The sequence below is a fragment of the Triturus cristatus genome, chromosome 8, assembly GCF_964204655.1.
Source record: "Triturus cristatus chromosome 8, aTriCri1.1, whole genome shotgun sequence".
NCBI lineage: Eukaryota > Metazoa > Chordata > Amphibia > Caudata > Salamandridae > Triturus > Triturus cristatus.
In genome coordinates this window covers 752,788,002-752,860,090 of record NC_140591.1, presented here as the reverse complement: position 1 = coordinate 752,860,090, position 72,089 = coordinate 752,788,002, and the positions used below count along the sequence as shown (strand labels likewise).

Below are 72,089 nucleotides of genomic sequence, written 5' to 3'. Positions count from 1 at the left end.
TCTGTCTCCTCTAATGGTCCTATATCTGCGTAGGATCGTTAGGTTGGTTGGTAAATTATTCATGATGGAATGTTACTCCTTGGAGGTGCCGCCCATGTCTATTTTCTCCAGGGCCGGCCAGACTTCTCATGGGGTACATTCTGGTATAGGGGAGCCCTTAAGGCATCTGGCCTCCAAAGCATGTAGCAGATATAAATACTTATGAAATTGTGTTCTATGAAGCTCGTATTCGGGCTGCAGGGTATCAGAAGATTTTACGTGGTTGTCATCCCACACATCTTCCCGTAGAAAGATGCCACTGTTGTCCCAATGTTGAAAGCTCAATAACAGGTTTGGTGTGTCTCAACATGATTTTACAATTCCATTTAACCCAATGCCAAGCTTTCTGCTAGCATCTTAAGTATTGCAATGGTGTTTAGGGGGAGGTTCAAATGGACCTGTGAGTAGTAGAGAATATCTAACAGGCCCTGTTTTTTGTTTTTTAAGGAAGTGTTGTTCCACATCTATAATGTAGGCTAACATGACATGAAAACCATGCGGTCTGTCATAACCAGGGCTATGGCTAAAGGAAAGGATCTTTTCAACAAAATATCTGTTCCTGTAAAGCCCCATACAAATCTACAGTGTTAGAGTCGGTCATATCCCTAACTTCTCAGAACCACAGAGCTTAATAAATGAGTTTCCTAAATCATTCAGATATCGGGACAGTATTGCTTAACATACTGAAGGACTCTACTCATCTTGATCTTCTCTAACAAACTATTCACATTTCGGGTCATCAAGTGATATCCGTTTGCTAAGTTAGATCATGCATTGAGTTTTGGGAGTCTAAGACTTCTTTGACCAGGTGGAATCTCATAGCATTTATTAACACAACAAGGTAATGCAAACTCTTCCTCCCAATTACAATCTTCCCTACACGTTTACCCCACAAGTATCTGTCGCCCCAAACCACAACTCAAAACAATAAGAACTAGTTCCTAAAACCCTCTATCTACCCAATTAGCACATCCCATGTGGAACATTAGTAGAAACTGTATGATTGCCATTGAAAGAATTACAGTGTTGACTGTATTTTTAAAAATGTTTATGGAGTTTTATATTGCGCAAACTAGACTTGAAGGTAACGGGTATCAGAGCGCTTTACACAACCACCAGAAATCACACGAAAAACATGAGTTTTAGCCAAGGAGTCTCTTGTTCCCGGGACGCAGAGAATGCTTGGCTAAAACTCCTTCAGTTATAGGACCGCAACCAGAAGCCCTGCCTTGAGAAAGCCCTCGGCCAATTGGCCATCAGGCGATACAGGTGCCTGCTGTTTTTCGTGTGATTTCACTGTTGGAACGAACAATTAAAAAAGGCACATCCTGCTAACCAAGCACAAAAGAACATGAATTTTGGAAATTATTATTCATTTCATTGCATTTGACCAACGGGCACAGACCTCCATCTACAACTTCAACTACTATGATATCTGTAGACTGTAAAACTAAGGTCTATTTTAAAGCTGAATTCTCAAGGCATAATTGTTGTAACTTTTGTGCTAGGTTCTGGGATGGAGCCATAGCATAATCAAACCTAAAGAGTCAGTGGAATTCCAATCTGTCAAGGACTGGAAGTTGAGGTCTTTTGAGTTTCTGTTTTGATTAGTCACACTGCAATTAAAAGTACAAGTACATTTAGTCAAGTTTCTCCTTAAGAGAGTCCCAGTTAAGAGGAATAAACATAAATTCATTGGCAATATTGTAGTAATTGATTAAAAATGAGGATGAATACTGAACTTGACAGCAAGCATAATCCTCCCCAAACATAAGGGAAGAGTGAAATGCCACTCATTGATATCCAAATGTAGATTCAGTTCAAATTCCAACCACAAGAAGCAAAAATAAGAACAAAAATATAACAAGGGGCCAAAAAACATGACGATAAATAAGGGACAAATGTGTCTAAACACATCCAGCAATTGTACATGCCTCCTTATATAGGATTCAATCAGGAACTGACATCACTGGAAAGACTCAAATTCATCTTGGTTTGGGAAACTCAAACAGAATCCTCTGAAGAGACCACCACCTTGGAAAGTGTAATAAGGCTTGCCCACACCCCATTCCACAAACTGATGGCATTGGTTTCGCACATGAAGTAGCCCATGTTTGACATAGTTTGCCTACCTCTGAACTTTGCCATCGTTTGGCCGCCCTTCTCACTGACTCTTCATGCTCCTTGCAGAACACCACTAAGCGTGACTGTAAGGGAGGAAATGCCAGCATGTTCTAGGCAGCAGATAGACTTCCTTGATAGCATCTGCTGTGGGCTCGTTTCATATAGTGTTGTTGTATTTTGGTTCTAATTTGATGGAGGTCAGAGGATTTTGTGGGGAGGTTGGAAAGGACTACAGTGCTGGAAAGATTTCAACTGCTGTGGCTCTGTACCTCAATAATAAAGTAGAATCTACAAGTATGGAGTGATTACTGCAATTTGGCGACGAGGAGCCTATAGTACAGTTACGGACCCATAAGAGTTCAAGCCTTGTCACTCTGTGACAAAGATATTAACTAATAATCAAGGAACAAACTAGTCTATACTGATTTAATAATGTTTTACCCTTCGCTTTCCTGGGCATCATTAGGCTCCCGACTGGCGTGGGACTAAATTAGCACCACAGAGGATTTCTGGAAGCCGTCCGGACGGAAAGATAGAGGAGAACAGGCCATGATCTATTGGGAGAAAGCTGCAGGTGGCTGCTCGTGGCTTTGCCAACTTCCCGAGGTGAGTGAGCGTCAGCCACATGGAGTCGAGGGGGGTGGGGGGGTGGGTCCTTCCAAAGGAATTAAGGGGATCCAGGGGCATGTTAGCTACCTATAATATGCAGCAACTCCATGTTAAATCGGCACCAACAGCATATAATATGCCAGCAGTCCAGAAATCTAAACGACGGGTGACTCAGGGCCAGTTAGCCGCAACATTCCAGAGGAACACTGGGCACAAGGACACAACTGCAGTGAAAATGGCAGATGGAAGTCCATCCTCCAATCAAAAGGTACGGCAAGATCAAATAGATTTGGCTGAGGCAAATGTCTCCCTTGCCTCGCCCGTGGTTAGCCTGCTGCCAGGAATACAGATTAATCCTGAACGCGTAGTTGGCTGCAACGAAAAGTCCTCAGGACAATGTTTGCCAAACAAGGAAGGAGGGTGTCAAGTCTTATGCCCACCGTTAGTTTGAATACATTAGTAAAAATTAAAGAATACCCAGTATTTCATACGTCTGTTTCCAGTCAACTCAACTGAGAGAAAAAACTCAATCAGAACAAAACAAGGGGAAGCAAGTTAATAAAAACACCACTGGCCAGCAAGAGGAGAGTTTGATAATGGAGGAAGTGCTAGCCCATAGAGGAGATGTGCCAGCCCTGGTAGGCCGGACGGAAATTCTAGGCCTGGAAGGCAGTTCTCTAAGGACCAAGGAGATCCACCTCTAGTCCCAGGCCCTGCCATTGGTAGCAAAGAAAGCTATGATTGGGCATCTATACTACAGACAAGAGACGCTAAAAACATTGTTTGAAACCATTTTGTCAGAAATTCGAGAAGTGAAACAACAGCAGACTCATTAGATTGAAATATTTGATCAGAGACTTTCCAAAATCGAGCAGAATCTGTCACAAATGCTGCAGAGGTTAGTAGAGGCGGGGCGAAAAATCTCAGATTTGGAGGATAAATTGCTGCTGTCAGTAAAAAACACCTCAACCAAGAAAAGGAATATATGGCAATTCGAAAATGTACTTAATTAAATGGAAAATCATGGCAGGTGCTCAAACCTTAGGTTCACTAGTATTCCAGAGGAAAGTCAGGCCCAGGGAGACGCCCAGAATGTTTTTCAATTAATGGACTCACTGATCAGGAAACATATTCTACCAGATGCGCCAGATGATTTGACGATTATGAGGGCACATAAGGTTCTTGCGCATCATCTTACGGACATGAAATATCCGCGAAAATCATAGTTGATTTTTCAGATTATAGGATAAAAGTGTGGATTTTGATGGCAACAATCCAAAAAAAAAAATCTTTCCAGTTGGCGGACAATAAGCAGATGAGAAGAGTGTTCTCCGACTTATCAATAATGGCTGCTCGTAGACGTAAACTCTTTCAAGGGTTGGTTCGGGAATTTAAACTGTTATGGGCACAAGAATCCTTGGTTCAGCAATCTAAGCTAAAGGTCCTCGCCAATTTCATGTGTTTATGACAGTTGAGAAGGCTCAGGCTACATGTTCTAAAATGTCGCAATCACGAACATGTATTGAAATTATTTGATTATGTTGTAGGGATTAGGCTTTGTTAGTTTGATCACATCGGTCTATTCAAGGGGAGGCGCGGTCATACGATGGACACAGGGATGGGGGTAAATCCTGTCTCCAAGGACAGTGAGGGAGGGGTGGGTGGGTGGGTGTGGGGGGTTGGCATGCAGCAAAATTGAGAAGGATCCGGATGTGTTTTTTAATTCTTATCATGAATAGTAAATCACAGGTGTGTAGAAGTGTGGCATCAGAAATGTGCACGTCAAGGTCGTTAAGTCCTGGCTGCGAGAAGTAATAGTTGATTATTTAGACTGATAATGGGTCACCAATTAAAATTATTGCCTGGAAAGTGAATGGTCTATCCAACAAACAGAAGAGTGGGGTCTTGTTGAATTGGCTAACCTCGTTTAACACTGGTGACTTTACTCAGGAAACGCATCTCAAAAGCAATGTCCCCAGATTACACATTCCTGGGAAATTTTCTTTGGTGTTGTACACCTCGACAGGCGTGGCAATGTGTGGGGTGGCCATATTGCTTTACAGTTCTATAGTCTGGAAGATTAAGGCAGTCTCAATGTATGGTATAGGGGAGGTGGATCTGGGTTAAAGTGAGACTTGCAGGCGAGGTATTGAATTATTTCAATTATTACAGCCCCATATTGAAAGACACTGAGGCTCCAGAACAAATTTATAACTCTGCCCCGGCTTTTGGGCCTACACGGCGGAGCCTGCCCCCGGCCTACCTCCGATCGGCACCCAAAACACAAGGCACTACAGTACCCATCTGCCCCATGGGGACTAGCTGCGAGAGGTGACCAGAACCGGGAGCCCCCACAGACCCAAAGACACTCAATGCGGGGAGCAGTGGACCTGAGGTGAGGGGGCGATTTGTGCTGCACCAGCGGTCCCGGCCTGAGGTGTCTGCGGATGCCGAGAAGAGGAGGGGAAGACTCGACGGCGGCGTAGGAGACGACCGCGAAGGGAACACCAGCGGCTGGAAGGTGAGCGCCGGGCGGCCTGCCCTCTTCATCGGGACCCGGCTGTTGGGCCTATACGTGGGGGCCTGCCCCTGACCTGCCCCCAATTGATGCCAGACCACACGGCGCTGCCAGAAATATAGGCCTCCCTGGACAAGGGATGGAGAAGGGATTGAGCACTGGACGTACCCACGGAATTGAGGACACTCAAGGTGGCAACAGCGGGCCCGAGGCGAGGAGGAAGGTCTGTGATACACCGGAGGTCCTGACCGGCAGCATTGCGAGAACCGAGGCGGTCGGCCACCGGCGAGAGGTGCAGGCTGTAAGTGTGCCGGGAGGATACGTACGCCTGGAGCTGCTGTGTGCTTGATGGTTGGGGTTGGAGCCTTGTGACTAATTTGGGCCGTGCACACCCTACCCTGAACGCCGGTCAGAGAGCGGAACTGCAAAGATTCATCCGAGCATCTCAGAACCGGAGGCAAACAGATCTACTACGGCCTACCTAAATTACCTTTGGAGATTGGCTGGACGCGCGCCGACTTGGAATCAATAGAGCTGCCTCCTGCGGTGAGTGGGAGCTACGGTTGGCCCTGAATCACAGGATACACCACGTACAGTGGGCTAAACGGCTGACCTATCATCCAAACGTGGAGCTCTACCAGAGGGGAGACAGTATTAATAGACTGGGCCGCAGGGGCGGAGAGATCGACGTGAGCCCTGAAGGTTCGAGGGCCACGAGAACAGGAAGGGGTGCACCGGGCGAAGCTGGCAGGCGAGAGCAGCAGTCGCGGCTTGGACCCTACCTCGGGTGAGGAAAGCGAAGCAGGCAAGTCCATATTGCGATCGCCTCTGATCACACACGGGGACCTGGACGCCCCTGGATGGGCCGGGACTGCGAGTAATAAGCACTCGATAACAACGCGGGGGACAGCAGGGTCCCGCGGGGGTGCTCCAGGTTCGCGAGTTGGATACTACCCAACGTAGAATTGGTCTCTCGATCGGCCCTGGCAGGGGAGCCCCGCATCAATGGCGACGGGAGGCAGAGGGACCAAAGATAACGCACAGAAACAACTGGCAAAGTTCGCTTGGTCCAAAACAGACGACATGACTGAACCACTGCCAACGGAGAAAGACCTATCACAAACCAGTCCCAAACAGGGGACAGAGCCGACACTGCATGATGTTATGGCGGCGATAAATGGAATACGTGCCTCATTGGACTCTGCAACAGTGGAGGTGTCCCTGATAAGGGCGGATCTTCGGAAGATGGATGAGAAGGTTCAAGAACTCAAGATAGTGACTGGTGCTCTACAGACGGACACATCAGAGCTGCAAGCACAAATGGCCGACATGCAACAAAACCAGGACCGAATGGCTCAGCAGCTTGATGACTATGAAGGTCGCGCGCGCCGCAACAATGTGCGAATTTTGGGAGTTCCGGAGTGGGAAGAGGGGACGGCGGTGGACCTCTATGTGGAGGAACTAATCACCTAGCAACTTAAACCTAAGGCCTTGTCCAGTTACTTCTCAATTGAGAGAGCACACAGAGTACCCGGGGGCCGGCCTAAACCTGGGGCTCCTCCGCGACCGATTATCGCCAGAGTATTCAACTATCGAGATAGAGACATCATCCTACAGGCGGCCAGGGCTGGTCCCCCACTGAAAGTGGGCAACAGTGAAGTGGCCTTTTTCCCGCATTTCACGGCTAAGGTACAGGCCCAACGACGCAGCTTTCAGACAGTGAAACGGGAACTGCGGGACCGTCAAATCAAATATGCGATGCTGGAAGGAGGAGCCTAGCGCTTGACCAAGATGGCCGCGTGAGCCTTGAGCTCCCGCTACCCTCGCGCCCTCCGGCAATCATCCTGTCCTAAATCCTGATTTTCATGCACGGAATCCTGCAGATGAGTCACAGCTGGGGCGATTGACGTTGTCCGGGCTAAGATCGCCCACCGGGGACCGAAGTTGTGCATGGCGGAAGATTGCGGCCTACCTCCGAAGGATGCCAGGGGCTTGCGTTGGCAGGATGCCCGGCCACTAATTGAACAACAGTGGCCTAGGGAGGTGTGAACTGACGGACGGATGCCGCTGCACTTTCACTTTCGCTTTCTCGCCCTTTGTTTGCTCTGGGTTGGGAGTGCTTCATGCAGATCCTCTGTTGTCTGGAAGACCTCCACTTGGTCCTGACCGGCTGCTGAAGTCCTAGTTGACCCTGTTTCCTCTAGCTGAGTGAGGGACGTCCTTTTGCGACTGACCGTCCTGCAGTTCGAGATGTCGACCAAATCGGAGGCAGACAGGTCGAAGTCTAAGACTACCAGGCGGGGAGGCTATACCCAATCCAACAATATGGATCGTTATGCCCAGCAGAAGGGGTCGCCTGGTGGATCGGGACAGTCGCTGGAAGCACAGAAGGCCGATTCACCCCCAGCCTCGGAGTTATCATTGCAGGATATCAAGGGGGCGATAGATGGGATGCAATCTTCGATTGGGCGACAGTTCGAGACCCTGGCGCACAAGGTGGACATGATTTTGGTTGATGTCAACTTGATTCGCGCGGACCTGAGCAAAACCAATGAGCGGGTCAAGTCCCTGGACCTCAAGACTACTGGCCTCGCGGACGATGTCTCGGAACTCCAGGCTGAGGTTCGTAAGTTACGAACCGCGAATGACCTCTCCGCCCGCCGGCTCGAAGACTTTGAAGGTCGGGCCCGGCGCAACAATGGGCGCCTTATTGGGGTCCCGGAAACTTCAGAGGAGCTCTCCGTGGATTTACTCGTCGAGGATCTGGTGGTGAATCATCTTGCGCCTAAGGGCCTCGGCAGGTTTTTTGCGGTGGAGCGGGCTCACCGAGTGCCTGGCGGACGGCCTAAGGTGGGAGCCCCCCCGCGGCCGATTGTCGCCCGGATCTTTAATTTTCGGGATCGAGACGCTATCCTGCAAGCATCGATGGTGACAGGCCCGGTGCCTTTTCAGAATGCCTCTGTGAGCTTTTATCCTGACTTCACCCAGATGGTGCAGAAACAGAGGCAAAGTTTCCTGGGGGTGAAGCGGCGGCTTAGGGAGATGGACCTGAAGTATGCCATGCTTTTCCCCGCCAGGCTACGTGTGGTGTATGAGGATCGGACTTTCTTCTTCGAATCACCGGACATGGCAGGGGACTGGTTGGATGCCCTCCCTCGGCGACAGCCCGGCCGGGACAGCGTGGATGGAGCGGAAGGCGACCGGGATGGACAGAAGTGATACCTCCGGTGTCGGCCTGTTTTGACTCAGCCCCGGACAGTGACTCGCACCTTACTGCAGTAATGGGAGGGCGGCGGGGGGAAGATAGGAGCTCTTTCCTCCCTTGGGGTACTTTTTGTAGATTTGTTTTTTGATAGGGCGACAGGCACACTGCAAGTTGGGGGGGCTTAGTAAGCTGACGCAGGGGTGCAGGGAGGGGGGGGGATTCGGGATGTTGGGGTTGTTGTTGGGGGTTGTTTTTTTCTTGCAAGGAGTAGCAATGGCTGTAAGTATTGTCCGATCGTGGTTCTCCGGGGGGGGGGTGGAGGTCTCTTTGTGTTCGGGGATGGGGGATAGGGGCTTAAACATAATTAGCTGGAATGTTAATGGCTTAGGGGATCGTATTAAACGGGGGATAGTCCTGCAATTCTTGAAACGGACCTCGCCAGATGTGGTCCTCCTGCAGTAGACCCACCTTATAGGGAATATGTGTTATGCACTTAACAGAAAGGGTTATAAATTCATTGCTCACTCGGGGTTCTCCTCGGGCTCCAGGGGTGCGGGCATACTCGTTAGAGCTTCCCTACCATTCGAGGTTGACTCCACCATTGCTGATGACAGGGGGCGCTTTGTGGCTGTGGCGGGGAGGTGGGAGGGTAGAACGTTGGTATTGGTTTCTGTTTATGTCCCTCCTGCCCTGCAGGCCTCCACGTTTGCTGATCTGGGCAAGGCCTGGTTGGAACTCCCCGAAGGGATGCTAGTGGTGGGAGGAGACTTCAATGCGGATGGTTCTGGAATGTTCGATAGGTACCCGCCCAGAGACACCGGGGGTGCTCAGAAGTGGCTTCCCGACTTTATAGATACTTTTGGTCTGGTAGACTGTTGGAGGCTACGGCACCCCACTCAGAGACAATATACCTTTCATTCCGGGGCCCACGGGAGTCTCTCTCGGATTGATTACTTGCTCACTCTGGCTGCGCACGCCTCTTTGGTATCTGAGGCTAGGCACATGGCACGGGGCATATCTGATCATTCACCGGTGTGGGCCCGTCTGGATATTGGCCGGGTGGTGGGGGGCAGTGTGGTAAATAAAAATTCCTTTACCGGGACTGAATTTGATACAGAAACATTATAAAATAGCTCAGTAAAATGAGAGGCAGAATCCGTGATATTAGAGTTTCGGAATGGGCTTTATTCCAATAATCGATTATAATCGGATGCTTCAAGTTCCATCACCACGGGGGTTCAGGAAGTGAAGTACATACTTTATTGACAAGAAGTAACTTTTATAGTACATACATTATAATGAAGTGAATACAGTAGGCGTAACAATTGATAAGGACATTGACGTTTGGTCTGCGTAACCGAAAATGGGTGTAATAATGAGTAAAAAGGAACATGATTGGTTATGATGTAATACATAGGTGGATCTATAAGATAATACTTGGCATAGATGCGCGCGCAGCAGTATGACGTGTAATTGACGTGTAACTAGGGGGTGACGGGGACTTGACATTTAGCTCTATATGTGGAGACGAGAAGTCTGGGGGGTCAAGTCAACCTAATCCCAAATCATATCTAACATCCTATGTTTAAAGAACTATGTTATCCATAAAAGAGGGACTCTCGGACAGAATCTATTCTATACTGACTGTGCGTGCGTGTACAAGCGTCTAAGTGTCTACACTGAATGCGAGGGGGTAGGAATATTCCATGGTAACAGGGCTATGAATTACTTGCATGAGGACAGAGAAGATGGGCCTTTTTGCTTGGTAACTGGAAGAATGTTTACTTAAACTACTAGGCAGGAATGCATCGGCTGAGGGGGAGGCAGATAATTCGAAGGTGAAATACAGTTCTTGGCAGAGAGTAGGCTGATGTCAGGCTTCGTGAGCCGCGCAGAGAATGAGACAAAGTTCATGGTCACAGATGCAGGCTCGGACTGGAGCTTTCAGAGGCAGAAGGCAAGAGGAGTTTTGATGACAGAATCAGGGCCTACTTGCCTGGACTGTAAAGTGGCATAAGTGAACCATATAAAGCCGATGGCCTTTCATATTTAGGAATGGGATATCCGGCCTATTCATGGCGGATCTGTCAAAGGACATGTTGACGGTGGACGCACATGTATTTGCGTCTTCATAACTGGAACTGGAGGGAACATACATGTACTTGTGACATGCACATGGAACCGTTGGGGTCCAAGATAGGGGACATAACTGACCAGAAAAATCCATATTTCCACATTCCCTCCTTGTCCCCTACTTGCCCTTCAAGAGATATCAATCTTCATCAATCCATTGATCTGTTCATATAGCATCATTTGTTCTTCTTTCTTCTTCCGGGATCTTGAATGAAAATCTTGATGTGGAATGCACGATGTGGCACACAGACCACAAATTGCTGGTCCACATTGTAGACATAGACAGCAACTGAATAGTATGAGAAGGCCAATACCTAGGAAGGATAAAACTCTCCATCCCCAGGCTGATACCGCATTCCAAAACCAACTGGACCAAGTCCAAGTGCCTGGGTTCTGGTGTATCTGGCTTACAATCTTATGAAGGCGAGTGATGGCTTTATATACAGATGGCGAATTTTCTGGTATGAATACGCAGCAGCTTGATCCGATGACCCTACAAGCTCCGCCCCTATCAGCCAGGATGACGTCAAGGACAAGACGATTTTGAAGCACAACAATCCGCATAGCAGACTGCTCTTCCGTTAAATTGCCTAAGGCGGAAATAGTCTCATTCACTACTGCTTCAAGGGTTCTAGTTAATCTACGTATCAGCTTACTATTAGTAACAGTACCTATATAGGGAAAGATGCCTTTATTAAAATCTACATACTTGTCCCATGCCGTCTCAGTGTAATCGACAATGGGGAGATCTCTCCGTTCTCTGTTGTGTATTAAATGAATATTTCTGTAATAATCAGGAGGAGCTAGGAAAACAGGTGGCAAAAGGAATGCAATGTAGCAGGTACCATCCCAATCTAGAGGTAGACGCATATATGCAGTCTGACCACATATAAAGTAGGAGTGGCGAGAAGCTCTAAATGAAGATTTTCCTTGATCACTGAATTCTACTATAGTAGTGCATTTACTATGGCCCATATGTATGGAACCAACCTTTCTTACACATAATTCACCCCTCGCTGGGAATACTGACATGGTGGGTAAGACTAGTTCAATTTCAGATACGACATTTAGAATCATGAGATTAGGTGTAAAATTACCTAATCCATATACTTCATTTTCTAGATCAGTTCCTGTTCTTTTGGGGCGACCCTCCTTGTCAGGGTAACAGACCTTGAGTAAAGCTAGGTTCAGATTTCCCCATACCCAATGATCTTGGTAAACTGCTGTGTCTGAGTCTATGGAATTAATTAAGCTAAACCATGCTCCACAGGAGCCATTATGTGTAAATGGATGTGGAAAGAAAGGCAGGACTCCTTCATAATTCTGATAGGGAGGGAGTCGGCCACACACCCAACAATTGGTGGCATTACTAGTCTGATGGGAATGATGTAACATACTAATGAAAGTGTTATTGCGCAGCGCAAGTCTATAAGACAATTCATGCGGAGGTAAGTCACTAAAAGAATGTTCAGCAGCAACATTATAAACATGTCTAGAAATAGGGTAATATATGTGCAACAACATACTTGTAATAATTATTAAAAGACTCAATAAAAACAAAATTAATAATGTCACTATGCAGTGGCTACGCAGTGATTTACAATACGCCTGTCGTTTCAACATTTTTCGGGTATTTTCTCTACTCAGGTCCAAGGGATACATGTCAGAGACAATTCAACCGCTTCACCTTGGAGAGGACTTAAACAATCAAATTGCTCGACTGGTTGGGCCTAAGCTTTAGTTTGTAATTTTCAGATTTGTTAGGTTCAACAAAAGGGAGTTTTGTATCAGTCTGTGAGGGAGTGCAGGGCACAATGTCTATATCCGAAGATAGTCCATGAAATTTCTTGATGTGGCTTGAATGAATCCAGCCCTTGCGGCCCTCGATCTTCACGGCTGTTCTTGTGGTCAACAGGACCAACTTGGGTGCTTTCCACCTGGGCTCCAGCTGAGTCTTTCGGTCGAAATTCCTCACAAAGACAAGATTACCCGGAACAACGTCATGGGGTTTCACCTCAGTGTTGTCGGGAAAGGCTGCAGCTACCTGTGAACGAGAAGATTGTAGTGCAGACATCAAGGAAGCCAAGTAATCTGTCAGCATATTACAGTCAATATCAGTTATTTTGCGTGGTATAGGCGTCCCCCACATATTCGGTGGTCTACCGAAGATCACCTCATACGGGGATAGCCCTGTTCGAGAGTGTGCTACCATTCTCATGTAAAAGAGTGCAACTGGTAACGCTACTACCCAGTCGACACCTTTCTCTCTGCATATTTTGGACATTCTAATTTTCAGTATCTGGTTATGTCTTTCTACGAGACCTGCTGCCTCGGGATGTCGGACACAGTGGAATTTCCACTGATATCCTAACAGAAGTGAAACGTGTTTCATTAATTCGGATGAGAACGGCTGGCCGTTATCTGAGTAAACAGCACGTGGTAAACCGTATCGTGGGAAGAATTCTCGAACCAACTGTTTGGCAGTAGTCGGGGCAGTGTAATCTGAAACCGGGTATGCCTCCGTCCAACGGGACAGAGCGCAAACAACTTCGAGAACATATTTGAATCCTCTGCATCGTTCCATCTGGATATAATCCATCTGGAGTACTTCAAAAGGATGATTAGGGGTATGAAATCCACCCTGTTCTACGGGAACGCTTTTTCCTGGGTTGAACTGACAACAGATCATACAGGTACGGACCTTTTGTTTTGCTGCTGCTCGTAAATGTTTATTGAACCAAATGTGTTGAATGCTGTCTAGCATAGCTTTTTCTCCTAAATGTGCTGGACTATGTATAGTGTTAATTATGACTTGGACCATTGAATCAGGAAGGAACCATACAGACCTTTCCTTCATCATCCATCCTTGGTCCGTTTGGATCCCTCCTAATTCAGTCCATTTCTTTATTTCGTCTGGTGTAGCATGTGTCTGTATGTCAATTACGTCAAGAGTAGGATCTTTAACTGTCATACAATGTGTCGGTGTCGGGACTATTGTCTTTGTCATATCGGGGGTTTGAGTTTGAGCAATCAGTTTAGCTGTTCTGTCGGCTAGATCATTGCCTTGGGAAATGATATCAGTAACCTTTGTATGGGCCTTACATTTCATAATTGATATTTCAGTGGGTAGATGTATTGCATCTAATAATGCATGAATGAGGGGTCCGTGCTGAATGTGGGCACCGTGGGAAGTTAAATAACCTCTCTCTCGCCACAGCACGCCGAAGTCATGTACAACTCCGAATGCATAACGTGAGTCAGTGTATATGTTGACTTTTTTATTCATGGCTTGAATACAGGCTTGTGTCAGAGCGATAAGTTCTGCGGCTTGAGCTGACAAAGTAGTTATACGATTAGTTTCAATGACCTCAGTATCTGTTGTGACTGCGTAGGCGGCTACTAACTCTCCTGTACTTGTTCTCATGCATGAACCATCTACATACAAGGTCAGGTCTGGATCTGACAATGGGACATCGGTTAAGTCTTGTCTGGGTTTTGTTGTTATTGTAATAACTTCAATACAGTCATGGGCTAGTGGGTCTGTTCCGACTACTGGTAAAAGTGTGGCAGGATTCAATGTGTTACAGCGTCTGATTTCTATATGTGGCTGAAACAATGTAAGCTCGTATCCTGTAAGTCGCGCTACAGTCAAGTGTTGTGTTTGCGTTCTATTTACAAGAACCTCTACTGCATGTGGTACTTGAACTGTCAATGGATGTCCTAACACTATGGCATCGCTTTGTCTGATTGCTAAAGCTGTTGCTGCTACTGATTTTAGGCATGCAGGCAAAGCCTGAGCTACGGGATCTAATGTACTAGAAAAATAAGCACATGGTTTGTGTGCTCCTGCTTGTTCCTGTGTGAGTACTGACAAGGCCGTACCTTCGCGTTCTGTAACAAAGAGTGTAAACTGTTTTCTGTAACATGGCGTTGCTAAAACGGGTGCTTGACATAAAGCTTTCTTTAAGCTTTCAAAAGCTTGTGTGTGTTCCTGAGTCCAAGGGAGAACAGTCGGTGTGGCTGCCTCCTGTGTTGTCAATTGAATGAGTGGTTTTGCTAGAAATGCATACTGAGGGATCCACTGTCTACAATATGAAGTGAGGCCTATGAAAGCCCGCACCTCCTTTTGTGTCTTGGGTATTGACATGTTAGCAATTAACTGAATGCGGTCGGGTGTAAGCTGCCTTCCCTCCTTGGACAGCGAGTGACCAAGATAAACAACTCGCTGGACACAGAATTGCAGCTTAGAAGGGGACACCTTGTGCCCCTTTTCGGCTAGAAATTGTAAAACTGTCAGTGATGCTTTCTCACATTCGGGTTCGCTTCTAGCGGTGATCAGCAGATCATCGACATATTGAAGCAGGGCAGTGTTAACCGGCATGTGGATACTGTCAAGTTCTCGTTTCAGTGCTTGGCTATAGATGCTGGGGCTTTCTGTAAATCCTTGAGGTGCGCGGGTGAATTTAAAGCTACGCCCATTTAAACTAAATCCGAACAAATATTGGCTTTCCGGATCTATTGGGACGCTGAAAAAGGTATTTTTGAGATCAATTACAGTAAAGAATGTTGCTTCGGAATCAATAGCTGTCAATAATGACGAGATATCTGGGACCACAGGAAACTGTGGCACAATACATTTGTTTAACTCGCGCAGATCAATAACCAATCGATATACTGGCGGAGCTGTAGGATCTGTTCGTTTAGGAATCGGAATTATCGGTGAATTACATACATTGGAGTCTGTTTCTACAACTACTCCTTGGGCAATAAGCTCGTCAATGATTTGTAGTAAGGCCGTTACAGCATCTGGTGGTAACTTGTATTGTCGCATTCGTGGTAGCACCACTCCTGCCTTTAGTGTGACTCGATATGGTGTAATATTCATGCAACCAACATCAGTAGGGCCTTGTGCCCATAGATGTGTAGGTAAAGTCTGCAGTCGGGGATCCATGTCTCTAGATACATAGTGACCTTTAAAATCACGTAAAAACAACCTTACTCCTTCCGGAGAACAACATATTATGGCTCCTAGGGCTTTCAACGTTTTTATTCCTAACAAGTTTTCTGGACATGATTTAGTAAGCAATAAATCTGTAGTTCGGGTCAGAGGTCCTATCGTAAGTGGAAGAGGCTGTGACACTTCATTAACAATAGGATTTCCTGAAAAACCAAGGGAAATATTCTGTGAGCCTGAGAGGGGTGCCCCTGGGACTTCACTTCGTTTTATAGTTGTTCGACTTGCCCCTGTATCGAGTAAAAATTTTCTATCTTGACCTAATAATTCACTATGTACATAAGGTCCTTCTTGATCTACAGGAATCTCGATAAGGGGTAAGTCAACTTCCCTCTCTAGGCTAGTTCATGCGTAACGTTGATACTCCGGATATTCATACTGTGCAGTCTGATAAATTTGTCGTGTTGTTGTCTGTGTGGCAGCAACAGGCAACGGTGGTGCAGCTGGCACAAACTGTATTGGCTGTTGTGCGGCTGGCATGGCCTGGGCATGCTGCGTAGCTCCTTGTTCATTCTGATCTTGTCTTAGTGGCCGTGATCTTTCTTGTGTTTTACCTATGGCGATATTATGTTTTAGCACTGGACAATCGTGTACGTAATGACCTGGCTTTTTACAATAATTGCATGTCCCTTTTACAGGTCCTGCTGAATCGGAATGTGTCATACCCTTTTTATGTCCTTCAGCTGGAACTGTCTGGGAAACTAGCATTTTCATTTTCGTGTCTTTCATGCGTCTGTGTTCATGTTCTTGTTCCTCTTTAATTCTATTGTGGTGGTACTGTAACATTTGTAACATTTGTGTTGGAGTGTTACCTTGCCAGGTACTCTCGAATTTTAATACTCTATTCTTTACTGGGGGCAGGGCATTTTCCACTAATTTTGTTACAAACAGATGCGGGTATGATTCGCTACTTGCTTTTATGCCACTATTTATACCAAAACATTTCTCGAATCGGGCATAGTAATCGCTAGTGTCTTCATCTTGCTTCTGTTTACAGGCTGAAATTGTACCCCAATCTTCCTTTTTCGTAGTTAATAAACGTGGCAGTACCTGTACTAGTAGACCTGGTAGTGCTTTAGTTTTGTCCCCAAGCCCCGAACCTGGACCTCGGGCCCTTTCTTCTGCTTCTAATGCTGACCATTCTATCTTTTGATCACCTACCTCCCACTCTTTTTCCTTGAGCTTCTCATAAATGCCAGCAGGCATCAACACCTTTAATATTGTCATAATGTCGGGGTAGGTATACTCTCCCATGAGTAACATGTCTTTAATTTCTCGGTGAAAACCCGCTGGGTCCTTGTCATGACTGGGTACTACTTTCTTCATTTCTAACAATTCTATTTTCGATATAGGCGTATATACAAATACACGTTTAAACTGATTGTCCTCGCCTTTTATTGGGTGTACTTCTCGTAAGGGATTCTGTCTATCCAGGTGATACGTCGTTCTTTCCTTGACAGGCAATGAGACATGCTCTGAGCATACAAAAAGAATATACTGCTTTCTAGATACTAGAATTTCTTTAATTAATTTGGTACCTGGACCTCTCCATTTATTCATAAGCAATTCAGTCAATATGTCAGGTAAGGGACCAGGGTCCGAATGCTGACTCTGATATAGTATAATGAGTTGTTGAATCATATAAATCCCAGCTAACCTCTGCTCATCTGGGGTGAGATTCAAAAATGTGCGTACTACTGTCTCATCACTATATTTTCCGGGACTGTCCACCCAATGAACAGCTGCCCTCGCTAAATCTTGTTCATCCATAGAATCGAGAAAATGATAACCCCTTCGTTCTCGGAGTAGTTTGTCGGCGGTTTGGAACGAATGCTCGTTAGACCTTATGTTAATTATAGGTATTTGGAAATTCCTGTCATTATCTGGACATATTGGACGTATTGGGTCAGTATGACATCTAGTCTGATTCCTATTACAAGATCTTCCTCTACCTACATAGGCTATGGTGTCTGACTGTCCGGCGGGCAGTCCTGACCCTTCTTCCTCGCTTTGCTCGAACTCGTCTGTCTCTAATCTCTCTTCGTGTAGGCGTTCTATTTCTTTACGGATCTTTCGGCACATGGCTATTATACAATTTTGCTTATCGTGTCTCCCTTCTGATATATTCTGGCTCCATTTTGTAAGAATTTTCATTGCTTCCGGATCTACCCCCGGTCGGTCTTGATTTCTGATCACACAGTTTATGAGGAAACGCAACAGTTCCCCCTGTATCTCTACTTTCTGGTATTCCATAGCTCTGTTAATACATTCTGGATCTCGCCCTGTTTGAACAAAATGATATATTTTATCTAGATACGCAGTCATTCCTGGTAGCTTCGCTAAATACCCTGCGGCTCGTCTGATACGTAATGATGCCAGGATCATTTCGTCCTCTTTACCGAGCACCGGGTCATATCTACAATCTATAAGAAGTTCCTTAAGCGTACGATCACTTACGAATTTGGGTGTACGTGAATGCGCTGACTCTTGGAAAATAAGTTTATTTATTCTAGGTGGCGTAGAAAAAATATTGGTAGCACCTCCCGTGGCCCCGTCTGGGGCGTCGGGTGTGAAAGGATTCGTCGAACGTGACACAGCAACTATAGGTGTGGGCTCAGCTATAGAAGTACCTGTAGGAACAGATGCAGAAACAGATGTGCTTGCCGGAACTTGTGACTCGATTTGTTGCTGCAGGGATACGGGTGCTGGATCTTGGCGTTGGACCTCCCTGGTATGCGGTCTACGTGGGGCGGAATTAGCATACTCGGGAGCTGTGTCATCTAAATATGAGGAACGAAAAACATCTTCTGCGGTTCTAGGATGCCCCTTAGGATGTACCTTGATTGGGAATAATGGGGGTGGCAAGTCTTTCGGTATCTCTGGAGTAGCCTTAGGTAATCCTTCGGCCAGAAGGGGATACATACCATTCATAAGGGCATTTCTTTGTCTGTCTACTTGTTCTGATTTCACTCGGATACCTTCCTCAATTAATAGATTTTCTTGAATTTTGTTTGAACTCTCTTTACTCTTCTCTTCCTGTCTACGTGCTTTTTCCGTACGTCTATGAGATTCTTTACGCCATAACTCAACGGCGTCTTTCTGTGACTGTCTGACTTTCCTTTTCCATAACTCTTCCTCGACCTTCATGATGCACTCTGCATCCCAGGTTCCCGCTGCGGGCCATCTCTGACTTTCTGGTAATCCCTTGGTGTAGTCTACCCATAAATCAAGAAATAATATAGCGTCTAAGCCATGTTTGTGATACATGAAGTGCCCTGGAGTATCCCTAGGAGGAATAGGGACGGCTTCTTCAAGTACCCCTTTTCTAGTAGTGATCTGTCTTAATTTCGAGAAGAGCGGCATATTGACAATCTGATCTGATACTTAATCTTGAACACACTAAATACAAAAGCACAATAATGGACAACCATTCATACCACAATATGCAGGACGTTTAACACATTAAACATTAAAACATTAAACCTTTAACTGAAACAACAATGATGATCGTCTGCATAACTAATCACCATGCTTAATTCTTGACACTTACTAGATACTTCGGAATACTTGATATACTGCTAAACAGTACAGATACACTGCTAAAACAGTGCAGACCGGATTTGTGTACCCAAACCCGTCTTGACCGGCACAACCTATGTGCACGTCAGAAATGCCTCCCCAGTAATGGTACTCACCGGGTAGCTTCGGAAACGGAAGGCCTCGGTAACTTGAACTTGAACCGGACTGGACTCGACTCGCCTCGTCGGAAACTGGGCTTGACTTCGAACTGGTGGGTCTCTGTGTACCTCGGATCTTGCTCTCTCAGCTAGGCTCTGGTCGGGATACTTCGCACTTCTCACCGCCTCGTCTGGGTGTTGATCGCAGCCTCAGTCGCCCCCGCTTGACCGGAGGGAGATACAGGAAATCCTGCTGGTACGCGTTATTGTCCGTCCAGCTGTGGCAGGAGACCGGGCCTGCTACTCACCGCCGGCGCGTGAGATGAGAAAGTGTCCCTGTTCGGGCGCCATCATGTGGTAAATAAAAATTCCTTTACCGGGACTGAATTTGATACAGAAACATTATAAAATAGCTCAGTAAAATGAGAGGCAGAATCCGTGATATTAGAGTTTCGGAATGGGCTTTATTCCAATAATCGATTATAATCGGATGCTTCAAGTTCCATCACCACGGGGGTTCAGGAAGTGAAGTACATACTTTATTGACAAGAAGTAACTTTTATAGTACATACATTATAATGAAGTGAATACAGTAGGCGTAACAATTGATAAGGACATTGACGTTTGGTCTGCGTAACCGAAAATGGGTGTAATAATGAGTAAAAAGGAACATGATTGGTTATGATGTAATACATAGGTGGATCTATAAGATAATACTTGGCATAGATGCGCGCGCAGCAGTATGACGTGTAATTGACGTGTAACTAGGGGGTGACGGGGACTTGACATTTAGCTCTATATGTGGAGACGAGAAGTCTGGGGGGTCAAGTCAACCTAATCCCAAATCATATCTAACATCCTATGTTTAAAGAACTATGTTATCCATAAAAGAGGGACTCTCGGACAGAATCTATTCTATACTGACTGTGCGTGCGTGTACAAGCGTCTAAGTGTCTACACTGAATGCGAGGGGGTAGGAATATTCCATGGTAACAGGGCTATGAATTACTTGCATGAGGACAGAGAAGATGGGCCTTTTTGCTTGGTAACTGGAAGAATGTTTACTTAAACTACTAGGCAGGAATGCATCGGCTGAGGGGGAGGCAGATAATTCGAAGGTGAAATACAGTTCTTGGCAGAGAGTAGGCTGATGTCAGGCTTCGTGAGCCGCGCAGAGAATGAGACAAAGTTCATGGTCACAGATGCAGGCTCGGACTGGAGCTTTCAGAGGCAGAAGGCAAGAGGAGTTTTGATGACAGAATCAGGGCCTACTTGCCTGGACTGTAAAGTGGCATAAGTGAACCATATAAAGCCGATGGCCTTTCATATTTAGGAATGGGATATCCGGCCTATTCATGGCGGATCTGTCAAAGGACATGTTGACGGTGGACGCACATGTATTTGCGTCTTCATAACTGGAACTGGAGGGAACATACATGTACTTGTGACATGCACATGGAACCGTTGGGGTCCAAGATAGGGGACATAACTGACCAGAAAAATCCATATTTCCACAGCAGGGTGGCTCCCATTAACCCCTGGTACTTTCGTGACCCCAAGCTGCGCAGTGCGTTGCTGAAGACAGTTGACCACTATTTTCAAGATAATCAGGGTTCAGTTGAATCTGCGGTGTCCTTGTGGGAAGCTTTTAAGACTGTATTGAGAGGGGAGGCCCTTTCCTTGGTAGTGGCCGCCAAGCGGCGGAGAGACGCCGAGGTGACACAAGTAGAGGACGAGATAGCGGCTTTAGAAGTGGCCTTGGAAGAGGATGTTGCAACGGCCACACTGCATAATTTGAGCTTGAAGCAATTGGAATATAGGGATCTGGTGACGAACGCTGCCAAGACCCTCAATAGGGAGCAGCAGGGTCGATTGTACGATGTTGGTGATAAGGCCGGGAAATTGCTGGCATGGTTGGATAAAAAAGAGCGTGTTAATCGAGTGGTGCCGGAGTTGTCGACGGATGGGGGAGAGGTTGTCACTGACCCCGACGGTATAGTTCAGTGTTTCTCGGACTATTTTCGTACGGTATACACCTCGGTCTCGGATAGGCCGACTGAGGACTCGTGTGACCTTCTGCGTGATATCACTCTGCCCTGCCTTTCTGCCATTGATAGGGATGACCTCGATGGAGATATAACTGTAGAGGAAGTGGCGTGTGCTATCCGTGCGCTGCGCTCCGGTAAGGCTTCGGGCCCAAATGGTTTGCCGATTGAACTGTATAAGCTTCGCCCGGATAAGTTGGCTCCTCACCTGCGCGCCATGTACGTGGAGGCGCGGGTGAATGGGTTTCTTCCGCTCGATCAACGGCTGGCGACGATTGTGGTAATACAGAAAGACGGTAAGCCCCGGGACAAGTGTGGCTCCTATCGGCCGATATCACTTCTCAACGCCGAGCCGAAAATCCTTGCTAAGATCCTTGCTAACCGCCTGGTCCGGGTGCTTGGCGACTTGATCCACCCGGATCAGTCGGGCTTTATCCCGCACCGTAACACTGCACTGAATCTTAGACGCCTCCATGGAGTGATTGCTAGGACGGGCACGATGCGAGAGCCAGCTATTGTGGCGTCCCTCGATGCCACGATGGCCTTCGATACGGTGGAGTGGGCATACCTGTGGGCTGTGCTGGCCAAGTTCGGCTTTGGGCCTGGATTTGTAGGCTGGGTGAGGTTGCTCTATGAGGGGCCTCTTGCTAGCGTCGTGGTGAACGGGCGGGCGTCGGCACCGTTTGAGCTCGGGAGAGGCACCCGGCAGGGCTGTCCCCTGTCGCCGTTGTTGTTCGCCCTTGCTCTTGAGCCGCTGGCAGCGTGGATACGATGGCACCCGGATATACGTGGGATTCGTTGGTCGCCTGACCACGAAGACCGTATTTCACTTTACGCCGACGATATTCTGCTATACCTCACCTCGCCTAAGAAATCTCCGATAGTGGTTTGTGACGTCTTGACTTCTTTCGGTAGGAACTCTGGTCTTGTCATTAATTGGGGGAAGTCATACTTGTATGTCCTGTGTGGGGATGTCCCGCCTGTCCTGCGCAACTGCTCGATCCAGATAGCCCAGCAGGGCTTTTTGTATTTGGGGATCTATATTTCCACCGACCCCATTTTACGATACGAGAAGAACTTGCTCCCTCCCTTGGCGCATCTGCGGTGGGACGTGGCGGGCTGGCGGCGGTTGCCGCTTTCCCTCCTTGGCCGTGCCGCTCTGTTCAAAATTATGTCTCTTCCCCGTTTCCTCTATGCCCTGCAGAATACCCTTGACTTGGTCCCGGCCAGTTACTTCCGTGAGGTCGAAAGCCACCAGCGCGCGCTATTGTGGGACGGGCGTCCGCGTATAGCGATTGCTAAGTTGACGCTTCCGTGGTACGACGGTGGTATCGCGCTTCCAGACATTCGACGTTATTACTGGGCCACCCAGTTGAGCGCGATTAACCATGGTGTATATGGTCCGACGCTGAGCCCCGGCTTCGCCATGGACCGATGGTTGCTACGTGGGGGTAATTACCACAGAGCGTTGTACTCGAAGTCGTCGGACTTAACCCTTACGGGGCCCACCAGGGTGGCCGTGCATGTATGGAAGATGGCGACGGATTCACTGGGCTGGAAGGGTAAGCTTACCCTTGCCACCCCTCTGTTTGATTCCGATATTCTGGGAAAGCTTTGGCATACAAAAGGGTTCGTGAAGTGGGACCTGATCGGTATATCCAGGGTTGGAGACCTTTTGGTTAAGGGTAGGATAAAGTCATTCGAGGAGCTGCAGAAGGAATATGAGCTAGGGAGCACGGAGTTCTTCCGCTACGCTCAAGTGTGCCACGCCTTGCGGTCAGTCCTTGTAGAAGGGGAGAAGGTGCCTGAGTCCTCTCCGTTAGAGGACCGGATCCTGGATGGCCATATGCCAGAGAGTACGATCTCGCTCATTTATAAGAAACTTATTAATGTTCGGGCGGATCTTCTTCTAGGGTTGCGCGATCAATGGACTAGGGATGGCCTTGAACTGGATGATGAGGATTGGCAGTATGCAGTTTCTTCTCCCAAAGAGGTCGCGATCCCCGCGCGCCTGCGGCTGGTGCAGCTTAAAATACTCCATAGGGTCTACGTGACGGGGCCCAGGCTGGTCCATATGGGTTTCTCTGAGGAGGGCTTATGTAAGAGAGGCTGTGGTATGGTGGGCACCTTCCTACATATTATTTGGGAATGCAGTGCGATTATGGAGTTTTGGAGGCGAGTCCACGAGGTGATGGGGGAGGTGACGGGCATCGTCATGCAGCCTGAGGCGCGGTGTTGTCTCCTGAATGTTTGGGGTCCTACTGACCACGACGCGGCGCAGACTCAGTGGGTGACCCTAGGGAATATGGTAGCCAAGCGCGACATCGCTCGTCTGTGGGGCTCTAATAGGCCTCCTACATTGACAGCGTGGATGGAAAACATGGATTGGAGCATGTTTAGGGAGAAGACAGTGTATTGTGCTCGAGGGCGCCCTCGGAAATGGCACTCTGTATGGGGGCGATGGAACCAGTACAGAGGGGGCATATGCCTGCCCCCAGACCCGGACCCGCCTGAGGAGCAGCTCTCCCCTTAGCTTTCTTTCCGGCTTTGAACTCCTTGCTGGTATGTGTTTGTCTTCTTGAGTCTCTGACTTCCCCTCCTTTCCCTTACTATAGACCTGTGTCTGTTGGACGAAATGGGGCTCGCTCCCCCTGATGGGAACCCCTTTTTGGTGCTTACAGTACTTATCGCCTTGCTTGTGTTTAGGTTTGGGTTTGTGTTCATTTAAAACAGAACCTTTGACTCTCCTGTCAGCGAAATGTGGACGCTCGCATGTGTTGTGTTTCTAAAGCTGCCGTACCTCCGGGTTGTCGGATGAATAGCTGTGTCACTGATTTACAAGAATAAAGGTTTTGGGAAAAAAAAAAAAAAAATATGCGATGCTGTTCCTGGCAAAACTGAGAGTGGAATCGGGCGGGAAAACTTGGTTCTTTGAGTCCCCGGAAGAGACATGGGACTGGATGGAGGGTAAGGCCAGAGCTGGAAATCAGAGATGAGATCGCAATGGTAAATCAAACCGACCAACTGGAGGCCGCCCGCAACCAATCCTCCGGAGGTGAAGGGCCAACCGACGGACCCGTAGCGACTAATTCAGGAGAAACATGAAAAGAAAGGCTCCCCGCCGAACCAGCAAGTGAGATGGGGGGGAAGGTAACTGGTAGAACATTACCCGCCACGAGACACTGTATGTAGACACAGATACTGGGGGTTGAGTGCGGGGCCCTATCGAAGGGGACCAACTAGAGACTTGATAGTTATTATTAACGGATGGCAAAGCATAACTATTGTGATATGACCATGCGGGGTTGGAACTGCTAACCACGCGAATTTTTCGCAACCTAGGGGGGGTGAGAGGCACTCTGCCATGTTGGGGAGTGGGTAGTTCTAAATCCACGGGCAGGAGGGCAGGGAGGGGGGAGGGCAGGGGAAGGAGGGAGTTCGTATTGTTTTGGTTTTATTGATTTGCAAAGGAAAAAGTTCTTGAGCATAGGTAGTTCTGGACAGGGGAAATGGCCGTTATGCGGTACCTACCAGCTAGACCCCTTCAGCGTGGGGGGTAACATACCTACACATGGGCAGCCGCTGTGGTTGGGGGGCTGTTGCTGGATCGACCGAAGGGGGGTACGTGCTAACTTCCTTCCACCGCAATGAGCGGAGAAAGAGCGCAGAAGTATTGAAGTGTCAAGGCACCCGATGCCAATCATGTCACATACACGGCTGTTGATCCGTAATATATTGCTCTTCCACCTTTTCGATGATGGGGGGTGACAGGGACGTGTCGCTTTCCATCCTTACCTGGAATGTAAATGGGATGGGGGACAAAATAAAGCGAGGAATAGTACAGCAATACTTAAAACGCCAATCTCCAGACGAGGCGTTACTACAAGAGACACACTTAGTGGGGAATAAAAGCAAAGCTCTCACGCAATGGGGATATAAACTTTTAGTGCACAAAAAGTCCAAAAAGCCATTGCCCAAATCCGCTCGGGCAAGGCGATTGGACCTAACGGCACCCCTATTGAGTTTCTAAAAGTGACGAGCTCTCAGATAATCCCACACCTTCGGGCCATGTACAACGAGAGTTATGAAACCGGTCGACTCCCACCTGATCAACGTTTAGCTACCATAGTAGTAATCCGCAAACCCGGAAAGCCCGGGGACCAATGTGGGTCATATAGACCAATTTCCCTGATCAGTGTAGAAGCTAAGATATTGGCGAAAGCACTGGTCACAAGGTTGGTTACGGTCATCTCTTCCCTGGTCCACCCAGACCAATCCGGCTTTATGCCAGGTGGGAATACGACACTAAATATTCGTCGTCTCCATAACGTGCTGGCTCGAACAAACTACTTAGAGGAAGACGCGGCGATCCTATCATTGGACGCCTCCATGGCTTTTGACTCTATAGAATGCCCATATCTATTTGAGGTACTAGTGCGATTCGGATTTGGTCCTAAATTCTTGAAGTGTGTGCAGTTACTTTATGAAGATATACAGGGCCAAATACGGGTTAATAATCACACATCCCGGGCCTTCGGGTTACGAAGGGGTACCCGGTAGGGTTGCCCACTGTCGCCACTAATATTCTCCCTTATGCTTGAGCCACTGGCGGCATGGATACAGCGGGATGTAATGGTAAGGGGGTTGAAATGGACACTGGACCAGGAGGATAAAATATCACTGTACGCAGATGATATCCTACTCTATCTTGCCTCCCCCTATAGGTCCATCCGGGCTGTTTTGAATATTTTCACAAACTTTGGAAAATACTCTGGTTATGCCATTAACTGGAACAAGTCTATACTGTATATGCTCCGTGGGCAGGTCCCTCCCCTCACGGCTGACTGCAAGCTGGAGGTGGCCAGAGATGGTTTTCGTTATCTTGGGGTGTACGTCACGGCGAATCCGGTCCTGTTCTACAGCCATAATCTGGCCCCCCCACTGATCCGACTGAGATCCGATGTTGAGCACTGGAGGTCCCTGCCGCTCTCCCTGGTGGGCCGGGCCGCCCTCTTTAAGATGCTTGCTCTCCCACGGTTTTTATACATACTCCAGAACTGCCCAAACCGAGTTCCAGATGCCTATTTTGCAGCAGTGGAGGGCGAGGTTCGTACGTTACTGTGGGATGGCGGGCCCCTCGGGTATCGCTGAAAAAGCTTACCAAGGGATGGTACGATGGAGGCATAGCCTTGCCGGACCTGAAGCTATATTACTGGGCCTCGCAGTTGGTGGTGGTAAATCACTGGGTGTATCGACCCCCTGATGACCCGGCGTATGTGCTAGACAAATATCAAAACGGGTCAAGCAGGGTACTTGGGTGCGCTCTACTCTAAAGTTAAAAAGCCTAAATTTATTCGTCCCATGTCTCATACGATTGACATCTGGCACCGAGCGAATTCCCAATTAGGGTGGGCAAACACCCTCACAAAGGCGGCACCACTGTTGCAGACCCAGAGACTTGGAACCCTATGTTTTCAGCCGGGGTTTGACAAGTGGGACTTGATTGGAATCTCAAAGGTCGGAGACTTGATAAAAAAAGGTTCCATTCTTAGCTTTGAGGAACTGACAGGAACCTACCACATGGCGCAAGGAGAACTATTTCGCTACCTTCAGATTCGACACGCCCTTCTGACGGCATTTACTAACTTGCAAGACATTCCCGATTCGTCGCCTCTAGAGAACAGGCTATTAGATGGACCATTGCACTCGAAGGCCATCTCTCTGACGTATAAGAAGTTATGCAACAACCTCCCCGATACATTTGAGACGCTTCGAGAGAAGTGGCGGGAGGCACTGATGTCTCCTAGGAGGGCGGCGGTCACCCTCCGATACCGGCTGGTCCAACTCAGGATCCTACATAGGTCCTATATGACGGGGGTCATCCTCGCAAGGATAGGGGCTAGGGAAGATGCACTCTGTCTTAGAGGATGCCAACATGAGGCCACTTTCTATCATATGGTATGGGACTGCCCTGCGATCAAATCGATATGTGAGGGGGCCACGACTAAGCTTCAAACCGCGCTGGGGAAAACGCTGGCCCTCACGCCTCAGATGGGCCTACTTAACATATGGGAGGCTACGGACCTCACGGAGATTGAGCAGCAGATGACAACGCTGGGCTTCACCTTGGTCAAACGGGAAATAGCACGCCACTGGGGGACTGCAGATGCACCATCTATACGAGTATGGGTACAGGAGTTAGACAGATGCATGATAGCTGAAAAGGAAGTGTTCATAATTCGAGGATGCCCCAAGAAGTGGGATAAGAAATGGAAAGCATGGAATGGGTACAGGGGGAACCTATGTACATCCCCAGTGGTGGACTTAACACTGAGGCAAAACGAACTCAGAGAAGTGTTAAAATTGTGAATGCAATTCATTATACTTTACCTATGAAAAAAGTGTTCTATGGTGCTGCTGGCACAAATGTTACTCTGTATGTGAACTTGGCAAAATCAATAAAAAATTTATTTAAAAAAAAAAATACTATAAATTAAAAATCCCGCTATAGGAATATTGGAGATTGATAATATAGAAATAGCTGAGATGTTCTTTAACGATTATAGACTCATTTATGAAAACGCAGAGCAGGTTCTGGAGCATGATTTAGAACAGTATTTTAATGGTCTGCAGCTCTCGCAAGTGGCAGCAGACATTAAAAATGAACACTAAATATTAAATAAAATCTCAGGATGTTGCAATGGCCTTTAAGAATATGGCTAATGCCAAGTAGAGCAGAAGTGATGAGCATCCTACAGAAGTCTATAAAGCCTTTTTGGACAAACGTCTCCCATTCCTTTTATTTCTTTTTAATAGTATTAAAGAGGGAGCCGAAATACCCCAACATTTTAAAGAATCAGTTGTTGTTAGTTTTATTAAGAAAGACAAAGATCCCATAAACCCTAATTAATTTTGCCCTATAAGTCTACAGAATGTGGACTATAAACTATTCATGAAGATCTGGGCGCATGGGTTGGCCCTATGTGTGCAATCATTGGTCCATCTGGTTTTTTTTGCCCGGAAGGTCGATGGCAGCCAACATCAACTGATAAAAGCCACCGACTATTTTAGGTTAGTAAAGAGAAAGGGGCATTTCTCATGATGGAGGCAGAAAAGACGTTCAACTGGTCAGCCTTTTTCTTCATCCCGGATAGGTTTGGCTTCCCTTCGTCTAGTGTAGAAATGCTTAAGAGGTTCTACCAGGTGGCCGAGGATAAGATTATTATTAATTCCTGGAGGTTGGGGCGGAGAGGATTAATGGTGGCATCTGTCAGGGTTTTCCCCTTTCCCCCCTCCTTTTTATGCTTTTTATCTAACCTTTAGCCTCCAGGATCCAAAACAACCAAACCATTCTACTGCCTATTGAGGGAATGGGGAACATGAAGCTATTTGCCGACTGTATGATTTTATATTTAAGGGACAACAGTTTTAACATCGTGAATGCCATGATTGGAATTTATAATTTTATGCAAATTGGGGTGCACAAAGTCAGTCAGGCCAAGACCGAGCTTCTATTGTTTAATTCACCTCGTTCTGAGCTCCCAGCCATCTTGCAGACACTACCACAGCATCCTGTAATGTATTTAGGGATTTTTGCCATTAACAAATTCTCACAACTATTTTGTTTAAGTTATGGCGCAAAACTAGAGAGCTACTGGAAAGATGGGCTTTATTGCCACTCTCCCTGGTTGGCAGAGTTGCTTTGGTTAAAATGTCTACTCTCTCTTTGTTTTTATTTCTCTTTTTAAATCTTCCCCTAAAAATACCATGAATTAGAGGTTTCATGCAATTGGTCAATATTTAAACACTATAGTATCTCCATCTTCTATATTGGTGCTTTTTGGATCATGTTATTATGTATACCATCTATACAAACACGAACAATATTTCATTTCTATAGCAATTGCTGTGGCTCGTTCATTGGTCCTCCAGAACTGGAAAACAGATGTGAACCCATCATATTCTCACTGGCATAATAAAATGATCAGAACCCGATCATTTGAAGAGGTTTATGCTAAGCGGGTTGGGGCCCTTCAGAGGTTTAATGAAACATGGGGTGCCTTTACTATGACACAGTATATTCTAAAGGATGAACAGCTATCTAAGGACTAATGATTACGATTTTATTATGTATTAATACTGGCATCAAGCATTAATGGTTTTATATGTTAAAATTTGCTTTCCTTTGTTTCCCTCATTGTGGTGATCTAGGTTAGTCTGTGAGCGACATGATGACCTGTATACTGATTTGCCGATCCAGGTTGTATTCAGGGAAATTGTTTTAGCGCAATGCACTTTGATGCTACATATTTATACACTTTAATATCTGCTGCTATATACATGGAATAGGATTTGGATTCGTCGGATTTGCACAGTACTGGTTTGCACAAGGCACTTTATTACTCCATTATTATACACTGAAACACTTTAACATCTGCTGTTATGTACATTTAAATAGCATTTTTTCTTCTTCAATTGTAATGCACTACGGCACCAGTATGGCCGAAATTGTGGCTATGTTACTTTGAGTTGAAGATGGCAAACATATTATATATTCTGTATGAAATTTGCTTTTTCTGCATCCTGTTCAATAAAAAATTTATTTAAAAAATATATACACTGATTTGATAGTGTACCAATGGAAACGATCTGACACTAAGTAGGGAATACAGGATCTTAAAATACCTCAGCAGACGGAAGGCACCATCTTTCAGAAACATCAGACCCTATAATCTGCAGCCTAAGTTATAAAAACTATATCAGTCACAAACATATAATGAGCCTGTCAGCAGTAGACTAAACTGGCTAAATGATTTAACAGCATTCAACCACAAATGTATCTAAAATGCCAAATGAACAGGCAAATAGAACTTAAGTCAGTCCTTAATACGGACACCCATCTTATATAGAAACTTGACATCCACGACAACCAGAAAAGGCCATGCACATTGTAGATATGAAATACCATTTAACTTGTTGATTGAGCCCTCGCTTAACGGAATCCGCTTGCCAAATCCATCTGTTCTTTCAATGTGAGTCAAGGATCCACATCATGTTTTCTCCCAGAGTGAGCAATGGCTTCTAATACAAACCATTTCATTTCAAACACTGAGGATCCACAAACACTGCAAAAGAAAGACCATGACACAATATAACATATGTTTAGAAGGGCAAAAAACCCCATGTTCCCGATGTGACAATATGGAGTTACTGTAGGGGGAGGGTCTCAAGGCACAAAACCTCAATTTGAAGCACCATCAGCATCCACATATAGTCATGGTTAAGCACAAAGGTCGCAAAACCCACTCTTTTTACCAAGTAGCTCTGTAGGGATAGCCCACACCCACAAACCACACACAATAATGTAGCTCCCCCAGCGAATAATTTTTTGTAAGACAAATCCCGATCATATATCAATGCATGCACAAGGAGCCAAGAGATCGCGCAATCGGTGAACACTGTGCTATATTATAGCCCGCCGTAGCGGGCTATACCGGCTATTAAAGACCTGCTCCAGCGTTAAAGGCCCGAGCCGAAGGCGAGAGCCTTTAACAAGGGAGCGGGACTTTAATAGCCGGTATAGCCCAGCTACGAAGGGCTATAAGTCGATTAGAACATTCTGCCACTAGAGGGCAGAATGTTCTAACAAATAAAACAAAGGCTTCAGTGAGCCAGAGGGGATTGAAATTCCCTCAGGCTCCCTGAAGCATTTGTTCACAGCTGTGAACAAAGACAATCATTGGAATGTTGGTGCTCCGGGCTTATACCAGCCATTATAAGCCCGGAGCTACTCCATTGTTTTCAATGGAGCTCCCAACATTCCAATGTTCTAATAATACTTGTAACGTAACATACCCTTTCTGAGGGATCATTTAGAGATTCATTGTACAAATTGTGATTTGATACTTTTCACGAAATAAAGGGTATTTTGTTTGACAAATAATCCAGATACATATATTCCCTTATTTATTGAAGTAAAAGTACTGAAAGAGGCAGCCAAGCACAAAACTAGAAAGAAACCTTCAAGAAAACAAGGATTGGCCAAGGTAATAAAAGTCTCAGCAGTGAAATTTACTGGCTTCGTCATACATGGGTGGACATCTACAGGAACCACCTTGGAACAGGTTTTGACATTACTAAATGCACTAAAAGATGGTTGCCGCAGATGAGTGTGCATCAACAGCAGCCATTTTTTTCATTCATTTACAATGTTTTTAACAAGTGCCTTTCAGAGGCGGTGGGTGGCCTTGGATGCATGTGCATCTGCAGCAATATTCTTTGAATGCATTTTGCCTTATTTTAATAAACATTGTTCACATGTGGCCCGCATGGATCTTTTAATGGCATTTGGTAGAAAGGAGAAGAAGAAAAAAAAACACAACACGTTGTAGGTGCCTACCAACCATACATGCACAAGTTGCCACCTTATGAAATGGTAAACAAAAAAAAAGTAGCTGCCTGCTGACAGCGTTGCAGACCTAAAAAAGGTGGGGGAAAGTTTTTTTTTTTTTTTTAAAGAGGACAGTTGGGGGCAAGGGAGATAAACAAGTGGAAGGGGAGCAGTGAGAAAATACCCCTGCCCCCACCAAAGGCACTGCAAACACGTCCTGGCTGCAATGGAAGAATACATCATCTTATCAGAGGGCTGGAACTTAAATGCTACTGGGCATGGGTAAGGAGGAAAACCGTCAAATTAGGAGCAAGCAAGAGAAATAAGCAACAACGCTATCCAGTCATAAGCAAAGGGCTGACCCAAAGCCAATTGTAAATAAATAGAATGTATTGGAAACAACAAGTCTAGTCTGTAGCAGAAACCTAAAAAGCTGTAAAATGTATGCAATGTGGACTGGGGTGGAGAGGGTCTGACAGGGACCAGGTGAAAGCACAGTAACAAATTTGGTTGGAGGTTCAAGAACAAACATATTGCAAAAGTAAAAAGCAGATAGGATCAAAGGGTGGGTCTCTGAGTGGCGAGACAGAAGACTGGGCTCCCTTTCCTCCCCCCCCATCAATTTATCAGGATGGTCAGAACATACAGATTTTATTTTCTTTGTTATAAAGAGAAAACAGTTTAGATGCTGTTCCAAAACAAAAAACTGTAAATTAACAACAAGCACCCCTTCAGGTGACTACTGAAGTACCAGAACTGTGAAAATGACTGCAAAAAGGCCAAGTCCTGGAATTGCAAAAACTAGTTAAAATGTGACCACCACTTTTGTTCTCTAGTTTTGCAGTTATTTTTCTCCTATGTTACAGCCATCACGATCCTCCTGTACAGTCCAATACATGTTATATCGCAACGCCGGATGTCTGAAATCCATACATGTTAATGTTCGAGGCAGGTGAGGCTACCATTCTCGCCATGCCTGTACCCCTCCAGGCTTTCCGTTTGGAATAGGCTAAGTCAGGCTAAACATCTACTTACATCAAACTGTGCAACCCTGTTGCCCCTGTTGAGCCTTTGTAATCTTAATGCTGCTGTTTGCCACTCAGGGAGTGACTTGTAAGGCGCTAGTCATACACAGCAGTCCATGGACTGTGCACCTGATCAATAAAGACAGGTGGGTTACAGCCATCATGTTTAGAACCACTTTGAGACACATCTGGCTGAACTTTCATGGGGCCTGCAGTGGATCAGGTCCCATGATTGTGGAATAGTTCTCTTCTAACGATGAATCTCGAAGGCTAAGACAAGAATATATGCCTATGAATCTCAATCATGCTGGCCCTACAGTCAGTGTTCAGTCAGTGAGATGGACAACTGGCACAAATTCACTTAATCAAAATACTGTTGTGGCTGTAGTCATACATTTGAACTGGCCCTAGGTGAATCTTCTTATTGACAATTTATTGAAAGGATCCTAGAAGATAAAATTCCACCATATGAGTATAAGTAAATGGATCACAGGGACCGGCAAAACAATAGTTTTAAAAAGTAGCGAATGAATCCAAAAGAAAGCATTGTTAAACAATTACAGAATAGTTCAAAGATACAATTGGAATTTTCATTATGGCCAGATCCAAAACAATTAGTGAATGAAATGTAATTAAAGAAACAAGGAATGTAATAAAACGTTTCATTATATCAAATAATCAACAGCAGTGTCATAAGTTTTTCATTTATTTTAGAATGGCGCAGCTGTACAATTATCATACATACAGAAGGAAATGCCCACTAGTTTCACTATGGCATCTGGCTGCATTTTCAATTATATTACAGTAAGTGCAATACCACTATAATTTACATATTATACAATTTATACATGTTGAAGATTGCTATGGTATCTGTGACGGTATAAAGCTTGATTTGTGAAATTCTTCGCTCAACCACTTTCAGGTTAAATGTAAAAAATAAAAAAAACTCTCCATTGTTTTAAAATGGCCCTTCTGGAATTTGGCCAATGTATAAAATAGCTTCCTTTTAAAACTGGAACCATTTGCTTAAAAAAACAACAACAAAAACAGTGCATTTGCTTTTTACCAGTCACATAGACGTGTTTGAAATGTAGTTATGTTCCTAAGTTCCTCATACATTACATACGGCCATTTTTCAAAGGAAATCACATTTACAACTTGCCGCCATACGAACACAACCAGGCATCCATTTTTTCCGTTAATTTGCTGACATTTTTTTTATATGCAATATAAATAATGAAATTATGCAGTTGATGTCATTGCTATTTCTCAGTCCGATACATTTCTGATGGTGCAAAATAACCTTAGTTGAGCCTTCCAAAAGGACATCCTATCAACTACCTATTTATGGCAAGAACTCAAGTAATCAAATGGAGAAAAAAATGCATTGGCCTCCCTTTTAAAGGAATGGCTTTAATGAAGTCTTTAAAAAAAACTTACATTTTACAATCCCTGCACTTAAACAAGGATGAACTCAAAAATAAATACAATGGTTTGAATTGTCCATTTGTTCACAGCACAGGCAAGGGCTACCTGCTGTATGCTCGCTCTTTTTTAGATTTTTCCAAAGCCTTGTCCATTGTTTTCTCATTCTCCCCTCGACATTTTGGACAGTACCATTTGCCCTTTGGCTTGTGATTAAGTGACACACAGGAAAAGTGAAACCACTCAATAGGACACTCCTCGTTATCACAGCCAATCATTTCTCCGTAGGAAACCTGGTTACACAGGCAGTATGTTGGTTCATTTGGATCAATGGGAAGATCTGCTGGGGAAGCCTCTCTCTCTGCAGCTTTGGTCTTGGTCTTCTTCTTCCTCTTTGGTATTTTGGCTCTCTTCTCCTTCGGAATGCCCAGCGTAAGGTCATCCCGGTCATGATTGTTTGATGTATTTTCTCGGTTTTCGTTGTTCCTTGGCCGTCTGGATCGCTTATTACTTGGTTTCTCTGATGGAACAATTGTGTCATTTTTGGACTTCTCCTGGTGAGATTTGCCACTGTTGCTTGTGCTATCATTTGCTTCTTGGCAAGTCTCAAAAAAGTCAATATAACTATCCACTTGTCTTGTCCGGTTCTCAACCAGTTCCACCATTTGACTAACAATCTGAATTTTTTCATCACCAAGTTCCTGGCTTCGTATTAAGGCTCTCTGAATGCAATGCAAAAACCGCCTCTTCTGCACAGGGTCCGTCTCTCGCTTGAACTTATCATAATATTCATCAAGCTCCCGTAAGATTTCTGCAATAGCACAAGAAAAAGATAAGATTAGGAAAATAGTGACAAAGTGAACTAATCAATCTACCCACACTCTGTGGAATCCTGGATTAAAACAGATTTTATTAAAACAATGGATTTAAAAAATATGTTGCAATACTGGACTTGAATCCACAGGGGTACAGGTCATGACCTTTTTGTCAGCAGTGCCACAAGAGTCCTGTAATAAAGTTGCTGAACTTTGTACCCTACCCCCCACCCACAAAAAAAAAAAACAAGAAAACCACAAATTAAAACTTGGATAGCAAGCATCAATATATCATTCAAATAGAACGGATTAGATTATAAGTATTAGCTGTCAACACAGGCCATTCACTAAAAACAAGATTTCAAAGCATAAAAATTGTATTAAATACAAAACAATAATGTAAAAAGCACGATAGCGAGTAAATGTGCGTTTCTTATAACCTTTTGGACTTGTGTGGACACCCAGTGAATCACTATTGGGATTACTCAGATCCTAGTCAATTCCTACATTTTGAAGCTCGAAATAAAATATACAAAACCAGAGAAATAGGTATACAAAAAATAAATGAGGAAATATCTTCTTGAAGTAATTCACAAAAGATATACAAAATCTCAATTTTAATATAAACAGGAAGGTTGGAGCTTTTGAAATGTTTTATTACATTTATAAATGAGAACGCAATACGCTAGACTCTAGCATATCGCGTTGTCTGTTGTTCCTAATGCATTCTCTTTTTTTGTCAGATCATAGTAGTACTTCAATTGGGGCAACCAATCATACATACCTACTGTTCGGTGTACGTGCGCTGCTCAGACAGATTCAGCAAAGGATATCAACTTGACTTTCAGCCTCCAGCTTCAAATTCCTTTACATTTACAATAGATGTTAACATTTTCAATTCAATGTTTTGCTTTTTATGTGTATATACGGTATTAATCTGCTAACACTACTTAATTTTCTGAACAGTTGCAGTTTCATCCGGGGTCCGAGGAGCTCAGGTTTATATCTACTGGAGTAAAACCTCATTCTAAAAACATAATCTTCTCTATGAATGGAAAAGAATCAGGGAAAAGACACATTGTGCAACTGTATACCTTTTGAAAAACTATTTGAGCACACACCATGGTGCAACATAATGATGAAATCAATGCATTAGTGGAATGCTTCTCTGTGAGAAAATAGATTTGTGTTCTCCACTATTTCTCTTTTTAGGTCGAGCCTAGGCAGCAAATGCGCTGTCTCTTCGAGACATGCTGTATTCACTCTGTAGCTTACAGCCCACCCATTGCCATTTTATTCGTCCCTTTAATTTTTGTTAAAAAATGCTCGCTTGTTAGTAGTTAATCCTTCCTCTTTGTCCATCCTTTTTGTTGTTTGGTTTCCTTCTACAGAGCACTGCCCAATTACTGTTAACATTACGCCTCTGTGCTTATGTGTTCATTTGGGGAGGGCTGTTTTTTTTCTTTGATTCCTACTTGTGTCACTGTTTGCCCGTCCACAGTGGTTCAGCTTTGGCACACGTCACTTAATCTCTCTGTCCCATTCAAATACTGAGATTCAATGTCAGACGTTTCAGACGCGGCTTACGAAATCGCCTCTTTAATTTTCTGGGACTTCAAAGTGTAATTTCCCCCAATCCCCCCAGCCCCCCCACTACGCTACTTGTTGCTTGAGCGAGCCTCTGTCACTGAACCTTCAGCAGCTCAACCTTGCAGCACAGTAAAGGGCAGGATTTGGGCAACTCCTGACACATTTTCTCTGACGCCTTGTTAGACTTGGTATTTTTTGGCGTGTTTACCCTGTCTTTTTGCTTCCTAGCCTCCCGGTTTTTACTCTGTTTTTGCTGGTTTAATGTCTCTGCACACTTTCTCACTGCTGTTCAGTGTTAAAGTGTAAGTGCTCCTGTTGTAAATGGTTATTATGGATTGGTGTTTCCATGATTGGCATATTTGATTTACTGGTAAGCCCCTAGTAAAGTGCACAGTGTGTGTCAGGGCCTGTAAATCAAATGCTCCTAGTGGGCCTGCAGCACTAATTGTGCCACCCACATGAGTAGCCCTGAAAAGGTATCTCACACCTGCCACTGCAGGGTCTGTGTGCAGGTTGTAACTATCATGTCGACCTGGCAAGTGCCCCACTTGCCAGGCCCTAACCTTCCATTTTCTTACATACAAGTCACCCCTTAGGTAGGACCAAAGTACCCCTGTGGGGAGGGTGTGGTGTATGTTAAAGGTAGGACATGTACTGGTGTGTGTGACATGTCCTGGTGGTGAATTACAGTGTCTTTCGTTTTTCACCACTGTAAGGCTATCTGTCCCATAAGAAAGAATGTGAGTTTTACTTATAACATCTTATAAGCATAACTTCCCATTGGGACAAGATAGAGGGATGGAGTTTAGCAGGCTCTGTGTCCTGCAGCACCGTCCGCAAACCTGGTCTCTCTGACGACGACCGCCGCGGAGCCACTGCTTGCACCGTGACCTGTGGGCACCGCACTCCGCACCGCCTCGCTTCACTTCGCCATCCTGGTCTCAACGACACCATCCCTGCTGCTGACTTCGACAACCATGACCACATCGTGGCTGGGGGCGCAGCTTGTAAGTTTCACGATACACTGCCTCGTCCCATCCCGTCCCACACAGCAGTTTGGGCCAACCGATGCCCGCTCCCGTTAACCGGCTATGTCGCCTGCACCGCAACCTGCCAGCACCCCATCAAGCACCGCCTCGCCCTGCACTGTAAGCCTTGGTCTCACTGACGCCATCTGGACGATCGTCACCGAGCCACTACCTGCACCGTATCAAGAGGGCACTGCACTCTGCACCGCTTCCATCGCAATGTATCCGCAACGGTTGCCACAACCGGCTTGCGCCAACGTGCCAGCCGGAATGAGAATGGTCCTGTTACGAGTCTATCCACGCTTTCGCTGGCCCGTACCGGCGCAGTCGGCTGGAACTGTTAGACTCTGTTTTCAGCATCGAGGTAGCCCCGGACGGAGCTACCGACTCATATCACCTGTGTTTTTTTTTAGGTATTTCTACCATTTTGAGGATATCTTGCAAAGTATATATTTTTAAGTACTGTATGTTGGATTCTTATTGGTTTGGGTCTTGTTTTGGATATATCAAAATATTGGATATTTTTCTAAACTAGAGTGGTGCCCTTTTGTAATGCTTTCACTGTATTACTGTTGATTATGTGCAAATGCTTTACACACTGCTTCTGCGATAAGCCTGACTGCTCGTGCCAAGCTACCAAGGGGGTGATCAGGGGTTATTTGAGTGTAACTCCCTTACCCTGACTAGGAAGAAGGGTCCCTACTTGGACAAAGGTGAAAGCCCTTGCCAACTAGAGACCCCCATTTCTAACATGCCTGTCTATATAATGTGAATTTGAGCGAACCAAAGGTGTTGGGGTGCTTCACGTGAGCGCTAGCTACATTACACAATGTCATTAATTTTTGGGGGCATTTTTATAGAGCATGAACTCCACTGACCCAAAGGCGTTAAAGTGCTTTAGAAAAGCACCAGTTACATTACACAAGGTCAGGTTAGTATTTTTGTTTTTAGTTGCATGGGGATTAAGTGATGCCTACGCCGGCACCTGTTTATTCTTTATTAACCCTCTACCTGACAAATGGGAGCAGCATTCGTCCCTCCCACCTCCACCCATGTTGCGGCATGCCCGTCCCCTCTTCCTGTTGTCGTCGTCCTCTCAGAGTTCTAACTTCAAAACACATTCACAGCAGCACCCAAGGGACTGTGAGGCCTTTTTATTATATAATGTGAACTCAAGCAACCTGAAGGTGTTAGAGGCCTTTATATGAGCGATAGTAACATTACACAGGGTCAGATCAATTTTTGGGGCATTTTTATAGAGCACGAACTTGACTGACCCAAATGTATTGGAGCGCTTTACAAAAGAACCAGTTACATTACACATGGTCAGGTTATTTTTTTTGTTTTTAAGATGTGCGTAGATTAAGTGATGCTGACATCATCCCGGTTTACTCATTATTTCCCCTCTACCTGACATGGGAGAAATGTGTTGCTTTGTCCAGTGCTCCTATACCCAAGGGGCTGGGACAGAGGGCTTGCTGGTAAATGGGTGGTGCGAGCAATGTTTTGAAAGGAAAACTCTGGAGAAGGGTGAATAGAGGCCTGCGGGAGGAGGGATGTGACGTCTCTGCCACTGGAAAGTACTTCACTGTTATATTTCATAGGCTGTTCAATACTCTAGTGATGAAGTCAAATAGAGAATGTTATAGTGCTGTTGACTTGCGTTGAGGCACTTGTCTTTCTGTCTGTGCATTAAAAAGCCTTGGAATGTGTCCATATACATTTCCTGAGGCAAGCATGTATTCCTGAATAACACTGTGTGTAGTAATTGTACATCTCTTCAATCCCTGGCTGCACAGCACAGAGGATAATGTGCTGCATGGCTAAATACTTATAAGGTGCCAAGGGCGAGATCTATTGGCTATGTAAATGCTTGTTTGCATTAGTTATTATCATTAAAGGTGAAAGTACATGGATACAGATCACTAATATCAAGATAGTGCTACCACTGCTCAAGGCACTACAAACAGGGTCATTAACTGAAATGTCCTAAACTTCATTTGTTTTGGATATATGACTGAAATAATTTGTGTCGGAGGGCGGAGGATCAGGAGAATTTGATAATCTTTCCAGATTTGTGTGTGGTGATCGACATGACATTTGTGAGAGTTGTGCACTATTTAAACATTTAAATGCAGACCACCCAACTCACACTTTGCCAACACCGACACACCATATCAGCTTCCTTCAGAAGGTTATCCAGTGAGAAGCCAATATCACACGGTAGCAAAGAAAATGAGCTGAAAACCATTGTAAACAGTGGGTTTTCAAATGGTTTTGGAGGAGTTGCACTGTCGACGTCCATTAAGAGGTGTAAAAACACCCCACAACATCGGCACCAGCCTCAGCAAGCTTTTTTTTCTCCCCGGGAGGAGGTGGTTTGGGCCAGGTCAAAAGTGCCTCATGTATTTCCCACTCCTCACTTACTGAAATTGTTGTTTTAGTTGGCATAACTGGTAATGTGATGTCTGCACTGTGATTGAACCTCTTAGGTCAGTGGCATATGTGATTGACTGACCATGTACGAAGGTGAACCATATTACACAAATTATATTTTAAATATGTATCTTGTTATGATTCAAGAGACAAAAAGAAAACACATTAGCTTAAAAGATCAGAACGAAAGAAAGCCAGAACTGTATTGGGTGTAATGTAGTAGATTATGGTAGAGTACACTTAATATTCTAATCCATGTACAAACTGCAGTTTACCCTGGATTTGAAATAGTGAGTTTTCTATTTCACCTTGGCAAAAGCAATGTAATGTATCCTTGATTATGTGGGCTCAATACAGGGGAGGTAAACACTTCACATGCTCTACCATGTGATGCAGCAAACACTGGTCACCCATCAATGGGCTAACACAATACCAATGAGAAACCTAACCAAAAGATCAGAAGCGGACTTGCCCCTTTACTTCTGTTACACAGGAGTAAAGATAACGACTGCTTAACCTACCGGGTCTGCACCGCCTCACTCTCCTTATGATCCGTGAATCGGTGCCCTGCTCGTTTGGTCTGAGACCGGGTCTTTCGCTCCAGGCGCGCTGGGAGGAGGCTCGCCGGTTTGTCTGCCGGCTCCTTGCGGATTTTCTTGGGAGTGACTACTTTCACCAGAGGCTCGCTGCACCCGACCGCTGAAATACAGCTTGAAGAGGGTATGGCCGGACGGGGCGGAAAAACGAAGTTGCGGGCTGCCGGATCGAGCATCGCTGGAGTTACAGCGGGTGGAGCCGTGTCTGGCACGCTGGTGTCTGCCGGGGAGGTGTGCCGGCAGAAGGAAAAGGAGTGCTTCGGTAAACCAAAGCGAGAGCAGGAAGGGAGCAAAAAACAACCAGCAAGGTACCTCCCTAGCCTGGGACAAATGGAAGGGGGGGTCCTCCCAAACATTGATTGCATCCTTGTTTTCTTCTACTGCTAGAGGAGGAAAAAAGCGGCCCCTATACCCCTGCAGAAAAGACTTACAGCCCCTCATCTTTTGAAACAGTACAGATTGTGGAGGTAAGGATGTGGGGCAAACTACTTGGAGTGCCTTATCCCCTGAATTACCGGGGGGGGGGGGGGGGGGGGGGGATTGGGGAGCATTTTTTCTCACTTACTGACTCAGATTCCGCCAAACTAGAGGGCTCCTCATTGAGTAACGACGGCATCTCGGACTCAAATACCACTATGGAAGACCTTCAGCTTACCCAAAGGAAGACATCTTCAAGGAAAAGGACTAAGACCTCGGTCGGGAGTGGGTCCCGCAGAGCAGGGTCTGTTTTTTAATTGGTTTGGAAACCAGGGTTTGCTGGAAATTTGGAGAAGTTTATATATATATATTTTTTTTCTCTTCTTCGCAGTGGTATTGGGGTTGTAGAGGTTATGGTATTTTATGGCTAATTCAATGAGCGGGCCAGGGACACTTGGAATTGCCACCTTGAATATATGCGGGGTAAATGATATTAAGAAAAGAAAGGGTTTCGCTGAGGGGACTTCAGGCAGATATTATCTGTCTACAAGAAACCCATATTGAAGAATCAAGAACTGGCCTTCAAAAGAATTTGTGTTTTAGATTTATAGCAGGGACCACTCAAGGTACTCGTACACGAGGAGTTGCCATTCTAGACCAGAATAACAAACTACAGTTGGCCCAAACTGGCACTGACCCGATGGGGAGGTGGGCGATTACTAAGTGCAGCCTTATGGGGAATTTTTCTTTTACGCTCTGTTCTATATATGGATCAATATTGGATGACCCAGGGGGTTTCAATTTGGTGAATAATGAACTAGCACACTGGCCATTGCCCATTATTCTCTGCGGGTATTTTAATATCAACCTACTAAATAATTGGGAACTATATGCAAAGTATGCGGGGAGGAAACCCAAAGTATTTCAGTGAATTTCATATATATATATATATATATGTGGTACACATGGGCTGATTGATGCCTGGGCTAAAGCTAGGCCATCTGATCATGGTTTTACGTATTTCTCGTCTCTTTACTCTAAGCATTGTAGATTAGATTATTTTTTAGTTTCAGATTCATTACAACAAGAGTGCAGAATCAGCAGATTTCCTAGGTTATTAATCAGGCCATAATCCACTAGTAATGGTAGTAGCAATTACTGGAATAATACAAAAAAACACTGTCTGGAACATTGAAAGAGCTCTTTTGCGGGGCAAGGGTTAGGGGGGAGCATATGAGAGCGTGGCTAGCAGAATTCCTGAACCGGAATGGAGGGACTGCGCCCCTAGTTGTTGTATGGTATGGGATTCTTTCAAAGCAGCCGTTTGGGGAGGGGTGGGGGGAACAATCAGTTTTCTCTGAGAAAGGGGAAGAACAAGAAAAGTAAGACGCAGTTGTTCCAGAGACTAGCATGAGCAGAGGAAAAACTTGTTATGGCACTACAACCCACGAACGATGTCCAGCATTAGCGAAAGCTGCCATTGGGGAAGCTCATATGAAAAAATCAATTGGGAGGATAGCTATCAATCAAGAAAAGATATATGACTTTAGCAATAAAATAGGGCATCAATTGGCAATACAAACACGTCAGGAATGCGTTCGCAATGAGATTACGCATATTAGGGATCATGTCTAGGGTATGGCACAAATGAGATATGAGAATCTTTTCAGAAGTTCTACCAATCTCTGTATCTGGAAGCAAAAGGGAGCTCAGAATCCCAAAAACAAGATTCAGTTAAGCAATATTTAAGTGTGCTGCCTGAAATACAATTGATAAAGGAGACATAAGAACAATTAGAAGTTCCTTTATTATGGGAAGAGGTGTCAGCGGCACTTGTGAGTTTGTCTGATGGGAAAGCCGTAGGGCTAGATCTAATACCTTCCGAATTTTATAAAACATTTTTGACCAAGTGAAGGAAGTGATGATAAATCTCTTCAGACAAACCTTCAAGGGAGAGCTTCCACCAAAATCTTAGGCAGAAGCAAAAATTGTTGTTTTTCCTAAAAATAAAAAAAAAGCCAATAGAGGAGCCAGGCTCCCATCGCCCAATTACGTTAATGAATTGTGAAGCTAAAATCTAGTCAAAGACGCTGGCAGCACGACTATCTCTATTGGTTGATAAAATGGTAGTAGAGTGACAGCATGGATTCATCCATGGGAGAAGCACCATAGACCATATGCAGAGGATTGTAACAATGTTTGATGCAAGGCAAATGTCAGGGGACCTTATGGCAGCAATTCTGCTGGATGCGGAAAAAACTTTTGATAGGGTCTCCTGGCACTTTCGCTGGGCTGTGATGATCAAAAAGAGGATTGGCCCTAATTTTATCAGGGCCATATAAAAGCTCTATATGTTAATCCTACGGCCAGAGTATGTATAAATGGGGAATTATCAGAACACCGGACAATCACAAGGGGAACTCAACAAGGGTGCCCGTTCTCCCCCTCTACTTTTTTGCGTTATACATCGACCCATTTTTAAAGAGACTAAACTTAAACCCAAATATACCGGCAGTAACATTACAAGGGTGCAGCACTAAAGTTTTGGCATATGGCGATGATGTGGCCGTGGTGACCTCTAATCCTGAGGTAGCTGTAAGAGCTATAGAAGAAGCACGGATCTTTGGGGCACTCTCGGGGTATTCTCTGAATAAGGGAAAACACAGATTATCATTAATGAAAATGCTGCAATAAATGATAATAGAGTGGTGCCGAGTGCAACCTATCTGGGGGTCACAACCAGGGCGGGTCTTGATGCTATAGTGAACGAGAACTTAAATCCAGTAGCAGAAAAAACTAAAATTGTACTACGAAAATTGGATAATCTGCACTTAACATTAGTGGGTCGATGTAATTTAATTAAGATTATATATTTCCCAATAATCTTATATTCAATGAGAGCCATTCCACTCATCTTCCCCAATTTTTGGTACCAAATTTTTGAAAATGTATTCTTGCAATTTATCTGGTCTTATTCTAAATCAAGATCAGTTAAGTTTCTGACACTCACAAGAGAGCGTGGAGGGTTGGCCCTTCCTAACTTGAGATTATAGTACTGGGCCACATGCTTAGTGCACTATACAATATTACTTAGGGAACATCCGGGGGAGGGGATACGCAGCGGTGCTCCTCTTCATATGAATTATTGATTGGTGCAGACGCCTGGGGCTGCCTATGGCACCAGTTGAAGCTAGGCTACTATAAAAGAGAGGAGGGGAGTTGGCTTAATGGCTGGGGCGGTCGACCTCGAATCTGGGGAACCGGATTAGAGTCTCTGCAATGACGCTGAACATCCTGTGATTCTGGGCAAATCACAATCTCCCTGTGCCTAACAAAAATGAATGTGTCCTCATGTAACGCAACTGGTGCTATACAAAGCGCTCTGATAACTTCGGGTCAAGTTCGCGCTATATAAAATTCCATAAAAAATGAAAATAATAAAAAAATAAAAAAAGAGTTAAGTTTAAGACTTATGACTGCCTTCAAAACCTGGGCCCCTATCTGACGGCTATTAGGGTTAGAAAAACGTAATTTTTTTTACTCCTCTCCAAGGTAATGGGAACGTTCCAGGGATCTTTGACAATTATTGCATGATTAATTGGAGGCGGAGTGGGATTGATAAAATAGGCTGGTTTTACACATCGCTGGGTTTTATATCTTTTGAAAAGCTTAAAATGAAGTTTAATCTCACCCATAGAGAATTTTTTTAATTCCTTTTGAAAAAGGGGAAAGGGATAAAAGGAATGACTAAGAATGAACTTTTAGAACAATTAACGAAGAAAACAACCCCCGTATTGGTATTATATATCCCTTCCTAAATAATTTAATGAATGAATTTGGCAAAGATTTCATAAAAAATTGCTAATTAAGCTAGATATTACAGATAATGCATTTCAACAAGCCTTTTTAGTGGTGCAGGATAGCTTGATGTCAGCTAAGCTACAGGTTCAGTTTTATAAAACGTGTTTTTTCTTAGATTATAGACCAGACCAAATCGCAAAGTGGGAGGATGACCCCGCTGCTCCCTATATAAGGCGGATATTGTTCATGTGTTTGCAATGTGTAATGTCCTCACTGTGGTAATCAGCCAAATTGAAGAATTTCTAAGAAACAAATTGAAGCTGGAAATAGTCACGACTCCGGCCCTAATTCTATTGGGAGTTCAAGTGAATGGCAGGATCAAGGAGAGAGGGGAGTTGATGGAGTACTGCTATGACTATCTTTAGGCTATGTATGTCATCAGCATAGTGGCTGGCTCGACTGCTAGCAGTTTATAATCTATAGAAATGCATATATGCCCGTAAAGGGCGTAGGGCAAAAACAAAAGGAGTAAAAATCTGGAAGGCCCTCGCTACCAGGGTGGAACAAAAAGAAGGTTGAAAACGCACATGCACTTTATTTAAATGAATTACCTAATTGAATTATAAAAGGTACATTTGAGCAATTTTGTGAGATATATTCCCTGCTGTGTCTTAGTATTTATTGATTATTTCCATAGAAGGAGACAGAAGATTGAATATACATTGCATTTAAATGAATGAAGTAATTTAAAGCAAAGTGATTGGCTTTAGGTGATCTGTAAAAACAGGTTTTTTTCTGTTTCCAGCTTTCCCTATATTTCTTTTTCTCTCGTTTAAGTAAAACTTATGTGAGTGGTGGGTGGGTCTGGAGGGGGTAAAATATTCTCCAAAACAATTTAATAAAAATATTTGTTTTTTTTAAAGATCAGAAGCAAGCACAACAGTAAATGTTGGCAGGTGGGCTTGGCACACAATCTATGAACAGAGAAAACGTTCATCACAAACCCATTTCAGCAAGGATACTTCACGTCTAACATTGACAAATTATTTAGGTGGGAATAGTTACTGGAGTGATGCACGTCTCAAAAACCATGCTTTGACCTATTTAAAGCTTAAAAGCCGGGGTTACAGAGACAAGTTAAAATCTACAACAAATATCTGGAGCAAAACACAGTTCAAACTAGTTAGCTCACAACTTAATGTGATCAAAAAAGAACGTATTAGTCACGATGTTTTAGAAAACATGGCAAGAAAAGAACATTTTTTCCCAACATAGATGTAGTTGAGTAGTGTTCAGTATAAATCCAAATGAACAATACATGAGTATTGAACTAACATACAGTACAAATTAGACACGTCCTTGATACGGTACAAAAGACGTGAAAATACAGCCACCAAGTACAATCATCCAAGGGCAGCCAACACGTGTTTCATCGTGGACTAAGACTTCCTCAAGGCTACTGACTCATAACACCAAAGGCTACTAGAACGCAGCCAAATCGTCCACTGGTTTATCAAGTGTATATATATTGTGTGCAATTATAGGTAATTTCTAAGGTACCAAACACCATTAAAAAAAGAGCAGTCAGGCAATGGTCCACGGTGATATGCAGATCGAATGTGATCAATAAGAACAAGAACTCACCCCCTTGTAAGGGGCGTTATCCTCGAAGTCAGGATCCATACTCTGGAAACCTATACGAAGCAGGGAACGCCTGTCTGTTGTAGCACACTAAAGTTCTTGCAATTACTGAACAAAATGGAGGGAGGTTTCAGAGCTGGTTGCATCTTCCCACTGCTGCTGTCTTTGTGATAGGTACAAGTTAAAATCTATGTGCCAGTGATCACAAACAAAGTGAGAGCATGAAGAGGGGCTTTAAGATCTAAATAAGCAAGTCTACAATTGGGTAGTAAAACCAGGTAGATATTCAAAATACTAACTACTCTAAAAAGCGTACTCTATAAAGAGGTGGACTTTTACACAGTTTTCAACATTTACATTTAATTGCAAAGATACAAAGGCAAACCGTGTTTTAGATGTAACACGGGCTGTTTTCAATTGCATCAGTGGCACGGTTACATAACTTTTAGACTACTGGTTATGCCAAATACAGTGTATATTCAGCCTGCCACAACTAAAAAAAAAACCTACAGAAAAGTAGAACAAGCATTGGCATAGCCAACCGGTCTCGCTTTTGGGACCTTATAAGTGTTTAGCCATGCAACAGTTGCATAACTAAATACTTCTAAGGTCCCAAAAGCGAGACCTATTGGCTATGCCAATGCTTGTTTCTGTTTATTACTGCTCAGTAGTAATGGCGGTGCAGGGGTGCCACCATTACTACATAGAAGTAATAAACAGGGGAAATAAACTGGCTCACTGAGAACATCAAAGCGGCCGTGCGGCCGCGAAAGTGATCGCATCAGTAGTAGCAGATGGTAACATTAACCACATGTATTAACACAAAAATCCCCTTTCAGACTTTGAGTCTAGGAACTACTTTTCTTGCAATCTTTTCATTTATTACTATACAACCCTTTCTGCTGTATCATTTCAGTGGGTCACAGGTTTGATGCAGAACCTTTGGTGAATGGTGCCCACTGGGACCGAAATTAGGCTAATGGAACTTGTGTGGCAATTTACAGTGCGTGTAATTTTGGAGAGAGTGGTGGAACAGACAGATTCGGGTCGACATCCTCATTTTTATTACTTCTCTTGGTGAAATCCAGAATAAGGAATTCCGCTGACCACTTCCTTGGTGTGATGGTGTTGCTGGAGTTAGAATTACTTGCATTTGGGAATTGTGCAGCACAACGCATTGACTAATTCCCCAAAAATGTGGTGATCTAGAATGCCCATGGTTGCCACTGTATCATTTAAAGAATTAACACGTGTGATTAATTTTTCAATTGATGGAGAATGTATGTGGTTTTCAATGGGAGAGTAAAAAGAATGAGTATTCTGTGGGGATGCAGAAAAAAAAAGTGTACCATCTTTTATTTTTGTGTGTTAAATGAAGTGTGCAAGTCAGCAATATGCCTAAACTGCTCAGGTACCTTCGTTCCCTTCTGGATGGGTGCTTGTAGTTAGGCATGGACTACCGTCTAGAGTGGCATGACACGGTGGGTAAAAACGATGAACTGTAAAGCAGCCTCAAACAATCCCCTGTGACCGAGTTTAAGTCGAGCATTCACTCCATCACCGGGGGGGGGGGGGGGGGGGGGGGGTGGGTGCAGCCCCGAGTCTGACGGGTATGCCTCACTGTGCCATAGGACTCACGCGGCACTCTACTAACGATACCGAAAACGGTCTTGGGTTTCTTGTTTTCCCTTCCGGAGGGTGCCTCGGGGTGGACTGTCCGCATGAAGAGTCGGGTCAGTATTGAATTGCGTGGATTGGTGAAAAACAATGCACTGGAATGCGGCCACACACTCTCGCCAGTGGTCGAGATTAATCCAAGCATCCAAACAGTCGCCTTGTTTTCTTTTACTGTTTGGCTGTCATAGCCCTATGTGCAGGAGGTTGATCTTGTTTCTCGCCTTGATTAAAGGTCAGTGGGAAATGAGACGGAGTGGGCTGCGGAGCAGACGTTTCTATTAAAAAAATCTTTTTACTTTATGGGAAATTATCTGGAGTCAATCCACGTAGAGCTGCCACAGTATATATTGTCATTTATTCACTGTATGGAATATATGTTGGGAAAGGATCTGCAGAATATATAGCTGTAAGGAAGTCTCCCTCGGTAGTACTGCTAAAACAATACCCAGGATATTTCCTAATCCAGGGAGGCAATTATGGTTCCTAAACCTGAAGCTCAAGTTATACGCATATTTTTTCCAGGAAACATCGACGACTGAAACAAGATGAGATCTAGTTTCATAACTATAAAGTAACCATATGACGCGTACGCTCGCTGGTCAAAGTATTTTTTTTACGGTAACTACCATCTTTTGTAATTTAACGGAAAAGGCAAGTATTCTTAGCATTCTTTGTCAATAGTGAAGAAGGGCATTTACTAATGAAGGAAAGGCGGGAGAATTGCGGAGCTCACTGACTTACACAGAATAGAGAAACATTGTGAGATAACCGCAAAAATGCTATGAAATAACCCAATTAGTTTTTTTTGGTTTTGAAGTCGCGCCCCTTTCTTTTGACAGCTGTCATGACCGCACTGCGCAGTGAAATGTGGAAACAGTTCCCTTCCCAGTGCTAAGACCCCGCTGCCTGTCAGCCAGATTCACTCCACATTGACAGCACCGCCTCCATTTTGTGTCTGGCTGGCGGAACAGCCGCCACCAGATGGAGCTGCGTCTAATACAGCGCAGCCAATGCACAGGGTTGGGGATAACTCAGAAGGAAAAGCGACGCCCGCGCCATCTTGAAATGGAGCACAAATCTACTGAGTACGGGGAACAGATTACAAAAACCCCCCACTAAATGTGGGGGGTGGGGTCGACTTATAGGAATAAAAAAGGAAAACGAGTAAAAAACTCCCGTGGTGATGAAAACTTACCTCTCCCAAAAAAGACGTTAAAAGCCAACGTAGTACGCATTTTAAGTAGCATTCCCATTTAATTCGGATGCCCCCTACAAATCGAGCGTGCCTCATTTCACAATCACAGCTAAGGGGTGTTGCATCGGTTTACTTCATAAGCAATAGAAATTACAGGAGCAAAGCCATCTCTTTCTCTGAGTAGATAAACCCCATACAGAGGTAACTGCGGCAGGGGCAAGCGTTATAAACGCAAATACTAGTATAACAACGCTTTACCTTAATCGCGACTTGTGCACAAGGAACTTTCCGTACTGATGTTAGTTCAATGCGCAAGTACTTCAACGCACGGTTTCAATCTGGCCGCCAAGTCTGCAGATGACAGTGTCCACCAAGACGACGCCATTGGCAGCCCGCCCACACACAGCATTTTGAAGGAAGTGCAATGAGAGCACCGCTCGGAGTCACTGGCTTTTCCCAACAACAAAATCAGAGCTGCCAACACCAAAAAAGCAAAGACCATTGTCAGAACGACGTTAACGCACGTGACCGTGTTAAAACCTAACTGCAATGTCAGGAAAAAAACCGTCTTAAATTATTCGTTGAACGATGTATTCGGACCATCCTGTACGACTGGAGTTGTCTACAAAAAGCTGCCCTCGCGTCTGCCCCTGGGGGAGGAGGGAAGTTAACCGCGCCACGCGCTCGTGTTTCTCAGCAAAGCACCAAATATAGACTATGACTGCTGACGGCGAGTCCTTGTCGCAAAACCCACGTCCTCCAAGTATGATTTAAAAGTGACTAGAGACAAACTAAGACCTAACAATGAACACGTGCGTAGGGAGGCTGGACGCTCCGGTCCTACTTGCAACAGGCTGCTCAGGAGGAAACCACGGTAACACACTTAGCAACACTAAAGCGAACAACCGGATATCACAGAAGCAACATTCCAGTCATTGTTCTCGGAGTTTATACACCACCGAAACTCTTCCATGAACGAGCACGTCAATCACAAGAAAAGGCGTGTTGTGGGGCGGTAATATTTAAATAACCATCGAGTAAGAGACTATGGTTGGTTGGAAATGCAAAGGAAGGCGGAGCAACGTGTTTAGTAGTGGCCAATAAGAGTGCCCAGGCCAGCAAGGAAGGACTCGGTGGATTGTGTAGGCGGGGCACGAGACAGAGGCCTTGGTATAAAACCCTCCGTGAAACCATCTCGCCTACAAAGCGCGGCTTGCGCTAGCGGGGAGCGAGGAGGTATATGCTCTAAATAAAACCACTAAAATCATCTGTTTACCTACTGAAGTCCAAATAAGGAATCGATGGTAACAATATATTAACAGACAAAAAACAGCTTCTCCACCTGTTAGCCTAACGAACGCGTTTCTACTTCCTTGTCCACAGGAAAGACATAACACACTGGACACTTGTTCCCTTTAATAGAAATCGGGTGACTGAAAGAAAAATACACTATCCTCGTCAAATTCCTTAGAGCAGAGCTCTATGATTGTTGAACCCTGGCTTTGGCGTCGGGCTCTCAGGAAGTCCTGCATTGAAACGGCAACGCTCACCGCAGACACTGCCTGCCGGTAATCTTTTTAAGAGGGGCAACTCAATCTGCTTAGAAACTAAAAGCATTTGCCAAAAGGTGGAGAAACAATACACTCGACTTAAGATAAATCAAATATACATACGGACGACAGCACGGGCACATTATGTGTTTTCTAGTCATGCAGCTACAGGCACCGTGCAGACTGTACATTCCTGGACGTTGTTGCGTTGTAATCTGCCAGCCGCTCTCAGCAGCAGCAGCAGCAGCTTCACCTTTCTCCCTGCATCACACACCACAAGCTTTATGCTGGGAGCACACAACTACGATAACACTAATATCTAAAGGCACACCAGAAGCACGGTGGACTGGGTCTCTCGTCGGAGGACCTTTTGTTCCGCCCCGCAATATGAAGAAACACCCCTTAGTCTCCAATTATATTTTCACCTTTAAATGAACAGATTCGCTGAGGCAACCGACTAACAGACACAAGAAGCAGACAAGCGATACGAGAGGAGGGGGCGGTCTCTCACCTTGGTACTTGGAGTCGATTTCCCTCATCAGGGAGACGTTTCTCTGCAGATCCAGAGGCAGCGATTCGACTGAGTCCAGATAGTCCTCCACATAGTTCACGATCTGCAGCTGGTCCACGCCATTCGCCGGACTCAACATTTTCACTCTACTCTCTCTCCTCAGCACTGCAGTTCGATTCTTCCTCCTGCAATACCCTCGACTTCTCTCCGGTGGATGTAAATATTTATGTACACATATATGAAGGTCTGCTTGGTTTCACGCTCCTCTGCTGACCGGGACGACTACATCTGCTCTCTTCGGGGTCACTCAACTAGCAGCAAAGGGTGTGTGAGGTAGCCCATCGGCGGGTGGATGGCTATCCGCCCCAGGACACACAGCATAAAAATGCTCACAGGACGCAAGGATCTCCTCCGACTGAATCAGTTTACCGATGCTAGCTGTCCTTACTTCCACCGTCCTCGGTGGCAGCTGCTGCGCGCTACCGTTCTCCTGTCTTCTCCGCCGCACTTGATCCAACGTGGAAAACCCAAATACCAGTTTCAAACACTTGGGAAACATTCACAGCCCCGCCACCCAGGGCGCATGCGTGTCCCACCCCGTCCCTCCTCCAGAGCAAAGATTTGCATAGCAAGACCACAGCGCGCCCCGCCCTTCCCTCTAGACTGGAGTATATCCACTACTACTTTAGAGGTGGACAACGGACTGACTTTCAGAAAACCGCTGACGGGTAAATGAATGAGGAAGTCCTTTTCCTGTACTTCTTAGCGATAACGCCATGTTGAAGAGGCAGTACTTGTGTTTGAAAACAGTAACATATAGTATCGTTCCACTTAAAAATACAACTCATGGTAAAAAAAACATATTATTACAATGACTAAATAGATTAAATATTTTTATAGTCCACAGAAAAAGCGAATGAAAATGTTCATTGTCATTACAAAAAAGTATAACTATAATTGAAAAAAACTACGCGTACGTTACGTTTTTTTTTGTACGAGTTGCTTTTACAACAATGGATCATTTTCTTTTCTCAGAATGACCGCGACTCGTCATGGTACATTTCTCCTGTCTGCTAGTCCGTTGTAGGTAAAGACTGTAACAGTACGATCTTCGATTTACATACTATGTTGAACTCAACTATGGTTCTATTTACATTTGTTCAATAAGAACACAGGTAATTTTTCATCTTTAAACTAGTGTACTATATTTGAAAGTTTATCGTTTATGGTGCAAGGCAAATTCTGAAGGGATTGTCTTTCATTTCGTTGTGCTCAGACGACTTTCGGAGGTATACACAGCCATTCTTTTGTGTCCATTCCTGAGTCTGCCGCTACTATAAAGCAGTGAGATTTACACACTGAGGCTGATCAAAAAGCATCCAAAGATCCTCCTCAATGGAGAGACGATCAAGTGGGAAATCAACAGCTCCTACCTAGGATTGACACTTGATTCCAAATCCTCAGCTGGGTTCCTTGAAAATAACTGCAAAACATCTGACCTGCAAGATGGGCCAGCTTAAAAGAAGTGTGGCAAGCCAACATACAGAGGCCATTTTAACAGTGATGGCTGCAAAGGTGATGCCAGTCCAGACATATGGTGCTACGAAGTTCGAAGACAAGCTGTTATGATTCCACTTGTGTTGGTGGCCACGTGCCTCAGTGGCATCTTGCTGTACCAAAGTTCTTCTGTGAAGCAGTGTTCCTTGCGACTCATCAAGAGTGGCAGTTGCTGTTGGCTAAGGTGAAAGGGACGCTGCTACGTCTATGTGCCTGAAGTGAATAAACCTTCATAAAGCCGTTTCCTGTTTACGCTTGTTATGTCACAACATATTTCTGGCGGCGATCTTCAGTCAGTATTGCACATAGAGCGCAGTAGAGAGCCTACGCGTGTCAGGGCGCACATGGATGGATGGTGCGTCCGGAGGCCAACGTGTAAGGTACAGCGCTACGCAGCGGAGTGCGAGAGGCATCGTGTGTAAGATACAGCGCTACGCAGCTGAGCAGTGAGGCAACAAGTTCAAGGCGGCGTCATATCTGAAGCTTAAGACTTACACAGTTCGTTGTAAGTGTGCCTTTGGGTGTCAAAAAGTCTGTGAGAGCATAAGCCTGCCTTTACAGTCCTGACATGCAGTATCCCCGCTGGTGAAGGAAGGCAGTGCGGCAACAAAATGTGTCCTCGGAGCCTGGAGCAGCACAGTCAGTCAGTCAATAAACTTTATTCGGTTTTTGTTTGCAAAACCATAAAAGTTACACAAATACAGTACATAAAAACAATAAATTAACTTAATTTAAAAAACAAACTCCGTTACCACACAGTAGAGCATCTAAAAACATGTCTAATGGGCAGACTCTACATGTCCATAAAGTGCCTAGATTTCATAGATGCTTTTAAAAACCCTACTATAAAAATAATGCAATCATCCTTCAACAATTGAAGGTACATAAGTGCTGGTCTGACTTGATTAAAATTTAATTTCTTTAAAATAGGAACTAAAAAATGCCTCCTGGGGACTTCATATATATTACAAAAGAGCATAAAGTGCAGCAAGTCCTGCGGAGACTTTCCATCGCAGCCACAGGACGCTAGCACTTGACATCTGGAAGCCACCTTGGGTCTTGCTAGGAGAAGATGGAAAAGATTCATCCGCAACCTGGTTAAAAGACATTTTTCATGTGTCGACAGGGACCCCATAAGGTATGGTTCTGACAGTGGCGTCGATTTAAGCAATAGGAATACCCGGACACTCGGTTTCCATACCTCTACTGCATCACGATCTGCTTGCCTTCGGCTCAGAAAGGCAGACTTGGTTTATTCCACATCCTTTCTTACAATAGCATCTGGCTTAAAAAATAAAATACCCCGCCCAATCCATTCAAACCCTCTTTTAATACAATTAAACCAGGGGATACGAGCCACATTATTTAAGGACAGGCATTCTCTTAAAATCAAATAAGTGAGAATTAGATCTTCATTTAACCAACACTTTAGCCAGAAAATCAGGGGACGCAGGGCAAGAGTATCACTTAGGTAGGAGACCCCCAGTTCCTCATGTACCGCCATGTTCGAGGTTCCTCGCGGGACACATAATAGTCTTTTTAGAAACCCATTTTCCACTATCTGGAGGGGTTCTGTTACCGTGTATTCCCAAATCTCACTGCCATAAGTTGCTATGGCTAAGCTTTTTGCTTGATACACTTGTAGCATAGCTCCAGTCTGTTTCTTCCCCACTATAGAGGCAAAATTAAAATTGCTTCATTAACCCGAACCAAATCCCCCTTTTTTCTGGATTAATGGGTCCCATTTAAGTTGATTGTCAAATAAGACCCCTAAATAAGAAAAAACATTCGTACGGGGGATCTTATCATTGCCAGTTCTGAACTGGAAGCTCTTTTTCATATGTTTCCCCACCTTCATGACATAGGACTTTGAGTTATTAATAGACAAGTTCCGTTCTGTCATGAATCCCGAAAACGCAGTTAAAAGAGTTTGTAAGCCCAGTTCAGTTCTGGATATTAGGACGGCGTCATCCGTGTAAAGCAGGAATGCACCGCCGTCCTACATGGGGAAGTCAGCTCTAGTTGCCCTCAGCACACTTTCTAATTCATTAATATAAAAATTAAATAAAAAAGGCGCCAAAATGCAGCCTTGCCAGACTCCCTTCTTAATTTCAAAGTCCCTTGTTACCTGCAGATCTTGTGAGAACCTCACATTGGCTTTGGTCGATGAATGCAGGTCCTCCAGAAAGTTAACAATGCTATTTTCCACCCCCATTGCCTTCATGGACTGCCATAGCCTAGCCCTGTTTACACAGTCAAAAGCAGATGACAAATCCATGAAAGCAAGGTGGATGATTCCAGGATGCGCTACAGTATATTTGTTCAGTATGATAAATAAATTAAGGCATTGAGCAACAGTGGAGCGCCCTGGCCGGAAGCCATACTGGACGTCTGACATGATCTTATTCTCGTCTGCCCAGGTTGTTAATCTCTGTAAAAGGACACGACTCACCACTTTGACCACTGAATCGATAAGCGAGATTGGTCTGTAACAGTGAGTGCTATTTCTATTGCCCTTTTTAAAAACTGGGACTATGGTTGAAGAAGCCCAAGACTGAGTACACCCAATCTTTGCCGCAGCATTAAATAGGGACTCTAGAATCGGAGCCCAGAACAAGGGGTCTGACTTAAATAAATCCGGGGGATCCAATCTGGGCCTGGGGCTTTATTGATAGTTAGCCCTAGAATCCCTTTCATGATCTCACTCCAATCAAAACGTATCACAGCATTCTTCCTGTTCTGGGGTTCTCGGCGAGTAGGCTCAAGCGGGCAGTCAAACATGGTTTTAAAATGGAGTACCCACTCCTCCTCTGTGATGTGAGCCACAAGGCCCTCCTCCCCTTCCTTGTCAAATAGGGGCCCATTCACAACACTCCAAAACCTCGAGCTGTTCCTCAGAGTGCTAGAGTCAATCAGCTCCGTCCAGGCATCTTCCTTCAGTGCTCCCTTGCGTTTGGCCAGGGCTAACTTGTATTCCGTACGACAGGCACGGACCTCCTATTGGATTCTTGGTTTGGCTGCCAGAGCTTCCCTCAGCCGCTTAGCTGATTTGGAGCAAATTGAGTCAAACCATCTGGGGCCATGTGACACGGTGCCTCTGGCCGGAGCACTTAACAGTTCACACACTGTTTGCGCTATTGCCTCATAGGCACCAAGGATCTCATTGGGAGTGGACCTCTCAGATGTACATAGTGTCAGTTCCTGGGCACAAGATGTTTTCACCTTATTATAAAAACTGTTGGGAGACACTTGGGTCCATTTAAGTCTGCGCATTCCATCCGTCGGTTTCAGAGTACCCCTATTTGAGGCCTCCCCAATTTTTGTCATTAATGGGCCCGACATATAGACTGTTAAAGGGTTATGGTCACTGAATTCACTTTCTGCAATATTAAAACCATTAAAAAAGGATTGTAGCGACGAAGAAATTAAAATAAAATCAATAAATGATCCTCTTCCGTTTCCTTTAAACGTTGGTACAGGGAACTTGGTGTGAGGGTCATTTAAGGACCTCATGACCACCAGATCTAGTTCATTTAACATGTTATTCAACCATTCCCCTTGAGGATAATGTTCAAAGTGAAAGCCCCTCATGCAGGGGTAGCCCAGCTCCTAGATGCAAGATGTTGAAGGGTTACCACAAGGGTGTATATTAAAATCACCAGAGACCAAAAGGTTATAAATTCTGTGGCCCAAGGATTGTTTTATAATTGCTCCCAGGTTGGTAATATTACACGCCTCATGCGGACAAGCCGCCGAATTATAGAAGTTGAAGATTCCCCATCTTGTATCCCCCCTACTTGCTGACAATGCCTGAATTCCCAGATGTGTAGTTGGGGTCACCTGCAACTTACAATCAACGGCCACAGAGATGTAAGTAACTAGACCACCCCTTGGTCTTCCGCTTGCCGATGGAGTGGCTGGGACAAAGAATGACTTGTAGCCTTCTAAGAAAAGATCGCAATCCACTGACCACGTTTCTTGGAAACTAATTACAGTGTATTGCTTTACGTAACATACCCACCGAGGATCTTGGAACTTATTAGCCAATCCAGCAATGTTCCAAGATAAAAAATTGTTAGGGCTCACAGCTATATGGCTCACAGCTACTACCCCTGGGGTCTGAGGAAGTGTAGCTGGTAGTGATCAGGGAGGTACAGGGGCCCTCAGTCAATCGCAATTCTCCAATCCGGATAAAACTGCAAATCTATTATCTAACACCAATGTATGGGTGCTACGAAGCTGCCCATCTGAATCGGGGGCGTAGGTGGGCTAGGGCGGAAGGCTGTTGCCTGGGAGCTGGGTTATTTAACCAACCTCCTCGTTGGCGTACCCTGTGACCGTTTTCTGGCATTTCTCTGAGGGGGGCAGGCTTATAGAAATTACCCAGAGGTAAAGCCTAGATAACAGATCCGGTTAACGGAGTGAGACTGATGTCCCTGGATAGGACACGCCCAGCAGTAAAGGGGTTGTCAAAGTTTACGATAACGTTATCTCCAGTGTCCAGTTTACGTGAGCTCCCTATCCAACTAACCCTGCGTGCCATAAGGATGTTTTTGGATACACAGTGGCCCAAGGTGGTATTGTGGGTGAACCAGTGATTTATTTCTCAGCTGCACATAGTCTTCCTTTACCCCATTGGGGAGGGGAGGTACATTCCCCAATACCACTACATATGGGGTAGATTCAGGTGGAAGGTCTATAATCGGAAGGCTCAATGACTGGTGATCCCTGCCCTCTGGCCCCCTATCCCTATGGGACACGGAGGATCCTACTCCACTAGGGGGCTGGCATGTAGTAGCCAGGGTATCTGGACTTCTGGGCCTGGTGCATTTAAGACTATTCTTGTCTTGTGCCTCACCATTTGCTGCAATCCTTACAATAGGCCTACCCCCTACTCCTTCCCACACAGCTCTTTTACCCCTCATGGCTGTGTCATCTATGTTTGTGATTGGGCTAACTGTCGGTATAACTGGAGGATTACAGCCAAATGTCCCCTCTAGTTTGGCCAACCTAGCTTCTATCACACTTATTTTTTGAAACATTGGGTCTAGTAAGATGGATAACATAGTTTCTAGCCTTCTCCAAAAATTCCCCTCCTCAGTGCTATCAATTAGTTGCCCGGATATAGTCTGATTCATGGAGGTGGGATTACCCTCTTTATCAACACTTATGGGGCTGGGGGGGGGGGGGGTGGCGGGGGGGGGGGGGGTCAGATAATATTATCCCTCCAGTGGTTCCCTGGTCAGAGTTTTTTGATTTTGTACACCCTCGGCCCTTTCTTTTTGTAGGGAAGGATTCGTTATTACAATCTAATTTTGAGCTTAGCTTTCTGCCCTCTGGTAGTTGCCTTAGTTTTCACAGGAGTAGGTTCATGCTCCTGAGAAGAGAAAGAACCTGGGTTTATCATTATAACTGAGGGTGCAGATGGAGGCGGGCTCAGCCTAGCTGAGGAAGCATCCTGGTTTAGTGCCGACAAGGAGTCGGAAAGTGCAGAGGTTAGGGAAAGTCTACCTAGCGGGGAGTGTGAATCAAGAGATAACCTTCATTCTGTCATTTTTTATTTCATGAATGAGGGCAGATTCAGCCCTCAAGATGAAAGCATCTAGCGTGCCGACCACACTTTTCCCTGTATTTATTTTCCGCTTGCTCATTATTATCAGTCTATGGACATACTATATAAAAAAAAAAATCACCAGACCCTAATAAAATGCAAATCTGATAATATTGGCCGATTACGTGGTGCAATATGCAAAATACAATGTGCAAAATACAGTGTGCAAAATACAGTTCAAAGCTAGAGCACAAAATGATAAAATGGCAAAAAACAAAACTCCTCAGAGCCTTAATTATAGTCCTCAAAAAGTGCTAGGTGCTTATGTGCTAATTAGCAGCAACAATAAAAACAGTTAATCACTAAAATGGCGCTAAAATGCAAGGTGCAGTGCAAAATCCAGGCACATAGGACAGAGTCTTTAGTCCAGTATATCTTACAGAGACAGGTTTTGTGTGTAACGGATTGATCACGCCTTGTCCGTCAAGGCAAAGTACATTGGGGATTTACAGATGTCAAAACAGCACCTTTACTACCAGCCAAGTAAAGTGATTGATAACACGAAAAAGGGACAACAGTACCTGTATGGAGGACCTTAATAGCAGATGAAAGGGAGGTGGCCCTGCCCTGTCTCTTCCTGGCATTATCCAATATGTCTCTGCTATTTTCGAGCTGAAAGCTTACTTCCCCTAGCTACTAATCAGAAGCCCATTAAAGCATGTCTCTAAACTGCAAAATCAACCTCTGAGGTATCACTTCACTCACATAAGTATCGGAGCGTCTCATTCTCCCGCTTCTGTGCATCGGCCTGGCCCCATAAATCCCACCGTCACACCCGTGATGGAGTAGATTCTTCTCTTAAATGACCAGGTCTATTCTATTTGAGTAAAAATCACCGGCAACATTATTACTATTATTTTTTTTGTCAGGTGGTGAAGAGAACCGTTTTGCTGTGTTGAAGGAGAAGTTCATTTCTTGAGTGCTGCTCCCCTGCAGGCTTCTTTGTGCATTGGTGGAGAAGTGTGGCTCAATGATTAGAGCGGCAGACCCTGATGCAGAGGTCTAGCCCGGGACCAGGGTTCAATTCCCCGCCTCGGCGGGTCTTGGGCTCAAAAATTCCACGGACCTGATAATTCTCGCCTCGGTGCCTATTCCAATCATGGAGTCCCACTCTGCAAATCTGGGCAATAGCGTGCTTAATCTCCACAACGGCCCCCACAACGCTAAGGATGCCTGGCCTCCACCTTGGGGGTGCCCAGGAGTGGACGCCTCACAGGGAAATCCAGGATGGGTTCCACAGCGGTATTCGTACAAGCGCCTTGAGACCCTTGCGGGTGAGTAGTGCGCTATACAAGTATCAAATTTACATTTACATTGACATTCATTTTTAATTTTGAAAAAAAGGAAAAGAAGCTGCAAAACCTGGACTGGTATCCTTCACTCCCCATGTTTGGTGTTTGACATTCTCACTGTAAACATGGATGTGACAGCGTTCAGTGTGACAGCTGTTTCTTCTCCTCCTCATTTCCTCACTCAACCAGGCAGCCATTGTATTGAATGGGATGAATGGATTGATGTTTTTGACAACTACCTGGAAGCATTGGATGCTCAAGATTTCAGTTCCAACAGGAAAAGGGCAATTTTACTTACTAGTTTAGGTAAAGAAGGTCAACATATTTTTAAGTACCTTCCTGTTGCCACGAACGAGTGTGGTCAACCCATTGAGGATGTTTATCAGGAAGCCAGGAAAAGGCTGGAGAAGAGGTTTGCGAAGGAGAATAATGTGGTGATGAGAAGGTTTAAATTCTACACTCAGCCACAAAGAGTTGGGAAATCTATAGATGAATTTGTTACCAGATTACGTGAACTCTCCCTTGAGTGTAGATTTGGTCCCATGGCTGAAGAAATGATACAGGATCAGCTGATAGTGCAATGCAGAAGCAGGAAAATGCAAGAACGCTTGTGGGCTGCAAAAGATCCCACTCTTAAGGATGCTAATGACATTGCGAAGATAGTGGAAAAGGCAGAGTTTTGCTTGAAGGAGATGGATCGTAGAGACTCGAGGTTGAAAATTACTGGTGAAGGAGAAACCTCTGTGGTGGAGAGAAGTGATGGGGAGGTAGCTGCGTCCACCAAATTTAATGTTAAAGGTGGAAGGAGCTTTTCTGGCAGCAGGAATTATCTGAATACATTTGGAAGTAAGATGTGTGGCAAATGTGGAAGCACTTATCATGCATCTTACTAAACAAATTGCTGGGCTATTGGTAAAGAGTGTAGGAAATGTGGCCACAAGGGTCACTTTGCAAGCATGTGTAGGGAGGTCAACAAAGGGCGAGTGGCCATGTTGTCTGATGAGACACCCTTTGGTGAGTACACGACCAGACCTGACAGAATTCTTTATGTTGAATCTACTCTAGGGGATGTAGTTGACAATAAAGATGTCCTACTGGCTGGTGGATCGAATTTGGATTATCAGCGGAGAATCAGGCCCAAGGCAGACTTTCTCATAGAAAATAAGAAAGTTGACCTCATGGTAGATTCTGGGTCATTGTATACCATTGTACCGAAGTGTATTTATCAGCAAGAGTGGCCCAATGTGAGTTTGTGACCCAAAGATATAAACCCAGGTGGATTTCAAGGAGAGCAGATAGACATTCTGGGTTATATACCGACAGATATTGTTTTTAAGAACAGGTCAGTTAAGGGCAAAGTTTACGTTGCTGAATCAGGTCCCCCAAACTTAGGTTGGTACCACCTGTATGACCTTTATATTAAAATACATCTTAGAGGGAGCCAAGGAGGTGTTCAGGGATGAGCTTGTTAACCTTGAGGGTTATGTTCACAAAATAAAACTCAGGCCAGGTACAATACCTGTTCAGCATAAGCTCAGGAGGGTTCCCATTATGGGGAGGGGTGAAGTCAAGAAAATGTTGGATGACATGTTGTCCAATGGGGTCATCGAACCTGTAGGAAGTTCTGCTTGGGTTTCTCCTGTTGTCATCACGGAGAAGGCGGATGCTAATTTGCGTTTCTGTGTTGACTTAAGGAGTTTAAATCAGAACATCATTCCTGATACCCTTCCCTTGCCCAATATTAATGAGTTGATTTTATTGTTGCAAGGGGGAATTTTTTTCTCAAAATTGGATCTTCGTCACGCTTATCACCAGATACACTTACATGACTCCTCAAAAAACATAACAGCCTTTATCACCATGGAGGGTACTTTCCAATTTACCAGGATGCCTTTTGGTTTATCCTCTGCTGCTAGTGTTTTTCAGAGGATGGTGTCTGAGGTATTTAAAGGTTTGAAAAATATCATCGACTTCCAAGATTATATCCTCGTTTTCGGTGATAGTGTGAGCAATCATAATTTGGTGTTAAAGGAGGCTCTTGCGAGGCTTTTGGAGTCTGGTTTAACTCTACGTAGGGAAAAATGTGCTTTTCTGATCTTGGAGGTGGAGTACTTGGGACACTCCATTTCTTCCGAAGGTGTTAAACCCCAAAAAGATTTACTTGTTTCTATAAGGTTAGCTCCTATCCCTTGCAACAGGGATCAATTGCGTTCCTACCTGGGGTTAATTGAGTATTACTCCAAGTTTGTAAGGAACTTTGCAACTAATACTGAAGCTTTGAAGTTACTTATGAGAAAGGGGGTAAACTTTACATGGGGATCAGTGCAGCAAAGTTTTTTGAAAAAATCAAGCAAGAAATTTGTGATGCGGGCATACTTGTGCCTTTCAATGTTAATGCTAATACCATTGTCACAGTACATGTCAGTGACACTGGCATTGGAGCTGTCTTGTCTCAGAATGGCACTTCAGAAAGAACTGTGGCGCTCCCTTCAAGTATTTTGACAGCCATTGAACATCATTATTCCGTAATTGAGAAAGAGACTTTAGCAGCCACCTGGGGTGTGGAATATTTTAGAATGTATGTGGGGGGGGGGGTGAAAGATTCTTCTCTGCACTGAGCACAAGCCACTGCTGAAAATTTTGTCAGCAGGTGGGGCAGGGAAAGGGTCAGCCAGACTAGCTCACCTGTTATCCAGGTTGCAGGAGTACAACTTTCAGGTTGAATTCATTTCTGGTTGGCACAGTGTTCAAGCAGATTGCTTGTCGCGGTTACCCTTGGAGTAGGAAAAAGTGGATAAGAATGGGGTGGCCAAGAGTGCGAGGGAAGTAGCCATTGCGAGTGTAGAAGATGTGGTTCAGTGGAGCGGTGGTGATGTCAGCAAAGAAGAATGGACAGATGCCATGCTGCAAGATGAGGTTTTGAAATTTGTTTTTAACCTCATACTCAAAGGTGGACGAAGGGAGAGCACTTTGCCTCATAACGTAAGACCCTTCAATGCTGTTTTAGATTAATTATCTACTGTTGCAGACCAGATTGTTATGCGGGGTGATAAGATTGTTCCTCCATTTGGCATTCATTAGATGTTGTTTGATTTAGCCCATGAAGGACACCTGGGGCAAACCATTACAAAAAAAGATTGAGGAGTGAATTTTGGTGGCCTAGTATGGATGGTGAGGTGGTTGATTAGGTTGAAAGGTGCAGTGAATACAGTAAGTGCGAGAAGAGGTTGAAGGTAGGGCCACAGTCTGTCCCGAGTTCCATCCACGATCCTGGCGTGGTATGGCATAGTGTTTGCCTTGATTTCATTGGACCGATGACAGGTGTTCATCTTAACAAGAGATTTGGCATGGTTGTCATGTATGTTCACTGTAGATGGTTGATCGTGCATCTTCTTCCTGAAATTACCATTAGGGTCACCATAAAAGTGTTGCGCAGTATATTTAAAGAAGAAGGTTTTCCAACTGTGCTGATAACGGACAACGGCACACAGGTAACTTCCTGTGAGATGCGTGAATTTTTATGCAATTGTGGGATTAAACATTCTCTCACTGCACTTTATAATCCCCAATCCAATGGTATCGTGGAAAGAGCTAACCGCATGATCAAAGGAGCGATAGGTCTTGCTCTTGCCAATAATTTGGATTTTGAAGAAACCTTGAATGAATTAGTATGGGCTTACCATACCACAGAAAATTCTTCCACTGGCGTGGTTCCTTTTGTTGCCATGCGCAGAAGGAAACCATCTTCTAGGTTAGTACCCTCTTGGGTTAGAGAGTTCTTAGAAGGGAAGGGGGTGTGTGTCAGTGATGAGCGTGCACCCACTTCAGCATCTACTCCCGTTCCTGCACGGACGAAGTCCTCCACCAACATTCTTGTAGGAGACTGGGTCAAAGTCATATCTGGTCGTTGGCTTAAAGGTCTAAGTAAATTTCGAGGTCCTTTCCAAGTTAAAGAGATTCACATGTGAGTTGTTGTGTTGGCAAATGGGGAGAAGTGGAACCTACACAGGGTGGTGAAGTACTGGGTACGAGACAAATTACCCAGGTTGATTGATGGAAGAGATGCTTGTTCAGGTTATATGTTGGCGCATGATCCCCAGTTATTGAACAGTTCTCGTACGTTTGCAGAGTTGCGAGCATCTGGTCCTGGTGGTGATAAATTGGGTGATCGTCATTGTCTCAGTGACGGGAGTCAAGATCTTCACCATTCTCAGGTTGCACAACGGTGTAACAGATCCTTACGGGTCAGGGGGCCTCCTCACCACTTGCAGGATTTCGTGGTGGGGTAGTCCTCCCTTCATTGTTCTCTTTTCATGACTTAGTGCTTGTAACGTTTGCAGTGCTTCATCTTTCTGTGAGGTGCAGGGTTTGTTTGCACTCCAAATTAATTTTCAAATGTATCTTACCTTCCCATTTGCTTTTGTTCCTGCTGTTTTATTCTTCATATGTATTTACTGTTTTTTATTGTTTGGTTCTACCTGTGTGTAGAAGGAAGGGGGGTATGTTATGATTCCACTTGTGTTGGTGGCCACGTGCCTCCGTGGAATCTTGCTGTACCGAAGTTCTTCAGTGAAGCAGCATTCCTCGAGACTCAGCTAGACTTAATGTTAGTTTTAATGTTAGTGGACACTTGTAAAGCACAACTATCACTCCGGGGAGCATCATGGCGCTAAGCGGATCAATGGGTTGGAACAAAACTGGGTAGCTGAGGGTGAAAAGAAGAGTTAGATAAGTGCTCTGCATAGAGCGTCACAGGCTGAAAAGATCCAAGTTTTTAGGGCCTTCCTGAAAATGTTTTCTGATTGGATATGACAGAGATGGTTGGGGAGTTGGTTCCACGATTTGGAGCCGATCACTGGGAGCGATTTTTCTCCTTTTGAGACATATCTGAACACTGGGGGTTTTAACAGATTGGCATTAGATGATCTAAGGCTCCCAAGAGGTACATAACGCGCAAATCTGGACCGGAGATAGTGAGGACCTGAGGAGTGAAAGATTCTGAAGGTCATTATCAGAATCTTAAACAAAACTCTTTTATGGATAGGTAGCCAGTGTAGTGCTTCCAGGGCCGGCGATGCAGATGATCTCCTGGGCCATTTTAGCACTAAACGGGCTGCTGCGTGTTGAACCATTTGGAGTTTATGCAGTACCAACTTGTTGGCACCTGCATAAAGGCTGTTGCAGTAGTCCAATCTTGATGTGATTAGGGCTACAGCAACTGCCTGTCTGGCCGTAATGGGGAGCAAATCAAAAAACTTTTGAGTCATTTTATAATATGAAAGCAGGTCCCAGCTACTGCCAGTGATTGCTGGTTGAAGGATAGTGCAGCATCAAATTTAATTCCCAGATTTATGGCAACCTTTATTGTATTTGGGGGAGGGGGAGTATCGGATGGCCACCATAAATTGGGGGAGAAGGCGTTCCCTTGCCCCAATGGTAGGATTTCCGTCTTTTCTGAGTTGCACTTTAAAGGGTTAGTTTTCATCCATTGGAAAGTTGCAGTGAGACATAAGCGAAAATTTTCTTCCGCCTGTGTGGAGTTTTTATCTAGGACCAGGACCAACTGCGTATCGTCCGCATATGAGATAGTCTGGATGTTAAAGGACGTTATCAAACTGATCAATGGGGCCATGTAGGCATTAAAGAGCACCGGGCTGAGGATGGACCCCTGAGGGGCTCCGGAAAGCAGGGGTTTTTCTGTTGACTTGTATTGCCCAAGGGGGATGACTTGGCTGTGGTTCTGCAAGAACCCTTTAAGCCATGCCAGGGCTATGTGGGAAATGCCTTAAGATTCGAGACGGTCCAGGAGAATGACATGTGAGACTGTGTCGAATGTGACCGATAGATCTAATGAGACCAGAACCGCATTCTTTCCTTGATCAAGGGCGGCTTTGAGAGATTCAGCCGTATACAGAAGAGCTGATTCTGTAGAGTGCTGGGGTCTGAAACCAGATTGGTTAGGGTGTAAGATGTTTGCTCCTTCCAGGTAGGTCGTGAGTTGGAAGTTAATACGTTTTTCGGTGATCTTGCTAAGACATGGGAGTAGGGAGAGAGGTCAGAGGTTGGTGAGGATGGTGAGGTCAGCAAGTTGTTTCTTTTGTAGTGGTTTGACTACTGCAAGCTTCCATTCTATAGGGATTTTTGCTGATGACAGGGAGGCATTAATTATTTCGTTTATAACTGGATTTACAGTGTCAATTATAGCGTGTAAGATTGAGGGAGGACAGGGGTCGAAGGGGGAGCCAGATTTAATAGTGAAAATCGCCTGGCGAGATTGGTCCAGGCTAATAGGCTCAAACGTTTGTAGGGTCGGTCTATCTTTGCCTGGGATGACGTTGTTGTCGGTGGAGGAACCAGGGGGTACAATAAAATATAGTTGTAATGCTTGAACCTTCTGTTCGAAATAATCTGCTAGGCTATCGCAAAGAGACTGTGATGGGGGATCTCTTGTTGAAATGATTTTGGGTTAGTGAAAGCATTAACTATCTTAAAGATAGTTTTTTTATTTGAGTTTGCCATTTTAAGCACTTCTGTATAGTAGGCTTTTTTGGCTATTTTAATCTGGATGTGGTAAATTTGAAGAGCAGTTTTGAATTTGGTTAATTCAGTCTGTTCATTGTTATGACGCCATCTGTGTTCTAGGGTCCTTAAGTGGATTTGTATTTCTTTCAGGTTTTGAGTGTACCCTGGGGCGGGGGGTTTCTTTTGCGGGCGGCTGTTTCGTGGACCTGGGGATGCGAAACTGTCCCTCAAGGTGTACATCCACTGTGTGAAGAGTTGGCTGTCTACTATTGGCAGAGTGGCAGTTGGTGCTGACTGAGGAGAAAGGGACGCTGCGACATCTATGTGCCTGAAGTGAATAAACCTTCTTAAGCCGTTTCCTGTCTACGCTTGCTTATGTCACAGCACAATCTCCACGAGTGGCTAGATAAACAGCAGTGCATTTGCTACAGACGTGTTTTTGCTCTTCCAGATTGCACTAGCCAGTCACAAATAAAGCTAGAATTTAAATTGCCAAAGCAGGATTTAGCCCTAGGGGCAAAATTTATAACTTACTGCTGAACACTGCAAATGGCACCGATAAGCACAATGAAACATCTCCTTTGGGAGAAGTTCCAGTCACCTGGCTCTACATGGGGTTTGCTTTTGGAAGCTTCAATTAAGATCTTAATCGCAGAAGACTTACTAAAAAGCAGCTAACCATCAAGCTCTATTGCAAAACTGCTATTAAAGCAAGCTAAGATAACCTCATGGAAACTGGATTTAAGGGATTTAAAAACTAAACATCATGACAGTTAGGGCACAAAATTCTATCCTCTTGTCATCTTACCCGACTACCTGCGCTCCCCGCCCTCATCACACTAAATACACCCTTATGAGTATGCATTTTGAGCTGATCATGCTAAGAGGCTACTGGTATGGGCGAAGCGAGCAGGAGGTCGACGCACGATGCAGATGGTGCGTTAAATCAGAAGAAACTCCTATGCACTTAATCTGCATATGCGAAATCCTGAAACCCCTAAGATGCTAATGGCTCCGACCAATATTTAGAATTTAAAACATAGGAACATGTGGGGCCGCTGTTTTTAGCCGCCGACAGGGAGAATCATGTCAGTTATCTGGGCGCCTTATAAAATTAACAAAATAAGTAACAGAAAAATCAATGATGGGTACTGACAATCAGGTCATGGGTACTGATGACCGGATGATAAGACCTGCACGAGGAACAAATTATGTACTAAGAATTATCATATAAGTGCGACTGAGACGCACATCCTTTAAAAGACTTATGAAGTAGCGTGCGCCCTTAAAATATTGATTTGTCATGCCATCATTTATCTTTTACAGTCCTGAGCTGAGGTAGATATTTTAATTTAAAAAGAAAAGAGTAGATGAATTTTAAAGTGATACGAATTATAAACCTGCGTCTAAATTATGTTTTACCATTGAAAGCAACATGCACATTTTGGGTTATAGCTGATTGCACTTACTGAGCCGCCCTCTAAAGAATGGCCCTGTCCTGATCGCTTTTGTGGTGCTTTCCATACAGCACCACGCTACAGTATGTTTTATTCTGTATACCAGTGTTACTTTTCTACAGCACGAATGAGTGTTTTTACCATGTTTTTACTTTTCTCGCACTATTCAAGATGTAACGATTTTAATTAATTGAACATCAACAAACTAAACTGTCAGAAAGCATCAATCAAACTGGCTGCATTGTATCTATTTCTGAGGACCTAGTCGATGCCTATGTGGAGCAAGGTGTGCGCTAACAACACACTTATTCGACTAACAATAACATATGCTTCACCAGTATGGAGTGGTTGTCATCGAAAGTGTCGGAAAGACCTGCAGAAACTACAGAGCAAGGCCTTATAGGTAGCAGAAGGTGCTCCTTGCTTCACAAGAACAGCAGACTTCCACAGAGATCTAGGCATGGGTGGAGATGTTGGACGACCACCACATTTGATTTGATGTCTGCATACTGATAGATCTCCTTAACTGAGGGGGCCAAAGAGAGTTCTGCGTTCTCTACTCCATAAGGCCACTTCCAGTTTCAGGTGCTGCCCCTCGGATTGTAGAAAACCCATGCTACCTTCCAGAAGTTGGTCAATCAGGTCCTGGCTGGGTTGTAGAACTTCAGTGCTGCCTACCTAAATAGCATTGCGGTCTTCAGTTCCAGCTGGGAGCCACCTGAGAAAAGTGCTTCAGGCTCTGCAGAGAGCAGGTCTGACTATCAAGGCCAGTAAGTGCCAGATACGCCAACAAGTTGGAGGGGAAAAATTCAAACCATTCTAGGTTAGAAACCTTCAAGACCCAGGCAGAGGTGAGGACCATCTTGCCTGTATCCAAGACAAGTGAGCGTGATGCACCCAGGTTAATAGGGGCTTGCTTCACAATTTCTCAGACAGTAAACTTTCTCTGGGATGGTGTGAAAATGAAACTCTCGTATGTATATTTGTTTGAGAGGAAAGGGTTGCCCCCAATTTGAGAAGCACACACAGGAGGCACATTTAGTTCAGGGAAGCTTCTGCATTCACCGCGCCGCCTGACGCGTTTTGGACTACGCCCTTCATCAAAGGTATGTTGCACGCGGCTCACCAAACACACGACTTCAAGTATTTCCCCTCTTTTATTTCTATTGCAAAACACAACTCAGGTGAGTGCATCCACAGCATTATGGGACTTGAAGTTCATCACATTCAACCCTTGTGGGCTGCTGGTAAGACACGATTCACAGTTCTTAAAAAAACGATGGTTGCACTTTGAATCCTTCCCCCTCCTCCTGCTCCATTTGCCGCTATCATTTCCAATTACAGCGGAGCCAAAACGTATGGCGGTGCTCCTCCCGACCTGGGCTTGGCCGTAATTGCATGAGAGGAAAGGGTTGCCCCCGATTTGTGATGTCATCAGTGATGTCATTTGAGATGTCATCAGTGATGTCACTGACCATGTCATAAATGATGTAATATGTGACATCATCAGCAGTGGATTGCGGGCGCGCGAGATGTAGTTAGTACAACTAACTATATCGGAGGAATTTCAATGGTTATGTTCGATGGAAATGTCCAGCTAACTATAACACCCCTAAAACCTATTGTTTTTTCAGTGAATTTCTAAGGTTTTTAAAATGCGAATTCCTTACTATATCAGGCCTGAAACCTATGGTTTTTTCAGTGAATTTCAAAGGTTTTTTAAATGCTAATTCCTAACTATATCAGGCCTGAAACTTATGTTTTTTTCAGTGAATTTCAAAGGTTTTTTAAATGCTAATTCACTTAGCAGGTAACTAGTGTTATCGTTACTTTTTCTTACTCCGTGGTGGATCCTGGATCCAGCACAGGTGAATCTCCTGTAAACAGTTGAAAGAATGTGTTTAAGTCATACAGACGATTTTTTAGGAATATTTTTAGTTTGTGAAAACAGACACTTTGAAAAGCACACAATGGATTCCTATGGAAGGAAATACAAGTTACTGGTAAGTACGCTTAGAATTACTTTTCAGGGTCAGTGCTGGGCTAAAAGATGCAGCCCTGGGTTCTCTCCTGATAACAGGTGAGTAAATCGGAATTCGTAATTCGACTGATTTTAGAGGAATATTTGTAAGTTTCAAAAATGGACACTTAGAAACTTTTCTGCTGAAAACCACACAATGGATTCCTATGGAAAGAAATACAAGTTACTGGTAAGTACGCTTAGATTTACTTTTCAGGGTCAGTGCTGGGCTAAATGATGCAGCCCTGGGATCTCTCCTGATCTCAGGTGAGTAAATCGGAATTCGTAGTTCGGCTGATTTTAGAGGAATATTTGTACAATGGTGAAGGAAGGGGGCGGGGCCTGAGATGACGTGTGCAAACACCCTGTGGCGCGTTTTAAGTTGGGGAATTAATTCCTCTTCAATCCTGCGGTCCCCTGGGGGCCAGCTAGCCCACCAGGTACCTCCAGTATGCGCCAGGGAGCTGCATTGCAGAGAGGTGTTCAGAGGCCACGCTCCTTTTTACAACACTCTGCTACGCAGCTCCGTGGCGCTTACTGGAGGTACCTGGTGGGCTAGTTGGCCCCTAGGGGACCTCTGGATTGAAGAGGAATTAATCCCCAACTTAAAACGCGCCACAGGGAGTGTTTGCACACATATCACCTCAGGCCCCGCCCCCTACCTTCACCACTGTGCAAACGCGCCCGTGGTGTGTTTTAAGTTGGGGAATTAAGTCCCCTTGAATCCTGAGGTTCCTTAGCAGCCAACTAGCCCACCAGGTACCTCCACTATGCGCCAGGGAGCTGCGTTGCAGAGAGGTGTTCAGAGGCCACGCCCCTTTTTTACAACACTCTGCAACGCAGCTCCGTGGTGCTTACTGGAGGTACCTGGTGGGCTAGTTGGCCCCTAGGGGACCTCTGGATTGAAGAGGAATGAATTCCCCAACTTAAAACGCACCACAGGGCGTGTTTGCACAGTATCACCTCAGGCCCCGCCCCCTACCTTCACCACTGTGCAAACGCGCCCCGTGGCGCGTTTTAAGTTGGGGAATTAAGTCCCCTTGAATCCTGAGGTCCCCTGGCGGCCAACTAGGCCACCAAGTACCTCCAGTAAGCGCCACGAGCTCATTACACCTCTCTGCAACGCAGCCCCCTGGTGCATACTGGAGGTTCCTGGTGGGCTAGTTGGCCCCCAGGGACCCCCAGTATTGAAGGGGTTTTAGTTCCCCTTCTGCAAAGGTGCCAGGGGGTGCGTTTGCAGAGTGGTGTAAGGAGGGGGCGTGGCCTCCGGCCCGATTCCGTCTTTTTTTTTTCTTCTTTTTTTTAGAAGGGGGGTACACAGCCCCCCTTCTTTTTCGATTTTTTTGGCTCTGGGGACACCATCCCCCGGGGCATGGCCCTTTTTTCCAAAATTTTTATTTTTATGGAGGGGGGCTGCGTAGTCCCCCTCCTCTGGCCACTTTAAGGCCCCGGGGACACGATCCCCCGGGGCCGGCAATTTTTTTTTTCTTTTTTTTTAATGGTGGTGGGGGGCCACGTGGTCCCCCTCCCAGGCCACTTATTGCCCTGGGGACCCCATCCCCTGGGGCCTGGCCTCTCGTTGGGGGCCGTGGGGGGTCCCCAATCCCCCCACGGTCCCAGCCGGCTCCCCGCGTCCTGCGGGAGCCGGCATTGCTTTTCCACATGGGGAGCAGCTAACATGCTGGTCCCCATGTGGAAAAGCAATCAGCTTTGCTTCATTGAAGCGAGAGCAGGTTTCCCTGCTCTCGCTTCAATGAAGCAAAGCAGTTTGCAATGGCAGGGTGGGAGCTGCGAGGCTCCCGCCCTGCCATTGCAAACAGCAGTGTCCCGGGGGTGGGCACCCTGGGACACTGCAGGAGGTGGCCCTGGGGGGTGGCCCCCCTCCCACATTTACAAGTTGCTCCGAGGGTGGCGGTCCCCGGGGCTGGGGGGGCCTGAGAGCCCCCCACCCCAAATTATTTCAAGCCCCGGGGGGTGGTGGTCCCCGGGGCTGTGGGGGGGCCGTGAGCCCCCCCCCCGCATATACAATGTTTGAGCACTGGGGGTGGCAGTCCCCGGGGCAGTGTGGGGGGGATTGGGACCCCCCCACACTTTTTTTGGCTCTGGGGACCCCATCCCCCAGGGCCTGTCCCCAATTTTTATTTATAAAAAAAAAATCGGGAAGGTGGG

General features: G+C 45.2%; 1 protein-coding gene across 2 annotated transcripts; it reads right to left on the bottom strand.

Annotated features, from left to right (window-relative positions):
• Positions 1-33,469: 33,469 nt before the first annotated feature.
• On the bottom strand, positions 33,470-52,065 carry ING1 (inhibitor of growth family member 1). 2 transcript variants are annotated; one of them, XM_085622178.1, is made up of 2 exons: positions 51,462-52,065; positions 33,470-35,015 (listed from the first exon to the last, which is right to left on the bottom strand). In XM_085622178.1, the coding sequence occupies exons 1-2, from the start codon at positions 51,598-51,600 to the stop codon at positions 34,309-34,311; spliced, it is 846 nt and encodes a 281-aa protein (XP_085478304.1). In that variant the 5' UTR covers positions 51,601-52,065; the 3' UTR covers positions 33,470-34,308. The 2 variants fall into 2 exon arrangements, with proteins under 2 accessions (XP_085478304.1, XP_085478305.1); XM_085622179.1 differs by lacking the exon at positions 51,462-52,065 and adding an exon at positions 49,401-49,480.
• Positions 52,066-72,089: the final 20,024 nt, after the last annotated feature.

Coding starts and splice junctions, on each gene's coding strand:
- ING1 (XM_085622178.1), bottom strand. CDS start 51,600: ATGTTGAGTCCGGCGAATGGCGTGGACCAGCTGCAGATCGTGAACTAT. Junction 35,016..51,461: donor AATCGACTCCAAGTACCAAG/GTGAGAGACCGC, acceptor GTGCTATTGCAG/AAATCTTACGGGAGCTTGAT.